We start from the raw sequence: 68511 nt of genomic DNA on the forward strand, positions 1-68511 counted from the left end.
TGGATGTCCTCCGAAAGGCCACAGGTCTCTGCTGTTACCCTTCTCTAACCCACCTGCTCCTTTAGCAGGAAGCCAGGGGTCTCCTCTCGAGGTCAGCAAGAGGCAGCGGCTAGAGGAAGACCTGGTCTGACCTCCAAGCCCGCCAGCCTCCTCGGGGCATTGGAAAGGAGTCGCAGAGCACCAGGCCCCTGGTAAGTACGCAGCGCATGAGGCTGCCCAGTAGAGCCCTGCGGACGGAATTCTGCGTACCTCGGAGCATTTTTGCCTGCACTAAGATGTGAATGGTGCCCCCTGGGACTGTTGCAAACCGGCCGGTAGCCCTGCCCTCTCAACTGCCCCCCTCCCTGCAAGAGAGAGATGGAGACAGAGGGAGCCCTTGCCCCTCTTGTGCGCCTTCCAGGGCTTTACCAGTTCCCTTTCCCCAACAGCCCCTCTGAAGAAAGAACCACATTCCAGCACAAAACAGGTAATAAGAGATCAGTTTATGGATAACAGTGTGGGACAGACTGGGAAGGTACCAGGGCCCATAGTGATGAGCTCCCTTGGAACAGACCAACATGAAGACAAGCAGATAGACAGAGGGACAGGAAACAGCCAAGTGGCTCAGAGGCCCAGGCCCAGCCTCAGCAGTTATGCCCGGGCTCCAGATCCAATTCTACCCTGGAAACCTGGGGTTGGGGGGTGGCAGGGGGAGGGTGTGAAAGGGCAGGGATCAACAGGACCCTCAAGTGTCTCAGTTCTTGTAAGGCTCCCTAATCCTCACCCCCCACCCACCCCCACCCCACCCCTTCCCAACAGGCTGGGACTTTTCACATGTCCTCTATTTCCAGGGCTGAGGAGTGTTTGGACTGGGGATGGGAGGCAGAGGCCTGGGTGGTATGGGGTTAGCAGCAGCACTGGGGGGAATTGGGCCAGGCACCAGGTGCCTGAGGTGGGGCACTGCTCAGCAGGGCCCCTATGTCTGGGGCAGGCCCCCCACCTGCCCACCACACCAACATGGTGCAATAAATAGTTTCAAGTAGTCAGTGTCAGGCAGGATAGCTGGAGGCTGGTGGGACAGGCAGGGGCTTAGGAGAAAGGCTCCCAGCTGTCCACCGAGTCCTTCCAGCGGGCTCCAACTCTATCAAGTCCGCTGTGTGCACAGGTTTGGGGACTTGGCCCCATGTCTATGTGGACACTCTGTTCAGGGGCTCAGCCCCTCAGACCAGTGCCAAAGCCTGCTCGGTGGGGCAGAAGCAGGGCAGCATGGTGCCCACAGCGTCCACGATGGCAGCCAGGTGCTCATCCTGTGCCTGGGGCCCACAGAGCTGCATGAAGTCCGCCAGGCGCAACAAGTACTCGAGGTTGTGGCCCGAGAAGCCGCGGCAGGCCAGGATCTGTGTTGCAATGGCCTCCTCAGGGGCAGGACCCAGGTATCCAGGATTCTGGGGGGTAGCCACATAAGCCAATGCCTTGAGTGGTTGGTCAGGGGTATCTTGGGGGTAGAAGGTGACTTCCTTGGTATCATAGCCGCCAAGCACTGCTTCCCGAACATTCAGGTACTTCAGCGCCTCGCTCACCTGCTCACCTCGAACCTGGTATGCCACACCCCAAGTGCAGCCCTAGGAGGAAAACACGGACACCACGGTCACCCAAAACAGCTCCTGGCTAATCCCACCTCAGGTCTGTGCTCTATAAGGAAAGTGGGCAGAGGACTGATGAGTCATCTAGTAGCAATACATTAAGCTCATTCTCCCTTTCTTCACAAGGTTTGACAAGGTGGTCTGGCCCCAGGGCCAAAAGGATTCCTACTCAGAGCGTGTGGTCTGGAAACCAGTGGCATCATCTGTACAATTAGGAGGAGTAAGTCTCGGGCTACCCTCCAATCCTATTAAATCACAATCTGCATTTTAAGGAAATCCTCAGGTGATTCTAGAGAGAAGCACTGAGCTAGACCACCTTCCCCGCTGCCAGAGTAGCATCTCATCTAGCCTACAGCCACGGACCCACGAGCTCTGTCTGCAACCCTCCCTGCTAGGCCCCAAGGAGTGCCTCTCTTGACTCAGGCACTTACCTCATGATCTTCAAGGAGGGTCACCACACGGCCAGGCTGAGGAGGAAAGAAAATTTTTGGAAAAGACAAGTTAGAAATCAGCTGTCACCAGTACCAGAGGAAGAAACCTTATTAACCCTGCTGGTCCAGGCCTCAGTGAGCCCCACTCATCCAGGGCAAGTGGAGAGAGTGATGCATACATGGAGAAACATACATGGCAGTGGCCCAAATTGATAACCAGAAATACTCTCCAACATGGTGATCCACAGGATCACAGATTCCAGCCATCACAGGGATCCACTGGGCACTGAAATTTAAGCCACAGCCCCCAGGCTCAGGTCTATACACTTCCCCGACTAGCCCAGACATTGCAGGGCACTGGTGCCCACTACCCTGCCCCCACCCCCTTCATTCCCCCGGGCATGGTCAAATGCTCACCATCTTGTCGCTGCCCCGATGGAAGGTGTCTCCCTGCCAGAAGCGGCGGCTGTAGCCGCGCACGAAGCCCACACGGCTGTCGCTGTAGGCGAAGTCGGGCCTCCACACCAGGGAGCCGTACCCGAAAATCCACAGCGCTTGGGGGTCGCCGTCATCCCGGGGATGCTGCGAGGGTGGCGAGGGGGTTGGCGAGGGGGCTGGTGAGAGGGGCGGCGAGGCGGGCGGGGTGTTCTGGGCTGTGGACTCCTGCTTCATGGTGCCGGGCACAGGGACGGGCCCGGCGGCCTCCGAGGCTGGTCTCCGGCGCGGGCACGGAAGGACCGACGGACGCGCACACCTGGCCTGGCACCGCTCGGTCGCTCCAGCTACGCGGCCCCTCCGGAGGCGCCTTTTAAACCCTCCGGCCGCAACGGGTCTCCGCCCACCGCGCCAGCTGCCGCGGTGATTGGGGCGGGGCAAATCCCCCTTTGACCAATTACCTTCGTGTTTTTCTTCCCGGTTAACCGCGCCGCCCTCTGAGTGGATAACTGCCCGGCCTGCCCCAGGCCCAGCGTGCCCGGTGATTGGCTCGGCTCCACCTCTGTAGCAAACCTGGCAGGAGTGATGCAACCGCGGGGGAGGTTTCCCGAGCTCCGGCATGCAGCAAGGGCACCTCGGATTGCGTCAGGCGGCGGGCAGTGGACAGTAGGCACGGACGCAAGCACTGGTCGTCCCTCTGGCAGCCCCTCCATGGCCTACGCCCTTGAGGAACCACGATTGGCTTGTCCCGGGCGGGTGTCTCCCCACCAGCCCTGTCGGTGCACCTGGTCCGCTCACTGCCACCCCAGACAGCACGGACTCATTAACAGGCCCAGTGAAGGGCATGTCCCGAAGGACCTCTCTGGGTGGCGTCAGTGCCCATTTCTGGGGCTCCGCCTGGGAGCACATATTCTAGAGAAGCCGTCGGAGGCACCCTCTGCATTCCGCACAGGTGACTCAAGCTGTTGGCCCGCGTGAGCAAATGGAGAAACTGAGTCACGGGGCTGGCTAAGGTTTCTGCAGAAGCTGCGAGGATGAGTCAGGCCGGGCGCCGGGAGCTTGCGGGCCTCACGTGAGGGCTACTCCCAGGGCCAGGTGTGGAACCCCTGAGCCCAGGTAGGCTTGGGGTGGAGCCTTTCAGCACACTTGCATCCACTGCTGTCACCTTGGCAGTGGTGACCAAACCTGCAGAGAGAAGCCTTGTAAAGTCGGGCCACTTCTCCCCTGAGGCGATGGGTTTAGTTCATAGTTTGGACCTGAAACTTCTCCAACAATGGTTGTGTTCATCCTTAGGCACAGAAATTCGGAAGCTTCCGGGAGCGGCAGTCAAGGCAGCCAAATTAAGGCTCCCAGACCGCTGCGAGCAGCTACTGGGCTTCTCTTTTGGCTACTGGCCTCCTGACCCACGGAAGGTCTGCTGGCCATCTCGGGTTGAGCCCCTAAGCAGAGGCAAAGGGCTGCCCCCTGGGTATGTCTCTGGCTGGAAATGGGGAACAGAGGCAGGAGAAGACCTGTCTCTGGAACTGCAGAACTAGCTGGAGGAAACAGCTAATGAGGTCCAGGGTGAGCCCTCTGGCAGCCGAAAAGGGCAAGATTGCTTCTCACTAGATTCTTTTTTTTTTTTTTTTTAAGATTTTTATTTATTTATTTATTTATTTATTTGACAGACAGAAATCACAAGTAGGTAGAGAGGCAGGCAGAGAGAGAGGAAGGGAAGCAGGCTCCCCGCTGAACAGAGAGCCCGATGCAGGGCTCGATCCCAGAACCCTGGGATCATGACCTGAGCCGAAGGCAGAGGCTTTAACTCACTGAGCCACCCAGGCGCTCCTTCTCACTAGATTCTAAGTAGATATTTATTTTTTTAAAAAAATATTTTATTTACTTATTTGACAGAGACAGACACAGGGAGAGAAGGAATATAAGCGGGCGGTGGGGGTGGGTGGGAGAGGGAGAAGCAGGCTTCCCACTGAGCAGAGAGCCTGAAGTGGGGCTCAATCCCAGGACACTGGGATCATGACCTGAGAGGAAGGTAGACACCTAACGACTGAGCCACCCAGGCGCTCCCTAAGTAGATATTTAAACTAAAAATTATAGGCATACTTAAAGTAGTCATTCCAAAAGTGTGTAAGATATATTCTCCAGTAGGAATGTTGTACTACAGTGTGTATAGCATGAAGCTAGTTCTTTTTTTTTTTAAAGATTTTATTTATTTATTTGACAGAGAGAGATCACAAGCAGGCAGAGAGGCAGGCAGAGAGAGAGGAGGAAGCAGGCTCCCTGCTGAGCAGAGAGCCCGATGCGGGGCTCGAACCCAGGACCCTGAGATCATGACCTGAGCCAAAGGCAGCGGCTTAACCCACTGAGCCACCCAGGCGCCCGAAGCTAGTTCTTTTAAAACAAAGTAAGTTAGGGGCGCCTGGGTATCTCTGTAGGGTGAGCCAGGTCATGATCTCAGGGTTGTGAGATCTAGCCCAGGCCCAGGCTCTGTGCTCAGTGGGAAGTTGTCTTGAGATTCTTTCCCTCTCTCCCTCCCCTTGCACTTTTTCTAAAATAAATAAGTTTTCTTAAGATTTCATTTATTTGAGAGAAAGACAGAGACCTTGAGCAGGGGAAGGGGGCCAGGGAGAGGGAGAAGTAGACTCCCCACTGAGCAGGGAGCCTGACACAAGGCTCCATCCCAGGACCCTGAGATCATGACCTGAGGCTAAGGCAGAGGCTTAACTGAGCCACTCAGGCATCCCCAGAGAACTTTCAATATTAAATGTAAACATTTTTGGAAAAGTTTGTTGTTGCTGTTCACAAGGAGCATGAATTACTTTTCTAATAGGAAAAAAATACAGGCAAATGGTTGTTTCTGGTCATTTCTTTCTCTTTCCCTCAATTCTCCATGTTCACACTCCCCTCTACTCTGTATCCTGTCCCCTTTTGTCCATATGAGCATCTCCTGTGTACTTGCTTTTTTTTTTTTTTTTTTTTTTTTACGATTTTTATTTATTTATTTGACAGAGATCACAAGTAGGCAGAGAAGCAGGCAGAGAAAGAGAGAGGGGGAAACAGGCTCCCTGCTGAGCAGAAAGCCTGATGTGGGTCTTGATCCCAGGACCCTGGGATCATGATCCTAGCTGAAGGTAGAGGCTTTAACCCACTGAGCCACACAGGCACCCCTGCTACTTGCTTCTTAAGAAGGATGTTCCCCCTCCCTCCATGTACCACCTTTGGGTAGCAGGGTAGGAGGCCAGAGACTGATACCAACACATTCCTGGAAGCATCTGAATTGAAAAAAGCAGTTTAGGGGTGCCTGGGTGGCTCAATGGGTTAAGCAGCTGCCTTCGGCTCAGGTCATGATCCCAGGGTCCTGGGATCGAGTCCCGCTTCGGGCTCTCTGCTGAGCGGAGAGCCTGCTTTCCTCTCTCTCTCTCTCTCTCTCTCTGCCTGCCTCTCTGCCTACTTGTGATCTCTGTCTGTCAAATAAATAAATAAAATCTTTAAAAAAAAAAAAAAGGCAGTTTAGGGATATAAATCAGAAGTCTCAAGATATCCCTGGCCTTTGACCCAATATTTCCACTCCAGGAAATTATTCAAAATATGGGAAAAGTCATATGCCTAAGATTTTTCAATGCATTGTTATTTATAATAGCAAAACAAAAGAAGAAAAAACATTTAAATATCCAAAAATAGTTCAGTGTGTAAGTAAATTATGCAATCAATCCCCATGGCAGAGAAATACACACAAAGAGAATAACTTAAATGTGCAGCAATAGATGATCAAGTTTTATAAATTTTATATGAATATAAAATTAAAGCTGTGGAGTCATTAGAAACAATTATGTATGCTTATATTTGCTGGCACAGAAACCTATCTGTGATGCAGAATTCTGTGAAAAAGCAAGTTATAAAATAACCTAATATAACTATTTTAAACTTAAAAAGTCTGTATGTGTTTATTTGCATAGAAAAAAATCCACAGGACCACGTGAAAAAGTTCAGTGCTTACCTCTGAGTAGTAGGACTGTATGAGATTTGCACTTTCCTTTTTTTTTTTTTTTTTAAGATTTCATTTATTTGTCAGAGAGAGAGCACAAGGAGGGGGAGATGCATGCAGAGGGAGAAGCAGGCTCCCTGCTGAGCAAGGAGCCCGACAAGGGACTTGATTCCAGGACCTGGGGATCATGACCTGTGTCAAAGGCAGACACTCAGCTGACTGAGCCACCCAGGTAGCCCTGCATTTTCTTTTTTTTTTTTTTTTTTAAGATTTTATTTATTTATTTGATAGAGATCACAAGTAGGCAGAGAGAGGAAGGGAAGCAGGCTCCCTGCTGAGCAGAGAGTCCAACTCGGAACTCAATCCCAGGACCCTGGGATCATGACCTGAGCTGAAGGCAGAGGCTTTAACCCACTGAGCCACCCAGGCACCCTTGCACTTTCTTTTTTTATGCCAATTCAGATTGTCTAGGATTTTTTAAGAGAACATAAACTACTTCCATCTAGAAAAGAAAAAGTCACAATAAAAATCCACTACGAAAACAACATAGTAAAAATGCCCAGGGCCGCAGAGTCAGGCAAAAATGCAAACTATGAACCATCACATGCACTATGATTAAAACTATTAAAACAATGATAACAAGATACATGAGGAAAAAGATGGGGGGAAGCGGCATAGACCAATGATGGATGTGTTGAGGTATTAGGATTACAGGTGACTCCTTTCTCTCTTTAGGGCTTATAAGATATAATTTTTAATAATAAAAGTTGCTCTTAAAGAGCAGTTCATGGTTTTCTGGTGGCTGAGGGGCAGAAAGTATCTCAGAATTATCTAGGGCATATTTTCAAGATGCCCATTGGCTAACTTCCTCACACCAGAACAATGCCCCATTGGTGAGGACCTCAGTAACTCCAGGTAAATTAGGCTCTTCCTCCTCTGCTCCCACAGCCCTTTACCCCACTTCTGTTTATGTGTCCCCTCCACCTCATGCTTCCCACAGAAACAATTATTTGTTGAGTGCTTACCATGAGCTAGGCAGTTGGCTAAATGCTTTACATCATTCTGGTTACAAACTCCTCCCTTACTTTGTGAGGTAAATATCATTTCACAGATGAGCAAACGGGAGCACAGGAAAGGTGGGTAAGCCCCTTATGGGGATGCCTGGCAAGCCACAGAGCTTAAGTCTAAAGGCAGGTAGAGCAATCCTGGATCCCCCTTGCTGGTAAGCTCTTGATATCCCGCTTCCTGAGAGCTCCCTGAGAGCAGACTCCATCTTTGAGGTCTTTTGTGGGGACCCACTCAGTGCTGGCTCATGGAAGGTTCTCCACAAAAGTAGGTAGAAGAAGTGGAGCTTTTACTTTGAAAAGGCCAGGGCACCTTGAGGTTCTGAGGAGAAGGAATCCTGAAAGACACAGGTTCAACCCTGACCCTCTCAAAACAAGAATCCCTACAAAAGTTGGCCCAGGAGTCTTGGCCACCTTCCTGGGGATATATCTTGCCTGTTCCCATTCCTCGTTTATCCCTGCCAACAACATCTGTCCCCTTCCCTTCCAGTGGGACACTCCCACTCAGTGGATTCCTCTCTGACTTCTGTAGCAGCCATCCTGTCTTTCCTCTGAAAATCCCCTTAGGAAGGGGCTTCAGATGTCATCCCCACAGAAGTACCCCTCATGAGAGAGGATTACCTCCACCTTGGAGAGTGGCACATGACTTACAGGTGAGACACACATGATGGCTTCCTTTTCTAGACCTTTCTCAAATGAACCTTTCCTTATTGTTCCCCTTCAGGCGATCACTTCTCATTTCCTTATGATCTGTTCCTTCCTACTTCTCATTCCAGTCACTGCAAACAATGTCTGGTGTTAGTGGGCACAATTATCTGAACCGGGGGAAGGTGTGTTTTAGGAGCTCGGGGACCCTGCTAAGGTATTATGCTAAGCGATGAGGTTACTTTGTAAAGCTGCTGATACCCAAGGGATGAAAAAAACCTCCCCAGACGTGGGCTCTTGAGCCCAGTTTGCCCAGATTTGAGCCCATCTCCACCATTTACCATCAAGTGCACTGTCTCTGGTTCTCAGTTTTCTCAACTGTGAAATGGGGGTTAATAGTATCCACCTGTGAGTTCTGATGAGTACCGAAAGAAATAACACCTTAGCCAGCACCTGGCATGTGGGAGCTTAGTATGTAGTTGGCTCACGGTTTTTACTATAGACTTTTTCCCTTTCCATTTTATCCAAGATAGAGCCATAGCCTATGATTTATTTTTATTTACTTTTTAATTTCTTTCCTTTTAGAGAGAGAGCAGGGGGGAGATGCAGAGAGAAAATCAGCGCCCCCCCCCCAGCCATGAGCAAAGAGCCCTCTTTTTTTTTTTTTTAAAGATTTTTTAAAAAATTTTATTTATTTGTCAGAGAGAGAGGGAGAGAGAGTGAGCACAGGCAGACAGAGGCAGAGGGAGAGGCAGGCTCCCTGCCGAGCAAGGAGCCCGATGTGGGACTCGATCCCAGGACGCTGGGGTCATGACCTGAGCTGAAGGCAGCCACTTAACCAACTGAGCCACCCAGGCGTCCGATAAATCTTCTTTTTAAAAAAAAAAAAAAGAGCCCCGCATCGGGCTCTTTGCTTGGTGGGAGCCTGCTTCTCTCTCTCTCTCTCTGCCTGACTCTCCGCCTGCTTGTGATCTTTCTCTCTGTCAAATAAATAAATAAAATCTTTAAAAAAAAAAAAAAAGATTTAGTTTATTTATTTGACAGGGAGAGAGATCACGAGTAGGCAGAGAGGCAGGCAGAGAGAGAGGCAGCTGGGGGTGGGGAGCAGGCTCCCTGCTGAGCAGAGAGCCCGATGAGGGGCTCAATCCCAGGACCCTGGGATCATGACCTGAGCTGAAGGCAGCGGCTTTAACCCACTGAGCCACCCGGGCACCCCATCAAATAAATAAAATCTTTAAAAAAATACATAAAATTAAGTAAAAAAGCGAACATTTAGAATTTAAAAAGCTGAAAAATACCTCAAAAATTATAAAAAACATTATTTTAAATTATCAACAGCTTGAAACATGAAACTGCCATATTTATAGGTATGGATACATCTTTTTTTTTTTTTTTAAGATTTTATTTATTTATTTGACAGACAGAGATCACAAGTAGGCAGAGAGGCAGACAGAGAGAGAGGAGGAAGCAGGCTCCCTGCTGAGCAGAGAGCCCAATGCGGGGCTCGATCCCAGGACCCTGAGATCATGACCTGAGCCGAAGGCAGCGGCTTAACCCACTGAGCCACCCAGGCGCCCCAGGTATGGATACATCTTAATAAAAAAAGAAATATACATTTGGTTTTTTGATCCTGTTCCTGGCACCGAGCTCTTAAAACTCTTGGAATTTCCTAAATGATAAGAGTGATAAAGGTGGCTTTTGTTATTCATAACAAACCCACATCAACCACACCTGAATTTAGTTAAGTGAAGGCTATTTGGACTCCCTAAGGATGGGGGAGGGGGAGTGGCTGGTTGCCAGGGAAACCAACCAGGTGATTGAAATTGAGAACGGGAACCCACAGCCCCAACTTCCAGTTTCTGGGTAGGGGAGAAAGGCTGGAGATTGAGTTCAATCACCAGTCGCTAATGATTTAGTCGATCACACCTGTGTAATGAAACCTCCGTATAAAACTCGAAAGGACAGGGGGTTGGGAAACTTCTGGGTTGCTAAATACAGAGAGGTGCTAGGAGGGCGGCATACCCAAAGAGGACAGGAAAGCTCCAGGTCCCTTCCCACATACCTTGCCCCACACACCTCTTCCATCTGCCTGTTCCTGAGTGGGTTGTGGGAACCTCTGCTCCGCAGCGGCTTAGAAGCACAAGTAACCTAGACTGGTGATTTGCTTCTGAGGTGGGAGGCAGTCTCACGGCACTGAGCCCCAGAGTTTGTGGGATCTGATGCTGTTTCCAGGCAGATAGTGTTCTCGCTGAGTTACGCACACCCAGGTGGTGAGGCACAATTGCTGGATACGTGGAAAAACTCACAAGTCTCAAGTCAGAAGTGAAGTAGTGGGGACCCTTGGGCAGCTCAGCCACTGAAACGTCCGCCTTTGGATTGGGTCATGATCTCAGGGTTCTGGGATGCAGCAGCGTTGATCTCCCTGCTCAGTGGGGAGACTGCTTCACCCTCTGCCCCTCCCCTCGTTCATTCTCTCTCTCTCTCTCTCATAAATCTTAAAAAGTGAGCGGGGTGCCGGGTGGCTTATGTCGTGATCCCAGAATGAGCCCCGCATTGGGCTCCTTGCTCAGCGGGGAGCTGGCTTCTCCCTCTCCCTCCGCCTGCTGCTCCCTCAGCTTGTGCTCTATCTCTCTCTGACAAATAAATACAATCTTAAGAACAAAACAAAATGGGGGATGCCTGGGTAGCTCAGTCGTTAAGTGTCTGCCTTTGGCTCGGGTCATGATCCTCTGGATCCTGGGATTGAGCCCCACAACGGGCTCCTTGCTCAGTGGGAGGCCGGCTTCACCCTCTCCCACTCCTCTTGCTTGTGTTCCCTCTCTCACCATCTCTCTGTGTCAAATAAATAAATAAATAAAATCTTTTAAAAAACCTAAAAATAAAAACCCAAAAAGGCAGGTAAGTGATAGTCTGCCCAAAGCCCACTATTAATAGTTGCTTGAACAAAGAGAGATTTTCTGTGTATGCTTAGAGGGGAGAGATGCTAAACTAAATAAATGAATAAAATAATCCACAGTCTAGGAGTGACTATACCTCCCACATACTTCTGAAAGATAAGTGTATCTCAGGTCTTTAGCCCATGTGCAAGGACAGAGGTCCTGTCAATACTGGCAGAAGGATGGGAAGAAGGAGTAGCTGAACCTCTCAGGACAGTCTGCCTCAGATGGGGGAGAGAAGACCATACTCTGCTGGTTATGTCAGCTAGACCCTGGGCCAAGGGTGGAAGGCTACGTGGTACCATGTCTACAAAAGCATGGACTATAAGAATTCCCCCATGTCCTGACAGAAGGGTGCATGGGATGGTGAGAAAACTTGGCTACATTTCTCAGCTTCTAATGAGGGAGGAAGACCCAACTGACAGAGTATCCCGGGGGCCGGGGCAGGGCAGTATTCTAGTTACTCAGACCAAGGGCCTGGTCCTCCTGGCAGGGGAGGGGCGGGGCTCCAACAGAGGGCTGGGAGGGTGGGGCCTCTTTCCCAGTTCCAAGGAGGGAAGGAAGGTGTCCTTCGTGGTGGCAGCCAGTGGCTGGATGCAGGGTTGAGAACTGCAATGAGGAGCATTTCAGTGGAGTGGCAGGGATGCTGAGGGGAGGCCCGTGGGTCAGAGTCAAATGTCAGACCCCACAGAAATGTGGCAGTGTGGTAGGACCTGACTTAATTAAGAGAACTCGAGAAAAACAGCCCATGTGGAGAAGTAGGATTCAGGCCCCGAGAGAGCCAAGGAAGTAAAGTCTCTTAAATGAGAGCAGCTGGAATACCATCCCCTATGAACCTACTGCAAATGGGAAGGGGATTCTAAAATCTTCCAGAGCTCTTTTACCAGAGAGAGAGAGAAGAGGAAGCAACTGAGTGAAGGGAGCCATAAGTGGAGGTGACAGTGAGCAGACCTGGTCTAGAAGGACGGGCCTGGCCTGATGGCTGCCAGTGTGGGAAAAGGACAGCAATTTTTGGACAAGCCGAGTGGCACGTACCTGTCTGCTCATTCCCCGGGTTTGCTTTGCCTCCAAACTCAGCCAAGAAGCAGGAGGACTGGAGACAGCCAGGCTGGCTGTGCCTGGCAGGGCTTTGGCTTGGCTCTGCCCTGTAGGGGTGCCATGACTCAGGGCAGGCTGCTGCCCAGAGCTGAATCCAGCCGCTGGAGATGCTAGTCACCTTGTGTCTGCCGTAGCTTTAGCTGGCTTTCTGGACCCTGCGTTGTGGACTCGGAGGGTCTTTGGGCATGAGTCCACTCGGCCAGAGTGTGAGTAGGGTGCAGGGCCACAGAGGCCAGGGGAAAATAGGGCAAAAGCCACTTGTGACAGATCTCCAAGGGGAAAGGGACTCTTGAGGACTTGGGGTTCTGCCATCTCTTCCCAGCACCAGAGTCCCCCTTCCACACATCAGAAGTTGACCTAAGCTAGTGGTGTTCCTTAAAGACAAGGGGTACCGAGAAGGGGAGGGGCAGGGCTCCAACAGAGGGCTGGGATAGTGGCATCTCTTTCCCAATCCCAAGGGGAATGACACCTGGGTGGCTCAGTCGGTTAGGTGTCTGCCTTCCGATAGGGTCGTGATCCCAGGGTACTGGGATGGTCCATATCCAGCTCCTTGCTCAGTGGGAAGTCTGTTTCTCTTTCTCTCCTGTCATTCCCCCTGCTTGTGTGCTCTCTCGCGCGCGCGTGCTCTCTCTCTCTCTCTGACAAATAAATAAATAAAATCTTAAAGAAAAAACGGGCACAACAGGAAGCAATGGTGGAGACAGCCTGGGATCTCAGCTGCCCCTTTGGTCCTTAGGGCTACTGCTGCGACTACCTAGCCAGCCCCATCCCTATCCTGTGGGCTAGGAGAGGGGAAGCAGCAGAAAGTGGTTTGTTGGCATAAGCTTGGGAAGGATTAATCGATCAGTGGGGGAACTCGTTGCTCATAAGTATTTTCATTCACCAATTCCTTTCAACCTCCTAGTAATAGGCAAGAGTATGGACATCATCTGAAAGGCTAAAGGACGGTTAGCCTCCTTGGGCAGAGACCATGCTTTATGGCCAAAGCCTGCTATATGAAAGGTGCTCCATCAGTGTGTAAGCAATGAGAACTGGATGGACTTGTCCCAGGTCACCTGGCAATGAGACCTACTGGGGCAAAGGAGCTTCAACCTCCCGTCTCAGACCCGGGGCTCTTTGCAGCCCGTCCCCACTCGTTTGCATTCAGGCTACTTCCGGGGCGGGGGTAGCTGAAGCCCGAGGGCCGCGAGGTGGGTAGGAAGCTGGCTGTACGCGAAGCCCCCCACCCCCACCCCCCGGCCCAGTGTCTCTGGATAACCTGAGGCGTCTTGAGGGGCCGCGCTGCACTCAGCTCTGCTGTCCACTTCCTCGGGGTCGGCGCCCGTAGGGAGCTCTGCGCTACAAAGACAACTGAACTCGAGGCCGCCGCCGCCGCCTCCGTGGGCTCGCCCACTCGGGCCCCGGGATGGAGAAGGGCTGAGCCCCGACCGCGCGCAGCCCCGACGGCCGCACAGCGCCCTCTGGTGCCGGGCAGCGGGGCCCCGGGCCGTTCAGCCTGCCTGCCCGACGGCTTCCCGCGGCCACGGCCCCGACCCCGCGTGGCCTCCCAGGCCCGGGGCGGGCTTCGGTGAGGCGAGGGGCGGAGCCCGGCGGGCGGGGGCGTCTCCGAGAAACTCGCGGCCTTCGGCTGCTTCCCGGCCCGGGAAGTGAGCCGGGGTCGGGAGGCCGCAAACAGGAAGTAACAAAGGGCTGTAACAAAGAGCGCAGGGGGGCGGGGGTGCCGTGGGACCTCCGGGGCGCCCGGCGGCGGCGGCGGCGGCGGCAGGTGGAGAGCCGACCGGCCAGCGCGTCGCACCTGCCCTTTCCGCCGCGCCCGGGGCTCGGGGCCCGCGGGGATCCGGCGGGGCCATGGGGCCGAGTCGTGCACCCTGGACGCGAGGGAGGGCGCGGCCACCCGGCGAAGGTGCATCCTCTCCCCGGGAAGGGACAGTCACAGTTCCCTGAGTGAATCACTTCCATCCCCTTCCCGGAATGCAGCAGGCCACGTGGGACGGAGGGCTGGATTTGCCGATCCTGCCGGGACCCAGGGGGAAGGGCTGGAGAGATGCAGGGAGGGGAGAGCCCTGTGTGTGTGTGTGTGTGTGTGTGTGTGTATGTTGGCGGGGGGAGGGTCCCCGTAGGAGTTGGAGCGTCCATCCCGACTGCCTGAGTTTAGTGGTCTTATTTAGCCTGAGCTGGGGGACTGGGCGGGAGGGGTGCAGATAGAAGACACTGTCTTTTTGTTTCCTACCCCCTAACCAATCCTGAGTGGCCCTGAGGCTGGAGAGGGGGCCCCTGGTGGAGCAAGCAGGATAAAGGCATTCCTCCCTTCACTGCCTCTTCCTGACTCACCTCCCCACCCCGCAGAGATCCCCAGGTGGTTAGCAGCCAGTGGGCCCTGGAAAAGCAGCTGTCCCCAGAGCTAGAGTTCACAGAGGGGTCAGATGAGCCTTTAGGCTGGGCACTGCCTCCAGGCTGTTAAGGAGCCACTGAACTCTGAATTCTCTTATGAAATACTCTAACAAATTCAGGAGGCATTTGCTAAACCATGGAGAGCACTTCCCAGGGCTTTGTTTGACCTTGTTTCTGCCAAGCCAGGGACCTCTCCTGTATACCTGGACACTCTAAGGAAAGTCTTAAGAAAGTCTCGGGTACCTTCCTTACCCATGAGAAGCAGCTGCACCCTCAGGAAGTGACCTCCAGGCTAAGTATAGAAGGGCTTTTGCTGTGGCCTGTCCATACACCAGCTGCTTGGTCTAGCTTCTGCAGGGTCACTGGAGGTAGAACCACAGGTTAGAGCGCCTAGATCCCCGCTTTCCCGGGAAGGCCTGTGTGGTGGACTCTCAGCTCCCTGTCTAGGGCATCAGAGCCTGTGAGTGGTTTTAGCCAGCTCCCCTCCAAGGCTCTTCTCTAGGGGCTGGTGGCCCGTGAAGCCCAGCACAGCCTGGCTGTGTGGACGTGCAGGCTCGCGAGTGTCCTACCTGTCCCCCACATGGGAGCCTCGTCATCTGCCTTGTGTCCCGGCCCAGTTTTCCCAGCCCCCAGGGCCCGGGAGCTGCTTTCCTGTTTCATTTTGGGCAGGAAGAGTGAGGTCGTGTTGTTCTTCCCCCTGCTGCCGGCTCAGGCTGTGGGAACGGTTCCCTGAATACTTTCCTGTTTGATACCCTGTGTGCAGTGAGGGGAGCAAGAGCAAGGCGTGGAGCATGTGCCTGCGGGCGAGTGTGGACGAGCCTAGGTCTCTAGCTCCCACACCTCAGCATAAGCCCCCAGGTCAAGGGCGGGCATGCTGTGCATTTAAGGGAGAAAGGAAAAGGGAGGGCAAGGAGCATGCATGTACTTGGACTCCATGGGGAGCATCTGGTGGGCCTATTTCGCGTTACTGCGGACAGGCTGGGAGCATGTGCTTGGCCTTTGTCAGTGATTCCATTTTTTTCATCATTTGCTCTCCATGGGGTATATCTGGCTATAGAGAGAGGACTGTGGCCCCCTAGGGACCATGACATACCTTATAGGAAGGTAGACACGAAGTCAAGACTGAAACTCTCTCATTAGTGCCTCAGCCAAAGAAACCTGGACTCAGGGAAGGCCACCTCCCCATCCTCCTCCTCTCCCTGCAGTCTTCAATAAACTCCTGCAGCTCTGGGTAGACCAGGTGCCTGGACTCAGTTCTCCTGGCTGGCTGCAAGGACAGACCTAAGGCAAGCCCCCCCATGCTGCATCCCCCCAAGACAAGTGCCGTGCTGGGACTGAGAAAAGAGTAGGTAGGTGCCAGTCTATCTAAAACCCTTCAGTGGTAGGAGGGAAGACCCAGATGTCATTCTGGTTCAGAAACCCCATTCTCCAATAAGTGAATCTACTTGAGAAGAGCAACACCAGGAGAATCATCCCTTCCCCCAAATTCCTGTATCCCCCAGGCTGACTAGGGAGCCCCAATTTTTTTTCAGGCTTGAGGAGAGAAAGGGGGATAGATTCAGGTCAGGGGGCATATCCCCCAAGTGATGGTGGAAACATAGGGGGAATCAGGGGGCCACAGCAGCCTCAAGCCAGCAGGCAGGGAAGGCTGGTCTAGGCCTGGGAGTAGATGCGCCAGTTGGGGCTCCGTAAGGACTGGAAGGGACAAGCATCCGGAGCACAGCAGGCGAAGCCCAAGTGCATGCCCAGGGTCCCAGCGGTTCTGGCAGAGCAGCAGGTACCACTAGGAGACGGGGAGTCAGAGAGGCTGGAGAGAGCATTCATTCCCCTTCTGCCATCACAAACACAGGACCCAAGAAGTAATAAACTCCTGTACACATCTGTTCCATATTATAAATACACATTATATACAAAATAATGTTATAAAATGTAGAAAGGTCAGTGCTTCTGATTCTTAAATTACTGAAATACTAGACTCCAAAATAAACTACAAAAAAAAAAAACAACAAAATAAAAACTCATATTATTGATTTCTGAAGATCGGCTTCAAGGGTGGTCGGGGGGCAGTAGTGGGTGTGGGCAAAGCCCAGGCTCGAGGCTGTAGGAATGGTTTGAGGGAGGCAAGGGCCTGGGTGGCAACGGCACCTCCTTTTTTCCTCACTGGAATTTCCAGCATCACTGCCCTGAGCTTCCCAGTTAGGCCTGGCTCCCCTGGCAGGCCCTTCCTCTGTGTGCTCACGGGAACAGAGAGGCACCCCAGGCAGGAGGCTGGGGAAGCCAGGTAAGGCTTACCAAGAACCTTGCCCAGAGGGCCAAGGCCAGGGAGAAGCTGGAGGGGTGTTATGAGCAAGGCCCACGTGTAGTAGTTGAAGGCACCAGACGGAAAGGTCTTCCACTTCGGGCGCTCACCTCACCTGCAGGGCAGCTCCTGCCAAGGGCTGCACCCGATGGTATCCGGGCCCACTGATGGCCCCGCTCATACTGGCCTCCTCTCTGATTTGGACCCAGCTGTTGCAGTGGGGCCTGGGCCAAAGGCACTTTTGGAAACACAGATGCCAGTGGAGGCCACACCAGCTCCAGGCCCCATAAGGCCAATGCCGCTCCCTCTGGAAAACAGGCCAGATCCCCAGAGGGGCCCTCTGAAGGTCCCGGCTGGCAGGGCGGGTTCCAGTGGCACCTCTCCTCTGTTCCCTGGGCCAGCTCGGCCACCAGTCTGATGCCAGACAGACACCCAGAGGCATGGAAGGGTACTGCATCTCTTGGCAAGTTCACAGTCTGTCCAGGTCATGCCATTCCCTCTTCCTCCTGAGAGCAGCACGTTGCATATTAAAAATGTCCCATCCAGGATGCAATGTAAACAATGCAGAAGGAAGATCCAGCTGCTGGGGCCGAGCTGGGATGTCCTGGGAAGGCTCCTGCCTTATACCTGGAGAGAACGTGGAAAACAGGGAAGTCGGTTACCCTGGAGGACAAGAACTCCCTCTTCCATGGTGGCCCCGGGACCTCCCTGGAGAAACAGGTGGGGCAAAGGGAGGGTGGGACAGCCCTCCCCAGACATAGGCCCTGATCCATGCACAAGCCTGGGAGCCTGTGTTCGTGCGGCCGGCCAATGGAGGAAGCAGCGGGAAGGGGCAACAGGGACACAAGGCAACCACTCTTGCCCCCTACCCCAGCAGCTGGGAAGCAGTGCCAGGGAGCTGGCCAGATGCCACGGCCACCCAGCCCAGCGGTAACACAGCAGGAAGAGCTAGGCCCAGCTCAACCCCCCATGGCTCCTGTTTCACATCCTCTGCAGCAACAGGGCCAGCAGGGCCCCAAGAGCCCCTGAACCTGGCCTGCCAAGGAGGGGTTCTGACCCACCCTTCAGAAGCGGGCCCCTGGGCTTGAAAGTCACCAGGCTACTTTCCCATTCCTGGATGGCGGAAGGAGACAAGCTGGAAGGGAAGGTGAGCCCAGCACTCACCTCCGTGGCAATGACACATTCGTTCCTCTCTTCTGATATCAAACACACAGACTGGTACATGGAATCCCTGGGGGAGCATATCGCTGATATCCGACACTCTGGCTTTTCACTGCGGGAACACAAGACAGGCCGGTGAGAGAGGGACGGGGGTAGAGCTGGGTGGGGGACAGGTGGGGTGCTAACCCTGACCCTGGAGAGCCAAAGGGCATGGGCTCTGAGAGAAGACACAGGGACTGGGGATGCCCAAGGCTAGCCTGGGGGACAGTGAGGAACAGGCCCCCAAGAGAGCCACAGGACCTCCAACCTTACCAGGGTCTCAGGCCTGGAAAAAACCAGCATTGCTCCTCCGGGCAAGCTGGCCCATGGAAAGACAGAGTCAGAAGAGACCCCCCCCCCCCACCGCCCCATGTGGTCCCTTGACATTTGTGAATGAATGAAAGAATGAATGAGAAGAAGGGAAGAAGGATCCCTGGAGGAAATCTTGTCGCAGGGGACTCCTGTCAGCATTGAGAAACTAGTCAAGGGCCTGGTGCCAGCCTTCCACCTGTCCTGGGGGAGCCTATGGAATACCGTGCAGGGCCCTGTGGCCTGGCCTGGAGCATCCCAGTGCTGCTCACCTGTGTAACCGCAGTGGCGCCTTCTCCCCTAAGCTCTTCTCACTGTGGGGGTACTTTCCCAGCATGGTCCCTCGCCCCAGAGCCCCTGGGGCCAGATTATAGTCCAGCGTGTGGTTCTGCTGTTTGCCACAGTTGGACTTGTCCAGGCCACAGTCCACTTCCAGCTCCTTCTTCTGGTTTGTATTCTTGAGCTGGGCAGCAGGGATCAGGTTGTCCTTCTGGAAGTCCGACAAGTTGTTCATGGCCTCCCTGCTGCCGTCGTCAGGTCGCCGGAGCCGCAGCTGCCGCACAGCCACCGCCACCATGCCCAGCAACACCAGCACCACCACCAGGCCCACACCCAGAGAGACAGCCACCCAGGGGAAGCTGGGCGGCATGCTCACAGGGAACTCGCAGCGGCTGCCCACAAAGCCATAGGGACAGTTGCAGACAAAGCTGTCCTCGGAGAGGCCAGGGTAGCAGGTGGCCCCGTTGAAGCAGGGTCCCGAGGTACAGGCGTCGACATGTATCCGCACCTCGCAGCGCCGGCCAGAGAAGCCAGCAGCACAGGTGCACACGAGCCCATTCTCCATCTCGTGGCAGGTGCCACCATGGGCACAAGGGTTGCGGGCACAGTCACTGAGGTGGAGTTCACAGTAGGGGCCTGTGAACCCAGGACGGCAGCGGCACACGCGGTTGGGACCACGGTTCAGGCACTGGCCCCCTGTGGGTACACATGGGTCCTGAGTGAGCAATCGCCTGGGAGTCCCCCCAGGGGGAGCACCCCAGCCCAGATCCTACCACGAAGAGTGCTGTACCAGGAATTGGGAGATCTGGGCCCCGAATTCTTCAGTGAACTCACATATAAAAACCACTAGCATCTTGCAGAGCTGGAATCGGACAGCTCTGTTTGGGTTCTCTCTCCAGCTGAAGGTGACCTAGCACCTGTTGCTGTGCCTTATTTGAAGCCTCAGTTTCCTCCCTTGTTAAATTAGAGTATAACTCTCTCCCCTCCACAGGAGATCTCCGAGGGTTAGGTCAGATGATGCAGGAAGGCAGGAGCCCCTGCCTGGTATATAGTAGATGCTCAAATAAATGTAATTATCAGTTAACAAAGTTAACAGAGTAATTAGCTGGAGAACAGGCTCCATCTCTGCCCTTCCCACCCTTCTCCAGCTCCTGAGGCTTCTCTCCTGCACAGTGCTGCCTGGCTCACAGAGGGTCATCAGGAGGCCAAGGAGACAAAGATAACCAGTGTGCTTTGTGCCCCCCAAAATGCGGAACATTGTAGATGCCTTGTTCCATGCCAGGCTCCACATGGCCAGGGGTAAGGTGAGGCCTTTCAAAGTCGGGCCTTGACTGTGCCAGCCTCTCACTAGGAGGGGCCCGAGGCTTCATAGGTCCCTCTCCCTAGACCAAGATTTCCTAGGGAGGGTAAGAGGCCACCCCTGCCAGGAGGGGGCTCTGACGTCAGACTAAGACGTGAAGCTGGGTACGTGCCTCTCCTCCCCTTAAGCCCTGCACCCACTGCCAACCTGCTCTTCTTCCAAAACCACCAGCTGATGATGCCAGCCCCTCACCACCCAGAGCGGGTTGGGACCATCTCAGCCTGCCCAGAGGGACAGACCTGGCCTCTCTCTGCTCCAGACTCTCCCTCCCCAGAAGGCTCTCTGAGTCCTAAGCCTGCCCCCAACCCCGGGTTAACAAGGCCACGAGACTCACCATTGGCACACGGGTTGCTGGCACACCTGTCCACTTTTTTCTCACAGTTGGAGCCCATGAAGTTGGGGGGGCACTCACAGGCATAGCTGGCCCCCTGGCTGCGCTCCCGGCAGGAACCCCCATTGAAGCAAGGGGAGTCGGCACAGCTCAATGTACTGTGCTCACAGTGCAGGCCATAGTAGCCCGGGGCACAGAGGCAACGGTAACCATCCTCCTGGTCCTGGAGAGAGATCAGAAAGAGGCGCAAGTCAGACCCCGGGGGGCAACAATGCATGGCTTGGGACCAGACCCCCCCACCCCACCCACAATGCCATGGCTGCACCTCCACTGGCCCCCCTGGCTCTACCTGGCCAGACCTCTATGGGCCCGAGTCTGACCTTACAGCTGCCCCCGTTGCGACAGGGGTTGCTGTCACACTCGCTGAGCTCCAGCTCGCAGTCCACGCCAGTGTAGCCTGGGCGGCAGGTGCAGGTGTAGCTCCGCTGTCCGCTGTTGGAGCATGTCGCCCCATTCTTGCAGGGGGAGTGGTGGGTGCAGTAATTGAGATCTGCCGAGACAGGCAGCAGCCAGCTGAGTGGGGCTGTAGAATGGTCCCCACCTCCAGACTCCTCATAGTGCAAGTTCACCATCCATGTGCACCCCAGAGGCTTCAGCCCAAAGTCATCCTGGCCCATACCCTTCTTCCTTGACCCGAGCAATGCACCCAAGTTTAAAAAAAAAATACAGTTGGACAACTGCCTGCTAGGTAAGCTCCCAGCCACTGGCCACCAGGGTAGAAGGAAGGGAAGGAAGAGGAGTGGATGGCAAGGCCCCATGTGAAGGAGGAAGTCAGAAAAGGCTTCATGGAGGAGGGGCAGCTGAGATAAGCCTAGAAGGAGGGATAAAATGTTAACAGGTGGAAATGATAGGGAGGAGGTAAAAGCCACCTTAAGTAGTGACCAGGCATTTTTTAAAGGGAAATGCATTGCAAGAGTATTTTGAAATATAAGTATTTGTTTTCTCATTTGGAAAGGACAGGGAGGGAGCAAATACAGAGCAAATACAGAAACTGGAAGGGCTGTGTTTGCCTATGATGAGTATATGACTATGTTACCTGGGAGCTAATGTGGGGAGAAGAAAGAGAGTGGGCAGGAAGAGGTGTGTACATGTGTTTGGGGTAGGGTAGAGAAAGCAACACACACACACACACACACACACACACACACAGAATACAGGGGCTGTTGAATTCCAAGCCCCTTGATGCCAGAAAGTCAGGGCCCAGGCAAGTTCTTTCTAGCCTGGTAAGCCCCCTGCCCACCCTTCCTTCAGCTTGTGCTGGTGTATCCATGGCAACAGCCACCCTCTTTGACCCTGAAAATGGGAGACACGCTGCAGCTGGCTACAGGATGAGGGAGCAGAGGCTCCTTCCCGCACGGCTGGAGCTGGCCGACCTCCGCTGGAGGAGTGACCAGCCTGCCCTCCCAAACCCAGAAAGAGACTGTAGGCCGAGGCAGCTGGCTGGCAAGCGCCACTGGGGAGGAACAAGGGAGCCTGTTTCTGCCCCACACCAAGAAGTCGGTTAGATGCCACTCCGCCCAGGGGCACAGCTCGCCCACAGTCTCAGGGCAGCTGCTGGGCACACCCCACCAGACAGCTGTGTAGGGAGAGCTGCTCAAACAGCCCAAGCAGGTAAGCAAACACTTAGGGGGTTAATAGGTAACTACAAGGTAGAAGGAGGAACCGAGCCCAGCATCTCTCCTCCTGGGCCTTGCTGGAATTTGAGCACAACCTGCAACTGCTCCTGCTTCCTGGCTTCTCTAGGCACCCTGAGCAAGAAGGCCCCACCATCTCACTCTAGACCAATGTAAGGATCCTTAAAAGCCCCAAGGTCTTTGAAGGATAATGGGATAAGCCAACTGGGCAGTCATCCAGTAAGAAGGGCAAGCACTCTGGTTCCCACACTTGCCCACCTCTCCCAGCCCCTCTGCGTGCTCTCTCTGCCTTGACTCACCTTGGTCACAGAAGAGGCCACCCCAGCCCTCATCGCAGGTGCACTGCCATGGGATGCTGCAGGTGCCATGGCGACAGCCATTGTGGGGAATACATTCATCGCAAAGGCGGCCCTGCCAGCCTGGGCGGCAGCTGTCAAGCAAAAGGGAGGCTGAGGGTGAGGTGAGGGCTTAGCTGGGGGGCTAGGTCCCTCCTCGCCCACTTCCTGTCCCCTACTCACATGCACTCCGCTGGCTTGCTGCAGTAGCCGTTCTGTTCGTGACAGCCAGAAAGACAGACCGCTGAGAAAAGAAAACAGAGCCCAAGTCAGATTGTTAAGGACTCTGCAGCCCCCTCTCCCTCTCCTGGCCCTGGGGGCGTCCCCAGCTCTCCTGGTCTCACTTCCCTCTCCTGGCCTCCCAGAGGGGCCGCAGGTGTTATTAAGGGCAACAGTGGCACAGGGAAGGAGAATCCAGGCTGGATGGAAGGCAATAAGGGGGTCCCTGTGGGCTCTGGCAAGATGGGGAGGAGCACTAAGAAAAGACAGATCAGAGTCCACGCCTATCCTAAGCATCCCCACCTGTTCCTGAGACCCGGCTAGTGGGCAGCCTGGACCTGTTCTGTGAGGGAGGTAGGCTGTGGCCAAAAAGAGGCCACTGTGCTGGCTCCGGGGGACCCGGAGCCAGGGAGGCAGGAGCTTGGCTGCTTACGCTCTTCGCAGTACTCCCCAGTCCAGCCGGGGAGGCAGGACAGGCTGCCATCTGGTTGGCACACGTAGTGGCCGAAGTGGTCATTGCGCTTCTTGCACAGGCGTGAGCAGCTGTCCCCATAGTAGTTGTCACTGCAGATGACCCGGTAAGAGTAGCGCAGCCTCGTTGGGGGGCTGGTCTGCTCATCCAGTAACCAGTTCTTGCCCACAGCTAGGGAGCCCTGGATGGCGATCTTGCTGATGAGCGCGTCGGGTGGCAAGGCCTCTGAAGGGGCAGAGGGCCAGGTCAAGGAAGGGCAGCCAGTCCCGAGAATGCCAGCCACTGCTGGATCAAACCAGCTGTTCAGATGACCCCCAGCAAGCACAGGCTAGAGGAACCCAAATGTCCCACTGCTTAGCTGCCACCTGCGAGCACGTATGTGCCCTAGCTGAAGGCCTGATATCATTCAGAAAGGAGCCAACAGAAGGATGTTAAAATGTTCTCCAGTGTTCTGGAGGCAGATAAACCAGGAAAGAGGAAAAGAGGTCAAAATGGAGAAGAAAAAAAAAGGGGCAAAGAGAGAGAGAAGGAAGGAGGGAGAGACGGAGGAAGAAAAGAAAAGGAAAGAAAAAAGCCAGGCCGGGGAGGACCCTGGGAGCAAAGGGTCCTCTGGTGCCCATTCACGGGTTCTGCCATTAGAGATGGGCAATGCTTTTCTTTTTCCTTTTCAAAGTGAGAATTGTTGTGCTGCTGAAATATCCTTTTCCTCTGTGTCAGAACAACATCCCAAAGCCATTATTCCCTTTCCAAAGGAGCGGAATTCACGAAAGGTGTAAAATACAGGAAGGGGCCCGTCAGCGGCGCTGGCAGCTTCAGCCTTTCTCACCGCCGTGCTCCCCGCGTTCCCACGCCAAAAATAACCCGCAGGAAACGCAATTGTGCTCAGAGTCCAGGCAGCGAGCGGAATCCGAGCGTCCAGCGCGGGGCGCAGCTCCAGGCAGAGCTTAGTGTCCTGCCCCCCTCACCCCCCACCCCGCACTTCCCCCGCCTATCACAGGTTAACTCTTTCGGCGCTGCGCCGTGTCGCCCCCCTGTGGCGGCCGAGCGAGCTACTCACCTGGCCGCAGGTCGTCTCCTGGCGCGTGCCAAGCTTCTATGATGAGTGAGAAGGTACCCTGGAGGCCAAAGGAGGGGGCGGGGGAAGACAGAGAGAGATGAGTCGGGGCGGGGAAGGTGGAGGTGCCTCGCGGCCTCGGGTTTAATTAATCTAATTGCAGGATACAGTTACAGCTCCCGGGTCAACATAACGGGTCTGTGCGCAGCATCGCGCGAGCGGGGAAGGTGAGCGGAGAACCCCGAGCAGGAGGGTTGAGAGATGGGGGCATGTTAGCTAGAGTCATTCGAAGGTGGGTGATGCGCTGATGCAGTGGCTGATGAAAATCATCCCAAGAGTTGGGAGAAGAGAGGGCACAGGACTGGGAAGAGGGAGACCGGTGAGAGCCTTCCTGAGGATGAGGTCTCAGGGGAGAGTCAGAAGAAAGTATCAAAAGAGAGCACCCTTGGTTTTTTTGTTTGTTTGGTTGGTTTAGTTGGAAGCGAGGAAATTGGGGGGGGGGGGGCTTTGGCCCCAGGGAGCCCCTTTCTCGTCTTTCGCGACCCCCCAGTGCACCCGGGCTGTGCTCACCGGCCAGGTGAAATTGAAAGGCAGCTGGAGAGGGTTGCGTCCCCCGCCACTACTATCGTCCCCGACCGCGAAGGAGTTGGTGCCCAACACAGGCGTAGAGACGCTGCCGAAGGTGCAGGGCCCGGGCGACAAGACCGCCTGGAAGTGCTTAAGGCAGACGCGGAAGAACGTCCTGCAGCCGGGTTCGCACGGCCGCCCGCTGGCCAGCACACCACGCTCGTTGGCAAACTCCTGCAGCTGCAGCTGGAAGACTCCGGAGCAGGCTGCGCGCTATTGCACAGGGACCGAGGGAAGGAAGGAGGGGAGCGGTCAGCTCGGCAGACGCCCGGGGCTCAGGCTCCGGGCGCGGCGGGAAGGGGTGGAGGGGGCGCGGGACGTTACCTGCTGCCAAAGTGCCACCAGCAGCAGTAGCGCCCAGCGAGAGGCGCTACGGGACGCGGCTGCCATCCCCGGGAGCGTCGCTCTCTCCCCGCGCCCGCCCTGTAGCTGGCTTCGTTCGGGACGCCGCTTTCCCGTGCGTCTATCCGCCGGAGGGGTCCCTGAAAAGCCCTTCTGGGGCTTTCCTCTCGCTTCGCCTTCTCGCTAGTTCTGCTCCAGCTGCTGCGGTAGGTAATCCAGGTGAGGACGGCTGGGTGGCGGCTGGGCTGAGGACGTGTCCTCGGGCTGATAGTGGAGCTGCAAGCGGGCTAGTGCTGGGTACACTGCACTGAGGCGGCTGGAGCTGGGGCTCTTGGCCTCGTGTTCCCAGCTCGCGCTCTGCGCCGCTACTGAAACCTGCGCGCTCGGGAGCCTTCCTTATATATATTGGCTCGTCTCTTCGCCGCCTGTCACTCAGAACCCATGGTCACTCTCCCCTCCCCTCCCGTCCTCTAGCGCTCCAGCCCCAACAGGGCCTGGAGGGGGCCTCCGCCCCCGCCATCCCCTATCCCCGCCAGCCAGTCACGCACAGGTCCCCGCCCCTCCGCGCCGCTCTCAGCCCCTGGGTCCCCTAACTCTGCGCGTGCCAAAGTAACCAGTTCTCCGCGGCGGAGGAGTTAAGGTCCGAGACCCCGCTGTGAGAGGGGGTGGGGGAGGGCCTGGGAGAATGGGGAGGGAGGTGAGCGAGTGGTTCCCGGATGGTCGTGGAGGCGGAGACACTGGGGAGTCCCCGTGGGCGGTCCGTTCGCAGCCGGAGCTAGTTACCTTCAGCCTTCGAGCAGGTAAAAAGAACTTAAGCTCGGAAAGCGAAAGCAGGGTCGAAGGACTCGGATCGCCTTCTTCCCCGAGCCCTGGAAGCTGTCGCCACCTCAGTCCCCAACCTGTGAGCTCCCATCCACCTCGCGTCCCCCGCACAACAGAGAAGCCAGTGGACGCTTTAACCTCTCTGTGGCCACACCGGGCAAGACGAGGTCCTGGAGTCAAAGACTCTAGGGCTCCCGGGGGCTCCCTCCTCCTGGTGGGCGTCTCCCTCCCTAGTTGCGAGGGGCGTGCCCAACTCGTGCCTCTCCCTTCTGCCCCCAGCCTGGGCTCGACTCGTGCCAGCCCCTAGACGCGTGGTCCCTGAGACAGGGGAAGGGGGCGTGGTCCCCGAGGTAGGGGAAGGGAGGTGCGTCCTCAGCTGTATGGTAATGAGGGTCTGGCCCCTCCTCTAGCGCCTCCCCTCACCTGGGTTCAGCTTCAGCTCCACTGCCCTCCGTCTCCCCCCACCCTAGCAGCCCCAACCCCCCACCCGCGTCCTGTAGCTCCGTTGGGGCAGGGAGGAACTCTTCTGGCTCCAGCGTTGGCTCAAGCCACTGGAGAGTCCTGATGAGGGGCTGAGGTCCGGCAGACCCGGGTCCTCTCCTCATAGGGGCGAAATGTAGGGTGGAACTGAAAGCGCGCGCACTAGTTTGGGTTTCAGACCACTGCGTCTGTCTCGCCTTCGCGGCTCCCCCGGGTGGCCCCACTTCTCCGAGCGGCTGCAGTGCAGCTGCTTTCCCGGAACCCGGCGTGATCCCCGGAGGCCTTGGACCGGGGAGGGCCGGCTTCTCCCAGTCTCGGGGGGTGCCGGGGATCTCTCTGTCTCTGCGACGCTGAGGGCGGCGGGGGCCCAGTGGCTTCAGCTGTCAGCCCGCCCGCACAGCGATGGCTGTAGTCGAGCGATAAGATCGGCGCGAAGCGGGAGGGAGCAGGGACGCGGCGCGGGCCCGGGGGAGGCCGTAGCGCGGGGAGGGGCCGGGGGGGGGGGATCGAGGCAGTGCAGCACAACAGCTGCCTATGCCTAGTACGGTCTGATTTTTTTGACTTGGGGGTGGTGGAGGGTTGGGGGGAAGGATGAGAAACAAGAGGTTGGGAGCGTGGGTTGGGGGAAGGGCGAGATGAGGAGATGGGCTCCGGGGTCCCCCACGCACGGCCACCCCTCCCAGCCACCATCTGGCGCGAGCGGGTTGGCGTGGGGAACCGAGGTGGGGCGGGGGCCGGCAGATGGGCCCAGGCTGCGCTCCAGAGTTAATGTAGGTTATGGGCAGGCGGAGTCCCCAGGCCCGAGGGAGGGGGGCCCAGGGCTTGCCTCCCAGCAATCCTGACTAGTGGGTTCCTCACACTCGCTCCGCCCATAATCTACCTAGACCTGCCTAGGGTGCCAAAGAGTGTCCCTCTCCTCTGAGCTGGCATCCATCCCCACCTAGTTCTCTCTGCCTCCACCTGCAAATCCCAGCCTAGGGATTTTAAGTAAGTTTCTTTACTGACGCTGGCACTTGCCTGCCTCTCAAGGGAGACATCCAGCCCTCCAGGATGCCTCTTGCTCAATACTCGTGATCTGGGACACTCTCTACCCCCCTCACTCATCCTGACTAATGGGTCCAAAAGCACTTTGCAAACAGTTAAGGACCAGACAAAACTATTATTATTCTCAGAGACACAAAATGCAAGGGATCCCAGAGACCTAGAAATCCTTTTTGAGGAAGAAAGGGTTTAATTCTGCTAGCCATCAAAAGGCATTTATGGGGACGCCTGGGTGGCTCAGTTGGTTAAGCAGCTGCCTTTGGTTCAGGTCATGATCCCAGGGTTCTGGGATCGAGTCCCACATCGGGTTCCTTGCTCGGCAGGGAGCCTGCTTCTCCCTCTGCCTCTGCCTGCCTCTCTGCCTGCCTCTCTGTCTGCCTGTGCTCGGTCGCTCTCTCTCCCTCTGTGTCTGACAAATAAATAAATAAAATCTTTAAAAAAAAAAAAAAAAGGCATTTATGAAGCCTCTACTTGCCACGTGGCCTCTGTCCCAGAAGTTCATTATCCTACTAAGATGCCTGCCTCGGCCCTGAGTACCCACCGGCACTCCAGTCCACTGGAGTCCCTCTTTGCCCACATTTGCTGAACAAGAAAGGATCCCACTGCTGGCCCAGAACTGAAATGCAAGTGCCCACAGCTGGGGCTCCTCCCTTTTTCTCCCACTAGAGACCAGAAGAACCCAACATGTGTCCTGGGGGCTGCCAAGAGCAGGAGACTGTGAGGCCACCGGAGGCTGCAAATCACAAGGGGTTTGAACCCATCTGGACATCTGCTGACCTTGCCCCTGTGCAGACGCTCCATGATGCCCTCGAGAAGGAGCATGGATGCAAGGTTCAACAGCCTGGGACTCCCCTGGACTGACTGCGGGCCCTCTGAAAGTCCGCGGGTCCTCATCCTTACTGGCACCGACAACGTCAGGAGCCGGAGCAGGGTCCAGGCCTGGCTTCATGCAAGGCCCACAGCTTCCCATGCAGGGCCTTCTGCTTCTCTTGTCCTCTTCTTCTGGCCCCTGTACGCAGCCCCCCAGCAGGCAGAACCCTCACCTGGGACCCTAAAGCGCCAAGGTTGTCTTCCAGTTGCGCCCCTAAGCTGACCCCGGGTTTATTGGGGGTACCACTGGGGCCACGTAGAGCCTCGGGACCCCTCCCCCGTTGGGTAGCCTACTCGCCCCCCACGCCGCTACCCCTGCCCCCGAGTCGGCGGCGCAGCTCCGAGGGTTCCAGCATGGTTTCGCCCACCCACCCCCGACTCCGGTTCTTGGCGGGGCAAATTGAAGCCAGGTAGGAGTGTGGCGGAGGCCGGACCGCAGAGCCCGTCGGGCATGTCAGGGGCGGGGGAGCGGGCCCGGCTTGGGCGGGGCGCTTAAGCCTTGAGGGGCGCCGCTGCGGTTGCTGCGGAGAAGAGGCCACGTGCAGGGAGCCGCGGCCAGGGAGCTGCACAGAAGGCGGGGAGATTTGCAAACTGTTGCTGCCACATGGCTGCTCCTTTCGATCCATTCACATTGAAATGAGGCCGGCGCGTGCCTCATCTGCCGCAGGGCGCTGCCACGCGTCAGCCCGGCCCGCCGCGTGCCAACTGGGGCAGTGGGGCTGGCAGGGGCCTGCCAGCCATGGGGGTGCAGCCCAGGGCCCTGCGGCCAGGAGAGGGGGGAGGAGAAGGGAGCCGAGCTACCCTAGCCGCTCAGGCGCCGCAGTCTCGCGGACCTTGGCCCTGCAATTGGGAGCGAGCGGACGAGAAAGGACCGGGACGGACGGGTTTCGGAGGGGGGCCAGGATCGATGCCGCCGCTCCCCGCAGATGCGCCCCGGCAGCGCTACTCTCCATCTGCCGCTGCTCGCACCTGCCGGTCAATAAATCGATTTTACAATTTAATGCAGCAGCTTCCCGCCCGCCTGGGACAGATGCCGCCGCAGAACCACCTCCGCCCTCACCCCTCCCCTCGAGGGGCGCCAGCGGTTAGGGCAGGGATTCCCGCTCGGCAGGCGGTGCCCCGCGGGGCCTCCTTCATCTCTTTCTCAAGTCCCTACAAGGAACTGTCTGCTCTGGGTCTTTCCCGTGGAACAGAGTGGGTTTCCCGTAGGACAGGCCTGAGGCTGGTAGAAGAGAAAAGATGATGACTTCGTGGTAGCCTTGAGGACGCATTTGGGGGCTAATTGTGGGCTTCAGGATAAGATGTGAGAGCCCCTGTGAGGAGAAAGGGTAGGACTTGGGACATGGGCGCTAAGAGTGTTGAAGGCAATGAGTCTTGAAGACCCCCCATGATAGTGATGGGGAGCGTTAAGCTGGAATGGGGCCTCTCTCCATTGCGTGCTCTGGCTGAGTGTGGGGAATAAGCATAAAATGGACTTGGCTTTTGGCACTCCTCAGCCATCCAGTCTTGGGGCCTTGGAGTTGTAATTTATTTTTTTTTTATTTTTTAAACAATTGGGGGGGGCAGGGCAGAGAGAATCTCAAGCAGGCTCTGGCTCAGCTCTCCCCAGGCAAGGCTCAATTTCACTGACCCTGAGATAGTGACCTGAGCCAGACCCTTAACCAACTGAGCCATCCAGGTGCCCTTAAGTTTTATTTTTAAGTAATGTCTACACCCCATCTGGGGCTCGAATTCACAACCCTGAGATCAAGAATCACAGGCTTGGGGTACCTGGGTGGCTCAGTGGGTTGGGCCTCTGCCTTTGGCTCAGGTCATGATCCCAGGGTCCTGGGATCGAGCCCCACATCAGGCTCTCTGCTCAGCGGGGAGACTGTTTCTCCCTCTCTCTGCCTGCTGCTCTGCCTGCTTGTGATTTTTCACTCTATCTGTCAAATAAATAAACAAAAATCTTAAAAAAAGAAAAAAAAGAGTCACAGACTACTGACTGAGTCAGCCAGGTGCCCTCTTGGGGCTTGTAATTTAAACCCCTGGGTTTTCGCATCTGTGCAATGGGGATAATAATAACAGTAATGTGGGAGGGTGACCAAGGGACTGACTGTATGTGATTACACATTCTCAGGGCCCAATAAACACTAATTTCCTTTCCCCCGGGTGACATTCTGACAGCCAGGGGGAAGATTTGGGGTAGAAGGGAGATCCCTGACACCAAATGAAATCCAAAAGGAAGGGAAGGAAAAAGGAGAGCTGAAAGGAAACAGTCATAAGGGAGGAAAGCCAGGTAGGGCATGGAAACGAGGTGGGCCCTGTGAAAAACGCTCCTGGTAGCTCAGGGGACTTAGCCCTCTGCCCATCACCAAGTGAGCTGGGTGGTCCACAGACTAGACTGGACTGTCCACTGGCTGGTGGTTCATGATTGGTGACCCAGTGTCTCAAGGAATGCATGATCGAGTGGGTAAGATCATTGACCATGAGTCAGAGCGTCTGCTCTGGCTCCTTGTGAGACCAGGAACATCTCCCACCTTCAACCTCCCTGATTTCCATGGAGCATGAGGGCTGAGACTAGCCTCATATGATGTCTCCTTTGCCTTCTTGGAAGACCAGTGCAGGTGACACACAGAGCTGGGGTAAATGATGTGGACAGGGCTCTCTCCTTCTCAAGGAGAACAATTTGGCCTTCAAAAACAATGGGCTCAAGAGAGGAGAAGCTGAGGGCCTCTGACCTGAGAAGCCCCTTTTAACTGTAACAGAAGGAAGCTCTCCCCAGGCCTCCTGTGTGCTGATCAAGAGGAAAGGAGGGGCAGGGTGGAAACCTCCTGGCTGGAGGCAAGGGTCCTCACTGGTGGTGACCCAGCAGCTGCTCAGCTTCATTTGCCAAACTCAGGGGATGCCTGGAAAGCCAGGGCCAGGAGCCATGCAACGGGTATTTCCAGACACAGAGGAGTCCGGGGTTTATGGTCACCTCCACGGCAACTTTCCCAGAGCCCCAGGCTTCCCCTTCCCTAGCTCCTTCCTGTCCCCACCCTAGCAAATGAACAGGGATGCTGGGCTGGTGGGGGGGAGGCTCAGGGAGGCCTCTTCGTGGAGACCCTCTGGCTATAGGCCAAGCCCCATCCTGCCCTTGCCCCCTCCCCAGATCCCTCAGGGCATGGAAACTCTGAGAGGTGGCTCACAGGGCTACAGGACAGGGTACAGGGCAAAGACATTGCTCAGAGTGATGGGACTAAGAGAGGACCTTCTGCCAGCTTGTGCAGGAGGACTGAGGGAGTCGGGACAGAGCCCGAAAGCAAAGGTTTAGGCACCACTGGGCCCTAGATCTTGGGCCGGCTTCCTTAGCTGCGGTTTTCTTCCTCTGTAGGAGCCTCTTCACTCATCCGTCCTCCACCCTGGTTGGCTAGCCTCCACTGTCCCTCCCCAGCACACAGGTCACTTGTCTCTGAAACCTCTCTTCTCTGTAAACGTTAACAGGTGGGAAGCTCTCCCCAGCCCCCCCCCACAACACTCATCCCTTCTTCTGGCTCTGGCCTTCTATTAGCATCCAGGCTTAGTGTTGGCCCTGGGTTTCCCAGGTTCCTGGGTGCCCTTCGCCTTCCTCCACTGAGCAACAGCTCATCTCCTGGAAGGAACTCTGACCTCTCATTTCTCCACATGGCTTCTGATCTCTGATCCCAGCTGCCACCCAGGACTTGAAGCAAGCAAGAGATAGGGGATAGGCAGCCCCGGGAACCTGGGAGTAGGGGCTACTGGGACAACCTCCCTGGAAGAAAGGGGCAGGCCTGAACCAGGAAGTGCTGTGTTTCAAATACTCTCATAGAGAAAAACATCAGGGATAGGTGCCAACTCTGAGCAGCTGCCTGAGTGGGCAGGGGCATTGATCCCAGGAGAAGGCTGAGAGAGAATCTAACTGCCATGGTCAATGAGGTGAGGGGTCTGAAGCAAAGGATGGTGACCAGCTGTCTCCTTCTCCCACCATGGTCGGAATGAGAGGAAACGGGCTTCAGTTGTGGCAGGAAGGATTTAGGTTAGACATATGGGAGAACTTCCTGTGACAGTGTCTACACTACGTATCCCAGTTGTTCAGCCAGGTTGAACTCTCCCCTGGAGTTGATGAGAATTGCATGTTGATGCTTGCTAATGAATAACTTGCTTTGCCTGTAATTAGCAAAGAACCTCCAGCCCAGAGAATGTATGTGTTCAGACTCTCCCCAGGGAATAAGTCCAGAGAGGCCTGGGAGGCACCAGAACCAGAGCCCCAAGGAGTTTTCTGGACAAGCTGAGGCCGCTGTGAGCCAATGTCACATTGCTTCTCCTGCCCCCAGCCGTTGGCCACCACTCTCAGAAAAACAAGCCCTACGGAACTGTCCAGCCACAAGAACTTTGAGGCAAAGGGGCAAGCTGAATTTCAGGTCTGGGAGCTCATAGAGAATTTCCAGAGCAACAGTGAATACTCAGGCTCTCCAACACCAGGGATTTCAGTAATAGTCTCAGTTACTCTATACATTTAGAAACAGACAGGCTTTGACCCTCTACTGTGTCCACTCACCCCACTCTCCTAAGTCTTGCTTGGCAGCACGAATACTCCTTTTGTTGGAACATTCTGCCACCAAAATCTCTGTGTCTCCTTGTGACCAACTCCCCCCCACCCCGCCCACCGCCCCTTGCTTCCCCTCCTCTCCCAAGTGGCTTCCTCCCCTACCCTTATAACCGAAGCCCTTATCCAGGTAGACAGGAAGCTGGGGAGACGGAAGACATATCCATCAATTGCCATCAGAAGAAGAGAATGCAGGCAAAAGATGTGTATGCCCCAAGTCTAGCCTTCTTGGGGCCACATGTATGTGCAGAGTGTGGATCCAACTGTCAGCCAATTGTGGACGCGTTCTACCATGTGCCTAGCATGGGACTAAGATCCGCAAGGCTAAAAGGAGCATCACACTTCGCTCCTGATGCGATGGGATGTGGAGATGAAATTAAGGTCCATGAAGAGGAAATGTGATGACCTTTGGAACCAGGGTTGAGAGAGGGAGCAGGACTTTAGGGGTCAAAAGAGGCTTTGTGGGAGGGCCTGGATGAAGAAAAAGAGTGGAACTTAGAGAAGAAGGGGCATTCCTGGTAGGGAGAATGGAGAGAGGAAAAGAATCAGGGGGAAAATGAAATAGGTAAAGCTGGAACAGATTTCACATGGGGAGGGTGGGACATGAGGTTAGATAGCTAGGGTTTGGGGACCCAGCAGGCAAATTTGGACTTGACTGAGAGGCAGTCAGGAGCCTGTGGGTTTTTGAGCCGAGGAGGCATGCAAGGTGGTCTAGAGTGGTGAGGGACAAAGGGCACGCCAGAGGCGATAGGAGTCTTTCTGCACTTCTGGCTCGTAGTCAGGTGTATACGGATGCCAGGGTCCTGCCCCTGAGATGGCTGGCCACCTGAGAATGCCAGACCCCTGATCACCTGCTAGGAGGGGCCCCAAGCCCAGCATCTGCTTTCTCTTCTCAGCCTCGGCTTTCCAGATAGAGCCCTGCAAGCAGGACCAGCTTTAGGGCTCCCCAGCTCTAATACGGAGGGCCGAAGCCGCTCTGGCCATGCCACTTCCCCTGCCAGTTCTCCCCACTTCCTCCTTTTTCTCTCAGAGGCCCGAGGCCTTGCCTGGAAGCCCAGACTCGCCTAGATCAGAGGATGAAGGGTTGGATCAGGCCCAGGTTCGTCTAACCTCAGGCCTGGAACCCACAAAGGGAATCCATAGGTGTCTCGAGAAGCTCAGGGTGAGGTGGGCTCTCAAGGCCACCTAGACCAACCCCATATTCTGTAACTAAGAGCTTGAATACCTCCAGGGATTGGATCCTCACCCCCTCTCCAGGCTAAGCCTGCTCTTTAGATAGTACTGGTTATAGCAATCACATCTGCTTATTGATCCAAAAGTCCGGCTGTGGTCAGTGTGGCCTGGTGGCAGGGAGGGCTCTGTTTGGATTGGGCCTCACTCAGGGGCTTCTGGAATGCCTCTGCTAGAGGTAGGGTCCCCCAGCCTCTTGGATCTGGGGTGGCTCTGCAGGGTCTCGTGGGCCCCTTGCTGTGCCTGCTTGGCACCCTGGGCTGGGGCTGTTTAAGCATGAGAAGCGCGGGTCAGTTCCCGGCTCGGGGGTGGGGCAGCTGGGGTGAGGCCAGCCCTGCTCGGCCCTTCTCAGCCTCACCGGGGAGGCCAGGCTCAGGTCAGCCTGTCGCATGGGCCGTCCCTCCCCAGGCTGAGATCATCGCCCTCCGGCCTCCATGGCAGCCCCCACCTCCAGCTGAGCTCACTGCCCTGGCCCGCTGGGGAACATTGTTGTCTCCCGGGCCCCTCCCCCGGACTCAATGAGCTGTTTGTTGGCATGTCCGGCGCGGGCAAGGGGAGGGCGGGCACAGGGCGCCCGCACACAATGGGGATTCCGTCCATTCTGAGGTGACTGCGGGAACCAGGCTGGCTTTGTCCCTGGGACCCTCATTCCCACCATTTAGCGGAGCCGGAACTCCAGGCGGAAGGCCCCGTATAAGAACAACAATGTCGTCACCCTGTCTGTGGGGGAGGGTGCTGCGGGCCAGGGCTCCTGGGGCCCAGGGGACCCACAGTCTGGGGCAGCTGGAGGGGCAATTGAGGCAGGTCTTGGGGCTGAGGCTGTGCCAGAGATTGGAAGGGCAATCCCCCCGCAGCCCTGCCAGTCCATCAACAGCCTGTGGCACGCATGGAAGGGGGGTCCTCAACATCACCAGCCACGCTCCGCTCCTGTGTGTGCAAAGGTGAGCCCAAAGGTGCAGAAGGGACGAATGCGTCCTGTGAGCCCTGTCTGGTGGTGTGCCATGGAGGGACTGAGTTAGGACACCCTGACCTGCAGGCCTTTCTGCATCCAACTTGGGTAAAGCACTTTGCTCCCAGCTGGGCCAAGGCCCATTGCTGGGCTACTAGCTGGGCTAGGCTGCCCCTTCGGAAGTGGCATTGGCTGCTCAGACAAGTGTTTATTTTCTAGTTGGGGGGTGGCAGGACGTCATGGCGTTTCCCTCCTGCCTGGTGCTGCAGTGGTTCTCACAGTCTGGGCACTGGTGACATCACCAGCCTTTCCTCCTCAGCCCTGGCCTCCAGGCCTCACCACCCCCCACCCCCATGCTCTGGCCCAGCTACACAGTTCTGAAGCTCCTGCTTCCGGCGCGGGCCCTTCTGAACAGGTCCTCATGGAGGATGTGAGCAGCTGGGAAGCAATAGACCATCCCCTTGTTACTGCCCTTGGCATTCAGGCTGAGTGGAGGGATAGCCCCTCTGTGTTCGTCCTCACCAGGATGTTTGGTGTCCCACCCGGGCCGCTCCTAGTGAGATGCTGGCCCTTTAAGGGTCTTGGGAAGCCAGAACAACAGGAAATCCAAACGGCCTCATTAGGCAGCTCAGAGCTCAGCACAGTAATTAGTGCCCTGAAAACAAAACAAGGAAAAGCAGGTGGTGGTGCCCCCCCCCCCCAATCTCGGCTGCCCCCGGCATGGCCTGTTAGTACCCAGAGCTAGGCAGCTGGGATTGGAGCCCCTCCCTTCTAAGCCCCCTCACCCCAAGCTCCTGAAGCCGGCTGCCCACTGCCCAGGCCAAGGGTCAGAGCCTGAGCTTCTGGGGAGCAGGCAGTGGCTTCTCAGAGAACTGCTTCCCCTGGGGAGATGAGAGCCCCAGAGGCGTGCATTGGGGCTTCCCCTCTCCCCACAGCCAGGTGGCCACTTGTCCAGGGCATCCTCCACCTGTTTGGAAAACAATGCGGTGGGCACTGGGAGCTGGGGTGGGCTCCTCCAGTGGGAAAGGGGAGACCCCTGGGAATCCAAGGCCAAGAAGGCCCCCTTAGGAGAAGGAAAAATCCTGCTCTGTGGTCCTGTCTCTCAGGATCTGTGGTGATTCTCCAGGTAGGCAGGACCACTTGTACAGAGGGCACCGTAACCCACAGGCCCTCTGGACAAACCCTTGGGACTTCCAAACCCCCTCTGTTGGTAAAAGTCTGGCTGGGAGCAAAAAGGGACCCCAGTGAATTCTCCTGAGCCAGGCTGCAGTGGGAGCCTCACTTTGTCCCTGATCCCTGAGATAGACCCCTATCTTTGTAAGCTAGGGGAGGGATATACTATGCTCCACTTAAGAAACGAATATTCATTCAATAAACATTTATGGAGTAGTTGCCATGATCCTTACACTATGCTGTTCGGGTGTTCCTGAGATGGTTTCAGAGAACTCATTGTGCTAGCTCATCACAGGTCCTTCTCTGTCTCTCTCTTTTAAGTAATCTCTATGCCCAACAAGGGGCTTAAACTCACACCCTGAGGTCAAGAGTCACGAGAGCCAGGCGCCCCAGCCCTTCCCTGTCTTGAGAAGGCCTTCGAGTGGAGGGACTTTGGCACTCTTCAGGTGTGTAGCTCCCCATAGACCTAGCCCATAGGTGATTGCTACATGATTATGAACAATCAAAACTGATGCAGGAATGGTCTCTGCCTTCAGAGAGTTTCCCATGTAAGTTTACCAGCAGCAGCAGCAGCCTGGCAAGGCCCCCAGCCCATGGTCATCATCACGGCTCCTGTGCTCAGAGCCCAGACCTCCAGGAGGAGGACCCGAGCCTTTGTGCCGAGCAGGGGCTGAGGGCATATGGGGAAAGGAACCTCGAGTCCTCCCGAGAATAAAGCTGGCTATGACCCTGGGGTGTGGGGAGGAGTTGCCTGGGCTACCGGCTCTGTGAGGAAGGGGGTTGCTGAGCTGGAGAGCTGGGCAGGTTGGGTGTGGAGGGTGGCCAGCCTATGGCTGGGGAACGCAGCTGTAATTAAGCTGTGGGTAGGTTTCTGATCACAGAGCCTGTTGGCTAAGAACAAAGGCCCCAGACATCATCGCCCAAGGGGAAGAGGAGCAGAGGAAAGGGGCAGCAGTAACCCAGAACCTCCTATCAGGTTAGCCAGCTGGCCCCTGGCTGGTCAGGGGACTCTGCAGTCTGGAGGCCATCGGCTAGGTGGTGGGTAATTTCTGAGGGTCTTCAATCTGAAACCGAGGGACCAGTGCTGATGCCAGAGGTGGAGGGGACCAGCCAGCAAGTGACCAAAGTGTCACAGGGTCATGGAACAGGGGATTCTCAGCCCTGACTATACCATAAGAATCACCTGAGCAGCTCCCTAAAGATTTTGATGTAATTGTTCGGAAAAGGGGCCTAGGAGGCTCTGGTATTTTCTAAAAGCTCCCTAAGGGAGCCATTGCGCACCGTGGTTTGAGAACCACTTCTCCCTGGAAACACAGGGCCCTGCTTTAAATCCTAGGAGCTGGGGCACCTGGGTGGCTCAGTGGGTTAGGCCTTTGCCTTTGGCTCAGGTCATGATCCCAGAGTACTGGGATCGAGCCCCGCATCAGGCTCTCTGCTCAGCGGGGAGCCTGCTTCCTCCTCTCTCTCTGCCTGCCTCTCTGCCTACTTGTGATCTCTCTGTCCAATAAATTTAAAAAAAAAAAAAATCTTTAAATCCTAGGAGCTCATTTGCCCCTCCATAGAGCCCATGGTGATCAGAGGCCACACCCACTGGACCAAATCTCCTGGAGTGCCCTGGGGAAACTGGCAACAGAGTCCGGGCAGCTTGAGGGTTGAGCCTCTGGAGAAGCCATCCTCTTCTGGGACCCCCAACCCCAGTGGAAAGTTACCCAGGGAAGCAACCTCGGGGCAGACAAGGCGAGAAGCCTGTGGGGAGGGGTGTCCGTGGGGTACCCTTGGCCTCTCCAGGTCCCCTAGCAGGCATCCTGCCACCTAACCCTCTAGGTTCCCAGGCCCAGGGACAGCAGCCCCCAAGAGAACAGGCTGGGGACTGGGAGGGAAGAGAAGTAGACTTAAAGCACCTGAGCTGATGGGGCCTGATCCCGTTTGGGACGTGCGTGCTCCTGAATCATTTCCCGGATATAGCTCAACGGCCCAGACTTCAAGGTTTTGGGGGGGAAATCTTTTTTCCAAGTTCCTCGATCTGTCATCCCCTCCCCCGCAGGCCGGATAGGCCTGGACCAGTGTCCTCTCTCAGCTCCCCCTCAGCCTCCCAGCTCGGGCTTCTCCACTGAACTCCCTGGACATTGTTTCCCGCCTCAGGAAGTCTCTGATGCCCTGCGCTGGATTTTGTTTTCCTTGTTATCGGGACAACTAATATTTTTTCCTGTGCGGAAAAAAAAAGAGAGAGATTTTCCCAAGCAGATTACAGCTGTCAGTGAGGGGGGGAGGGGGTTGGAGGTTGAGCCCTCTCTTCACCCTCCCCTTCTACCACCCTTACAGGGCTGAGCTTTTGAATGAAGCAGGAAGTCCTGGCCCCACAGCCCCCTGGGCCAGTTGGAGCTGGGGGCAACTCTGGTCCTGGCCTTGGCAGAAGAGTCAAATCCCAGCCCTTTGTCCGTGGGGCCCCTGCTTCCCCACTAGGAGGGCTGACCCATTTGACCCATGGGCTAGGTCCCATTTCCAAGGACAGAGAGGCGGTTCTGAGCTTGCTTTCTCTCTGGGGGACAGAAAAGGTAGGATCTGGGAGGAGGGGGAGCACACAGGAGACCCCGCTTGGTGGAACCATGTGACCTCGGGCCATTCCCTCTCCTCCCTGTGCCTCAGGCTCCTCCCCTCCACCAGGAGACAGGGACGCATTGACAGGGGCCTCGCCTATCTAAAGGGTTCTGTTGTGACAATGTCGGTGAGATAAAAAATATGAGTCAGCGTCAGAGGTTCTTCTGACTCAGGTCAGAAGGGTTACTGGCAGGTGTCTCAGTACCTGTGTGACCTGCATGTGGCCCCAGTGGCTGGCAGGACCCGAAATCAGAGGCTGTCCCTAAGCAGGCTTTGTTGATCAGCACACCTGGGTGTGCAGGCGCACACACATGCATATAATCATGAAACACATACACATACACAGGCCCGTGCATTCTTCCTTGAGAAATGCTCCCTTTCTGCATGGGGGTTTGGGGGCTCTAGGGACAGGTCATGGGGCCTTATGTGGTAGTAGCATAACCACCCCTGCAGCAAAAGAGCCTTACCAAAGATGACTGAGTTTCTTTCCATGTTAATGACAATGAATAGAAGAGTGCAGACCTGGGTTACTCCTTTGGTGGTGGTGTGCAAAGCATTAAGAAAACGAGCTGCGGGGCGCCTGGGTGGCTCAGTTGGTTAAGCCTTCGGCTCAGGTCATGATCCTGGGTTCCCGGGATCAAGTCCCACATTGGGCTCCCTGCTTGATGGGGAGTCTGCTTCTCCCTCTGACCTCTCCCCTCTCTTGATGTCTCTCTCTCTCTCTCTCAAATAAATAAATAAATAAATACAATCTTTAAAAACAAAAAAACGAGCTGCGCCCCATGCCCCATGCCCTGTACCCTCCTGCATGGTGGGATGGGCCGCTCTGAGCCAGGCTGTGCTGCCTTCATCTATCAGTGTGGTGGGCTCCTCAGTGGGCTGAGAGCAGGAGGGAGCAAGGCCATCTGGCAAGAGGTGGGAGGAAATGGGAAAATTTCCATTTACACTTATTCTTTATCTAAAAAAATATCGAGCTTTAATAATAGTTCCTATGGGCTTTGAGTCTAGTGTGTCCCTGATACATAAATGTTCATAATCAAAACTGGAAACCACAACCCTGGGAGACCAGAGCCCCCATGAAGACTTTATATCCTATCAGAAGCCCGGCTCAGATCGGTGCAGGGTGAGGGCAGGGAGCTATGGAGGAGGGGTTGGGGAGCTCCTGGTACAGAAAAGGCCCTGTCAGATTCCCGGATGCCACCTTCCTGACCACCCCAGGGCTTCCCTTCTCCCTGTCCAGCCTTTCGGGCCTGCTTAAGCCACAGGAGGGCTCTAGAACCTTTGCCATGCTTCCTGCAAGGGAGAGAGTGGTCCCATGTGTGATGTTCCCCTGACCCCTGGGGCTGGCTGAAGGGCGGCAGGCTGGGGTCCCTGTCGCTGCCCTGTATGTTGTGTCACCCCCAGGAGAAAAGTCCCTGGCGGGAGGTGGCCTTCTGCCGGGAGGCTGTTTCCTCAACCAGCCAAGGTAAGAAGTGGGGGATTTCCAGCCCTGTCCACGGGCCTGACTTTAGTACTGGGGGCTCCTCTCCTTGCTCATGCAGCCCAGACCAGGGTGAGGACAGAAACTCTGGAGTTAGGCCTGCTTTTCAGCAGACCAACGTGAGGGCAGCAAAGCTCACGAGACTCCTCACGCTGCTTCCTGCCTCGGAGGGAGCTGAGCCCAGGAGGCAACCCCAGGGCTACACCTGGGACCAACTGGAACCCAGCCCTGGAAGACCCCAACAGGCATCTTGGTGGGGAGGGGGTGCTGGAAATCCAGAGCCAGGCTTACTCATGGGTCTGTGGGGAATGACTCAAATTCATGAATGCCCCTGCCTAACCCCAGCCACCCCTGGTTCTGGTGGTAAGGGGAATGACAGCTCTCCGTCTCACCCTTGAAGGCTCCCCTAACTGGCCTGTACTTCCGAGGATGCTGGAGTCAAAGAAGTCACTTGTGAGCTCCTCAGGTGGGGACCAGAGGCCTCACATTCCAGACATCCTGGCCTGAAAGCCTGACCCCTAGGAATGAGAAGTCGTATCCTAACAGCATTCCCTGTATTCCTGTACAGTGGTCAGGTGAGCCGGGAGCATGGGTGCAATCCTGGGAGGCTACGTGGAGGGAGAGTAGGCACTTGGGTTGACCTGGCAATGGTGGGACAATGTCCCCCCTCCAGTGTCGTTCTACTCAGGCCCAGATATGGGCTTAAGAAACTAGACTGGGGGAGCACCTGGGTGGCTCAGAGGGTTAAGCCTCTGCCTTCAGCTCAGGTCATGATTTCAGGGTCCTGGGGTCAAGCCCCACATTGGGCTTCCTGCTCAGCAGGGAGCCTGCTTCCTCCTCTCTCTCTGCCTGCCTCTCTGCCTACTTGTGATCTCTTTCTCTCTGTCAAATAAATAAATAAAATCTTTAAAAAAAAAAAAAGAAAGAAACTAGACTCGGGGCACCTGGTGGGCTCGGTTGGTGGAGCGTGCAACTCTTGATCTCGGGGGTTATGAGTTCAAGCCCCACATTTGGGTGTAGAGATTACTTAAAAATAAATAAAATCTTTTAAAAAAAGAAAAAATGAAACAACTGGACTTTAACTCCACCTTCATGGAGATTCTCCTGTGCCTCTGATGCTTGTGAGTTTCATTTCATTACTTGGCTTGTATTTATTTGCTGTGTTCCCAGGTGTCTGTGCTTTGTGTACAAACACACTTGCTTGTAGCTTGTGTGATTGATGCGCGCCAGGTGGAGGAACAGGCCGGGACTCGTGCAAAGTCCCTGAGCAGGAGAGTATCTAAGGGGAAAAATCATAAATCCAGCCACCACCGGGGCACCTGGGTGGCTCAGTGGGTTAAGCCTCTGCTTTCGGCTCAGGTCATGATCTCAGGGTCCTGGGATTGAGCCCCACATCGCATAGGGCTCTCTGCTCAGCAGGGAGTCTGCTTCCCCCCAACCTCTCTCTGCCTGCTGCTCTACCTACTTGTGATCTCTGTCAAATAAATAAATAAAATATTAAAAAAAAAATCCAGCCACCACCAGTGCAGGCTAGCAACTAACGTGTGTGCGAGTTATCGCCAATCTACCCAGCAACTGGTCTTCTAAGGACTAGGACTGTGTTATCACCTCTATTTTACAAATCAATAAATGGAGCAGGGCTTAGAGAAATGAAATGACCAGACTTAGGTCATACAATGAACACATCCGGACGTCCAGGGCAGGATTTGAACCCAGATCAGTCTAAGGCCACGCCAGAGATCTCTCTACCAGGCTCTCTGTGCACGGTCTCCCTTAATTACACTCCAGTGATCCTGTCTCTCAGACCCTGGCTGCCCTGGGTCTGAAGTAACAGGCCTTTGCGTTCCCCCTTCTTTCCTCCCCTCCAGTCCAGGTGGCAAAACAGAGCCTGTTCAAGGCCACTTGGAGCCCAGGATCCGGTGGCCAGACCTTCACATCTAGCCTGTCTGTCCCCAGTTCAGAGAGGGTCTGGCTGTCCCTGGGCGGGATCAGCTAGGGCTGAGCTAGGGCCACTGTTTACAGTAAACAGAAAGCTCCTGAGGAAGGAAGAAGGGGAGGGGCTGGGGTCGCCATGGAGACAGGGACAGAGCGCAGGGCCTCAGGCCTGATCCACTCGCCCCACTAATGCATCCCTTCCCCTTCTAGAGCCAGAGGAGGCCCAAAGAGGGTCGGGACAGGGCAGTCTGAGCAGGAGAGTCAGGGGCAGGCAGCCTGGGCCTCAGAGCTGGGCCCTCTGAGAACACACTGCTGCCTTATTATTTCTACTTATTATTAACAACTAATGTTTATTGACGTTAGGCCCTTGAGAATAGGTTTTCTTACTTAATCCTAGCAACAATCACGATGTAGGTACCATAGTCTCTAATTGAGGAAATTGAAATTTAGAAAGATTAAGCCATTTGTCAAGGTCATAGGGCTTGCAAGTGACAGAGCAAAAATTTTGGATCAAAAACTCTCTTTACCGAGGCAGGTAGGAGATGAGCTGGCTGGTAACGCTCTGAGTCCTGCAGAAGATGGGGAAACTGAGTCCCTTGGCTACCAAGGGGACTTTCCCAGGCTTCTGGCGTTAGTCAAAGAGATTGTTGGGGACAGAACCCATGTGTTCCAACCCTAACCACTAGACCACACGGCTTCTCCATGGCTTGAGCTGGGAAGGTCCAAAGAGAAACTCCCTTTCCAGCCCCAGCCTGGAGTGTAGACTCTTCCCCAGCGAACAGGCTGCCCCTGTGGAGGCCAGGCTGGGCCAGGGTGCTGTGGGGGATGCTGGGGGGTTTCTGCCCACACATATGGTTTCCAGATTCCAGGGGATGAAAAGGAGGCCCTTAGGGGCGGAAATGGGGGATGTGTGATGACAAATTTAGACAGATTGCTTAAAAAAAAGGCCAAGAAACCCTAAAAAATAAAAGCAAAAATTCCGCTAGAAAACCAAAGGGAATTATTTGATTGTGAAACTGAGTTGCCATGAGGTGCAGCATGTTTTAATGTGGAACAGTATCAAGGGTCCTTTCAACTTTGACTTTGCAGAGGCTGGAGGGAGAGGAGGCTCTGTCTGCTGCTCTTGGCTTGGGCCACTGAGTTCTGGGACAGAGATGAAGTCAAGCAACCAGCCTCGAGGGTATCTGGAGTTCAGGAGTACTTGTTGGGGCACTATCCTATAAGGCTTGGACCCTTCAGGTAGCTAGACTCCAAGGGTCTTTCCCACTGGCTTATGGCCCAGGGTCTCTGCTGCTCACATAGGGAGCGCCCCAGGGAAGACTGCAGCTGTTCAGTACCGAAGAGCATGTGAAAGGATGAGCTGTAAGGTGGGCGTTTGGGGTATCTCTAAGTTCTAGTCTTAAAGGGAAATGGCCAGGAACAGAAGGTAAAAGAGAGGACAGCTGCCTGGAATTCTGGCCTGCAGTGGGCCCAAGAGGTCAAAGGTCAAGGGGGGACAAGGGGGACTTCCTGAGACTCCCAGGGGAGTGCCAGCCAGCCAGCCAGGCTCTTGTGCAAGCTCTCGGGGCTGAACCAGGAGGGCAGGCTGGCAGTGGAGCCATGCCTGGCCCAGCCCCCTCAGCCTATCCTATCTGTCCCCTGGAGCAAGGCAAGAGTAGTGTCCTCTCACCTCCAGAAAACTGGGACCCCATCCCCCAGGGCAGCTTTCCTGTCCCACCTCAGGGGCCATAGTCTATACTCCTGAGGGATCCCTCTCACACTCATCCTGAATCACTTACCCAGCATCGCCATATTTTGAGAAACCAGAAAAGCTTTCTCAAGCTAGCCTCTTTCTTTTCAATTCAGCTTGGATTTCCAAAGAGGAGATCAGAGGAGTTTGTGCTGAAGAGCCACGGCAGGGCTTACAGGGTCCCAGACCCAGAGGAATGAGGCACAGAATGACAGTGGAAGAGAAACAAGCCAAAAGGAATCGCTCAGGGGCCAACACAGACATGCCATACTGTTCTGGTCCAAGCTACACCTGAGCCTCCAAGTTCTGTTATATTTATTCGCATTTTCGAGCAAAGAAATCGACGTTCTGAGGGGATGATTAAACTGACAGCTGGTAAATGGCAGAGAGGAGTCTTACACCTGTTCTTTCCAGTCACCTCCCCACCCGTCCGCTCAAAGCACTTCAGCGGGAGAAGGAGAGCAAGAACAGTGAAGCCGATAGCTGTGTTTGCCTTCTGATGGGCATGGGGTCACTGTATTTCATGGAGAAGGGACAGGATCCTGGCTCGAGCCTCGTGTCAGCCACCAACTTCTCCTCTGAGATTCAGCATCTGGAAGATGAGGACCAGGGACTGGCCGCAATGGTTTTCCAGCTGGGTTGCTCAGCATCCTGGCATCCCAGAGAGACTGGGGTTGGGGAGGAAAGACAGTAAATGGGGGTGGGGGCCTCCCGGGCCAGCTCCCATCAAGGGAGGCAGAGCAAATCCATTTCGGGCTGTGAACATCCTTGAAGGCTTTTCTTAGAACAAGAGCAGCTGAGGTGTCTGCCGTGCTGGCCTTCGGAAGGCATGGTCTAGGTAGTTCAGGTCCTGGGCTGGGGAGAAGCCAGAGGACCTGGTAAGGGAAGTGGGGTAGACCATGTCTTGGCTTCTAGCCCCGTGGGAGGAAGCAGGTTGGAGCCAGAGCTGTGCTATTAGGCAGAGGAGGTGAGCTGCACCTCCCTCCACACACACCTGAGAAACACAAACAGACTTTTGGCTACAGCCAGACTGGGAACCAGGAGCAGCACCCATTTTCCTGGGGCCAGACCCATGCCCCTTTCTCTTTTCCTGTGGGCCTGCCTGGGCTTGTTCTCAGTGGACACTGGTTGCTGGTCACCAACGTAGGGCCACCCTTACCTCCCGGTGACCCCGTGGTTCCTGACTTCTCAACTCAAGAGCTACTTCAAGGTGAATGCCAAGAAACAGCAAAGCAGCTCAGGGAGAGGAAAGCCGCCAATCTGAAGGCATTTGGCGAGAAGGACTCATCCCCTGGAGAGAAGAACCCTACTTTGTGCCCCCTTTGTCAGCCATCCTAGACCCAAGTTTGCCCATCTGCCTCAGTCTTCCCTTTCAGAAACTGGGCATGGAATGGCGTCCCTCTCCTGGTGACTTCAGCAGGTATAGGTCCCGGAAAAGCATCATCATCATGCTTCAGGTGATGGAGGAAGCTGGGGGCTCTGGCTGCCCCTGTCACTGGAACTACCTAGCATCCTCCCTGTCCCATGGCCCATGCTGGACCTGCCTCTGACCACCATTCACCCTCAACCTGCTTCGGGGGCCCAGCCTCGAGCCACATAATCAAAGCTGCCAGCAGGGTCCTTTGTGGTGCTGCTCCCGTGTGGCACTGCCTAGGGGCCCCACCATGGGGCAACAGATGGACCTATGGTCTCTGCAGAACAATGGTGGGGGAGGGGCTCTGGCATCGCCTGCCCCAAACAGGAAGCACTGCATGAGCTTCAAAGAACTGGCAGGGCCAAGGGGCTGAGTGGCTGGAGCCAGTGCCAGGACCGGGCGGCTGCCTGAAGAGATGCCTGCCAGCCTCACGATGCCCGGCCTGCAGTGGGGGTGGGGCCTCAGTGGCCGGGCCTCTGGGGCTTGGACGGAGGGTGCCTCATGCCCTCCCGGTAGCAGTCTTTGACCTAGAAGCAGGTTGACAGAGGGGACTCCAATGGGAGGCCGTCATGCGGCTCCGCTGCCACTTGCCTGCCGGCTTGCAGGTTCTTTCCCAGGCCACAGAGGGTCTGGTTCTCCAGCGAGCAGCCATGAGGGGCAGGGCTGGCACCAAGCCTGCCGCCCACTCCCTGCCTCCTGCTCCCAGCTGCTCTGCTCTGAGCCTTTTCCTCTCCACTTCCTGTTCACACAGGGGGGGGCGGGAAGTGGAGGGAGGAAGCTGGGGGGAGGCATGTAGGGGGGACCCATTGAATAAAAGGAATTAACCGTTTCCCTCCTCTGACCTCTGGGAATTTCCGCCTGTGAAAGTGTCTCGAAGAATCTGTGGAGCTGGGGGAGTGGGGAGGAGGTGTGCCCTTCTTGGCCCCCTCACCCCTCCCTTGGTGGTAGTGGGGCCAGATAACTCCCTCTGGGCCCCTAACCTTTTGTTTCCCTGGCGCGGGGCGGGGGGGGGGGGCGGTTAGCGCCAGGGCAGGCTGGAGCCTAGTGGCCTCGGAGCCCCCTCCCAACCAATGGGGTTGATGATGGCCCAGCAGGCAACCTGAGCCCTGGGATAGGGGAAGCGGGGGAGGGGGAAAATTGGTCCCAGGGGGAATGAGCTCACACCCATACTGGCCAGGCTTGGAGCCCCGTGCCCTCCCTGCCAGGGCTAGTGCCCTTGGCCTGTCTGTCTTAGGGACCGAAGGGAGGGCCGCTCAGCCAGGCCTCAGTCGCTGCGCCGGCACACCCTCCGATGGCCACTCCCCGTGCAGCTGTGGAAGGGAGCCAGTGGTTTCGGGAAGCCGGCCGACAGCGCCCCCTCGTGCCCGCTGACGACTTGGCCAGGCAGCCCCCCAGAGCCCTCTTAAGGGCGCGCCTCAGGAAGCACCTGCTCCCCAGGACCAGTGACCGCCCTGAGTCTACCCCAGGTGGCTTCCTTGTTTACAGGCCTCCTGCCCTGTTCTCAGCGTCACTGCCTGTGGCCACTCCTCCTATTTCCAGTGACAACTCCAGGAGCAGCTCATTCATCTTGGTCTCTGCCCACACAGCTGCTCCCCCGCCACGCCCCCTTCTGGCCCTCCCCAGGCTTAGGGCCAAGGCCCTGAGGGCCTTCTCTCTCCCCTCCATTCCAGGCCTTGCGTGGTTTCCAGGGATCTAAGAGCTGTAGCTTCCCGTTCCCCTGACTCGACGGAACCCCATTCTGTCAGTGCCAAGGAAGCCTGGGGCTTTTTTTTTCCAGGAAAGAGGAAGCAGCCTAGGACCAGATGGGCAGGCTGGGAAGAGACAGAAGGGGGCAGGGGCATCCCAGGCTGTCTAAGCCAAGTCCTCTGGGAGGAGGGAGCAATAGGGCAGTGTTTGTTTAACTAACATGTATTAGGCACGACAGACAAACCAAGCTGTTCTAAGCAAGTGACCATGCAAGTGGCAGGTCAAAGTTTAGACTGATAACGACAGTGGGGGACAGTACCCCTTAGCTCTCTACTGGGCATGTCTAGGTATGAGGGGAGCCTTAGAGCACATGTGAAGAGGAAGGGGAACCAGAGCTCTCCAAATCTTGGAACAGAAGGAACAGGGTTAGAATGCTCTCTACCCACCCAGATTACCAGCCCCTTCCACATTTGCTCCCTCTTGCTTCTGGCGGAAGATGGAAAGTCTGAGGTTCATCAAAGATGGCCAGTTTCTAGCCTGACCATTGGCAGAAGCCACAAAGAGACACCTGTTCTAGTGATTAGGGAACTCGGCAGGGCAAGACTCTACCTGGACAGCAGGAGCTAAAAATCTCGGAAGAGGGCTACTCTGCAAGGGAGAGAAAAGCCTGCAGTCACCAGCCACTCCTGCAGGGGTTGGGGGGGGGGGTTTGTTCAGCCTGATTCCAGGAACATGCACTTGTTATTTTGTTTCATTCTGGGCAGCTGATAGACCACACCTATAGAGCCCAGCAGTGGACTGTGAACCCCAGTCCATGGAGCAAAGGGTGCTGCTCTCTGATGTCACAGGAAGGCCCCAATGCAGGGCTCTCTAGGGTAGCCACAGCTAAAAAGGTATAATGTGGAGGTGGGGGCCGGTCACGGGAGTTAGATGAGGAGCAAAATCTAACACGCATACAGGCTAGTGGAGGGAGGAAGGATGAGGGCTTAGATTCATGGTTAGGCAGTGCAGTTTCCGAGAACACACTAGGGAGGACCAGACCAAGAAGAAAGTGACAAGAAATTAGTGACCCCCAGCTATCCCGGTGAGGATTCTGTGGGGAGCAGCACCACCTGCTGGCCAAAGGGAAAAATAGTTCTTGGTCTGCGAGGACAGTGGGCCATCAACAGGCCCAGCTGAAGCCTGGAGCCAGAGAGGATGGAGTGTCCGGACAAGGAAGTGAGAAAAATCACAACAATGACAAAACTGTCACATCTCCAGACAAAGGAGTGAGGGCCAAGGCTGGAAAGTGTTCAGGCTTCTAGCAGCCACCCTGTGGCACTGTAGCACCCCTGGAGAAAACCCACACACCCCTCAGGCCAGCATGGACACAAAGCCATCAACTCAAGAGCCCCCAGTGCAGTGCAGGCTGTTTAATGCGCCCCACCCCCATCATCATTTCCCCCCCCACCCCCAGGAGGCCCTCTGCCCCAGGGCACCCTCACCCAGAGCCCCAGAAGGTGTACACCGGCACCTCCTTCCCCACCCTCCGTGCCCAAGATGCGGAGGGGCTGCCTTTTCACTCTGGGACCAAGGGGCAGACACAGGAGAGGCTGTCCTCTGAGGAAGAAGGGTCACAGAGGGAAAAAGAAGAATGGTACTCTCACTCTAGAAGGTGAACAGGATGTCTGTGGGCCGTGGAGAAGAAAACAGGGCTGTTAGATGGAGGGCGGATGGCAACAGGGTCAGAATTCTGACTCCTCCAGGCTGAGGCCCTCTCTTGGGAGGCAGGCAGATGGCCCAGTTTAAGAGCAGCTCTCAAGAGGAGCACGGACAGCGGCAGAACGTGCTCACAGATGACACCTCGCAAGCGACAGCTCTAATTCCACTCTCCACAACACTGTCATGGCCCAGCGGTCTCCAGACGACTTAGCGTGTACCATGATGTGGTCTTCCCAAGAGGGGGCAGCTGTGCCCCAGACCACCTGCCCACCCAGCGGGGTGACACCCTCCTTCCTACAGCCAGCTGAGGTGCTCCTCCTCATAGCGCTGGGGGTCAATGAAGGGCCGGTCAATGGAGCGGATCATTAGCTCCCCACAGTACACACACTCGGCGGCCACCAGTTCATCGAGGTCAGCCTTGAGCTGTTCCCGACTAGGCCCCGCCGCAGCAGCCCCTGCCTCGGCTTCCTTGGTGCGGGTGGAGCCCTTGGCAGGGGCTGGAGCAGCTCCCAACTTCCGCTGCAACTCCTCGAGCCGGGCCTGCTTGTAGGCCGGCAGGCCAGGCCGCACGGCCTGCAGCAAGCAGTCAGCATGGAACATGTGGCCGCAGAGGAAAAGGTAAAAAGGGCGGTTGAGCAGGGGGAAGTCGCAGGTGGCACACTTGTCCTGGGGCTCCACTGTGCCGTAGCGGCCCCGCAGCTCCTGCAGGTCTCGCCGGATACGCTGGGCGCTGGCTGTGGCCTCTTCCATCTCCCGCTGCAGCTCCTGGATGTGGTGGTTGTAGGCCTTGAGAGAGCTGCAGATGGCCTCCTTGAAGTGGTCGATGGTGACAAAGTCCGGAAAGAAGGGCAGCACGTCCTCGATCTTGAGCAGGGGGCAGCTGGCCAGGCAGGCCATGGCCGTCTGCACGTCCTCCTCCTCCTGTACCACGTGCCGAGCGATCTTCAGCCACAGCTTCTTACGCAGCTCCTCGTCGTCCTCCGGCAAGTCGGCACACTGCTTGGCCAGGTCCACGTCCACCTGCAGGGAGATCGCGAGCAGTAGGGGTCGAGGGTAGAGACTGGGACAGACTAGGGGAGACAAAGATGCCCAGGGTGAACCTGGGCCCGGGGAGAAGCCCCAAGAGGAACCTGTCTCAGTGATGTGTCTGTCCCCAGCACTGCTTTGTAAAAGCTACTTTCGGTTGAGGGAGACACTGATGTTGGCAAATGGGGAGCATATTCGAAATACAGGTTTTTGGGCCCCGCCCTCAGACTTTGATTCAGTTAAGTCCTGGGTCGAGACCCAGGGATTCACATTTTAAAGATTTTATTTATTTATTTATTTGACAGACAGAGATCACAAGTAGGCAGAGAGGCAGGCAGAGAGAGAGGGGGAAGCAGGCTCCCTGCTGAGCAGACAGCCCGAGGCGGGGCTTGATCCCAGGACTCTGAGATCATGACCTGAGCTGAAGGCAGAGGCTTAACCCACTGAGCCACCCAGGTGCCCCGATTCACATTTTAAACAGCACTTCCTGTGATCCTCTGCAAGTGATAACTCGTGATTAAAAAACACACCTCAGGGACGCCTGGGTGGCTCAGTTGGTTAAGCAGCTGCCTTCGGCTCAGGTCATGATCCCAGTGTCCTGGGACTGAGTCCCACATCGGGCTCCTTGCTTGGCGGGGAACCTGCTTCTCCCTCTGCCTCTGCCTGCCACTCTGTCTGCCTGTGCTTGCTCTCGCTTCTCTCTCTATGACAAATAAATAAATAAAATCTTAAAAAAAAACAAAAAAACAAAAAAAAAACACCTCAGCCCTCTCCCTCTCCCCTCCAGCCACAGCGACTGTAACACAATCACTAGCAGATGTTTGGCGCTGTTCTGAGCCCTTTTCCTATATGCTACTCTCATCCACCTTAGGAGGGAAGTAACTAGAACATTATGCCATTTGCGGCCCAACGATCTGGGGCAAAGAGAGAGGGTCAGAAATCAGTCTGAGGTCACACAGCCCAGCAAGCGGCAGAACCAGATTCCAAACCCTGACCTCGGATCCTTGTTTCTAACCTCTGCACCACAGCTCCTCTCCACAGAAGCCAGCACCCTCTAGCCACAGGACACCCCCCAACTCCAAACCCTCAACATCTGACACCAGGGCTCTCCAGGACCCCACCGTGGATGGGGTAGAAACTCATCGGCTCACCTGTAGGGCCAGGTCCACAGCCTCCTCATACAGCTCCAGGACCTTGTAGACGTGAACGCAGGCACGGTGGTGGCCGTGCTCTGCACAGAGCCGCAGTGCGTACTTGAGGTCGTAATGCACGCGGTGTGGGCTGGCGCCTGCCTGCTCCAGGTACGCCAGCAGCGAGGCCGGCTGGCTGCGGGCATACAGCGACAGCAGGTAATTGTGAATCGCCTGCTCTGTCTCCCCGAGCACATTGACGCAGAACTCCATGTATCGGGTGGCCTGGCTCACCTGCTGGGCCTCGCCACCCTGGCTGTAGTTCACCAGCGCAGGGATGAGCTGCCGGGCATCCAACCGGCTGCCCATCTCAATCCAAGCGTCCACCAGCTGGCGAGGGATGTGACGGATGAGGATGGGCGAGAACTTGTAGAAGAGCTGGGGGTCACGGTGGCGAGCGAGCACAGCCAGGGCCTCCTCATAGGCCTCGTGCTGGCAGTGGTATGCCACCACGCGTTCGTAATCCTGCATGATCACAGCGAAGTACACCATGTGCTCCGTGTCCCCGTGGCTGGCCAGCAGCTCGTGGATGGAGGCCCGGCTGGCGAAGAGCCACTCCTTGTGGCGGGGGCTGCTGAGGAAGGACCGGAAGCGCTCTCGGGTCTCCCGGTAGAAGCTCAGGGCCTCAGGATCACCCTGCAGCGCCCCGAGTCGGCTCAGGTAAAGCTCCGTGAGCCAGGTGGTAAGCAGCGTGGCCTGGGTGCGCTCGGCTGGCTTCAGACCGGCCAGTTTTCGCTGCAGAAACTCAGCCAGGGCCTCCTCCTGACGGGCCTCCAGGAACTTCAGGGCAATCTCCTCAAAGTAGCTCTGGGTCAGGGCATAGCAGCGGGCACTCTCCAGGTAACGACGCTGGCGAAAGCAGAACTCGGCCTCGCGGGCCAGGACAGTGTCCAGGCAGTCAGGCCGCTCTCGACAGTACTCTTTGGCCAAGTCAAAGCGGTTCATGTCCAGGTAGGTGCGCCAGACGTCCCGGGCCTCCCGCTGCACGTGGTAGCGGAAGACGGCCCTTTCGGTGTAGGCCCACAGGTGGCCTGTGGAGGAGTCCTTCACCATGTGTCTCAGGGGCCCAAACTTCTCCAGGAAGTGATCCCGTAGCACCACCTGCCCGGTCAGCGTGCACACCGCCTCCACGCGGTCCGCCAGCAGCAGCAGGAAGTGGAACTGGGTCAGGACGATAGCCAGGGGCGGGCTGGCTCCCGGACCGACCCCCTCTGGGTACTCCCAGACTCGCTCCTCGCTCAGCAGGGAATCGGGGCGCCCGCAGTCCAGGGCTCCGTACAACACGCCATCCCCCATCATCCAGGCGAAGGCCCGCGGTGCGGAGCGCAACTTGGGGGTATAGAAGGCCAATTCACTGTAGCCCAGACTGCTGGGGAACTCACGGAATGGGGGTGGGTGGTCCGCGTACGCAGCAAAGAGCCCAGAGAAGCCCTGAACCTCGGCTCCCTCCGCTGCTCGCCCTATGAACTGGAAGAGGCGCTGCCGGGTGGTGGCAATGACAAAGCCACGCCCATCAGGGCCTCGCTCAGCCTCGAGGGCACACACAGGGGCTGGACCCCCTTCTTCGTTGAGTACGTACAACGGGCGGAAGTAGAGGTCTGGCGCAGGGCCGAAAAGCCCACCCTCGCTAGCTGAGAGCTCCGCTTCAAAGATCTGGCCTTGGGCGGTGCCGACCAGGATGGGACCCGTGCTGCTCTCGGTGCCCAGTGCCTTGTTCCAGCCCACACTCTCCACCAGCTGCCCCTTCCAGCGTGCCAGTGGTCGTACCTTCTGCCCATTACGATTCACATAGAGGACCTCAGTGCTGCTCAGAGCAATCAGCAGGTGAGAGCCTGGAAAGGGGGGAGAGCATGGCACCCTACAGAAGGCAGCCATTCCCACCGGCAGCCTCCTCCCTGCCCCCACCACTCTCTGATCCCACGCGCCGGGGCGGTGACTTGAGCACCCCTCAATGACCCGTCCAACCCCAGACAACCCCCCCGCCCCCACAACTCACCAGTGTGGTCCAGAAACATCTTGTGAACCTTGGCATCATCCTTGCGCCCCAGCTCCACGTGGTTGGGTTCATTGGCCTTGCCCAGGTCAATGCTGTCAAGATAAGAGTCACAGAATCACTCCAGAGAAGGCAGACCCTTTTTTGGAATCACAGACCTCTTTATAATCTGATGAAAGCCACAGGCTCTCTGCCCTGAAATCTGTGTACACACATAAAATTTGGCATATGATCCCAAGGGAACTCTGACATACATACAGGGCCTCCTTAAGAACCCTCTGCTCTGAGAATTCCCCCACCTCATTTTGAGAAGTCACTGAACAAAAAGTCTTTTCCTCTGCTCAGCAGCGGTGCAGTGCTTCTGGGAAGACTGGCAGGGGTATCCCAGACTGCTGGGGTAAAAATGGACAACAAACAGTAGCTAATGGTTACTGAGCACTTTCTGTATACCTAGCACCGTGCCACAAGCTTCACCTAGTAGAGCTCAATGAGTCTTCAGGATAACCTTGAGGAAAGCTCCTGTTTATATTTCCCTTATTAAATTCTTTTCAAATTATACTCTCATTCTAACCAAAGAATCAAATCAAAGATGTATATTAATGATTTTCTTCTCAAACCTGTCATTCTCCAGACAAAACTGATTTTAATGTCTTTCTCCCGGCTTACAACAGATTTCTTTTGTCACTGTTTTTATGTTTTGACAAAAATCTCTTCATGTCATGTATATGTGCGTATATGCATATTAAGAGCTTGCTTTTCTCACTTAATATTTCCTGAACGTTCCACCATGTCAACTGATACAGCTCTCACAGTTTCAAGAACTGCCTAATCTGTCTCTTTATGGCTCAACCATAATTTTATCATTTTCCTGTTGATGGGCATTCAGTGTGTATCCAGTTTTTCCTACCACAAATAATGCTTCCAGATTACTCTTCCAAAAGATGGTGGCAATTTATGCTCTCACCAGCAGGGTGTCAAAGTCCATTCCTGTGTCTTTTCACCAGTCCCATAGGGTGAAATGATGAAATTATTGTTTGGTGAAATGGTGAAAATTACTGTTTGTAATTTCTGTCAATCTGATAGGTTAAAGGCATGGTACCTTGTTGTTATTTTCCAAAGGTTGAAAATATATTTAGATGTTTACTAGAAATGTAGACTTCCTCTTCTGTAAACTATTGGCTTATACTCTTTGCCCTCCCCTTTCCTTTTTCTTACTAGTTTTTAAGGACTTTTTAAGGAATAGGATTAAAAAAATCTATAGCCTTACATGGAAAAACATCCTTTTCCCACCATTTTTGATCATGCCTGATTCAAATGCTTTTTTTAAAAGTTAATTATTATTTTATTTATTTATTTTGAGAGACAGAGAGTGTATGATTGGCGGGAGGGAAGGACAGAGGGAGAGGGAGAAAGACAGTCTTTTTTTTTTTTTTTTTTTTTTTTTTTGGAAAGAGAGAGAGAAAGAGAGCACAAGCGGGGGAGCAGCAGAGGGTGAGGGAGTGGCACACTGCCTGCTGAGCAGGGAGCCCAATGCAGGGCTCAATACCAGGACCCTGGGATCATGAGCTGAGCTGAAAGCAGATGCTCCACTGACTGAGCCACCGAAGCACCTTGGGAGTGAGAGAATCTTAAGCAGGCTCCATTCCCAGTCCAATGCACGACTTGATCTCACAACCCTGAGATCATGAACTGAGCTTAAATCAAGAAAGACACCTAACTGACTGAGTCACTCAAGCGCCCTGTATTATTTTTTTTAAAGTACACTCTACACCCAACATAGGGCTCGAACTCAGGACCCCAGAATCAAAAGTTCCATGTTCTTCCCACTGAGCCAACCAGGTGCCTCTCAAAAGTTTTTTTTTTTTTTTTTTTGGTCATAACAGCAATTACTGTGTAGTCAAATATATCTGTCTTCTTCCTAGCGGATTTTCTAGCTTGAGTAAGAAGATCTCCCTTTGGCCAAGAACAAAGACATTTATTATGTATTCTTTTATTTTTTTTATCTTAATTAACTTATTTTTTTAAAGAGGGAGGGGGGAGAGGCAAGGGAGGGAAAGAGAATCTGAAGTAGGCTCCGTGCCCAGCACAGAGCCTGACATGGGGCTCAATTTTACAACCCCAACATCATGACCTGAGCCAAAATCAAGAGTCAGACACTACTCACTAAGCCACCCAGGCACCCTCATTAAATATTCTTTTGATATCGTTTATTTTTGTATTTTTAAAGATTTTATTTATTTATTTATTTATTTATTGGGTGGTGAGTGGCGGGGGAAGGAGCAGAGAGGGAGAAGCAGGCTTCCCGCTGAGCAGGGAGCCTGACACGGGGCCCAATCCTAGGACTCTGAGATCATGACCTGAGCCAAAGGCAGACGCTTAACCAATTGAGCCACCCAGGTGCCCTAATATTCAATTTACTTTTAATATTTATATGCTTATTCCACTTCGAATTTTTTTTTGTGATCTAGAGGCTTAGGTCTGTTTTATCTCTGATAATTATTCTGGATAAACAACTCTGCTGATACTTTTGTTATACATTATTTCCACTTATGTTTGTATGTATGTATGTATTTCCAATTTTATTGATATACTATTTCCATTTACAGTGGATTTATTTTAGGACTCTAGACAGTTCCCCTGATCAATATGACCAGTGTGTGGGTTGTACTATCTCTAACAGGTGAAGGGACACATTCAGAGACTGGGTGACTTGCTCAATATTCCCTAGCTGGTAAGTGGGAGAGCTGGGATCTGATCCAGGTCTACCTGATATTTACTACTACACTGCATTAATTCTCTTTGGGAATGGATATTCTTGGAAAATTCCAAATCTACTGTTTCACCTGTCCAGAGTGAAAGAAAGGCCCTAGTCACTAATTAGGCCCCAGATACCACTAATTCAGTCCCTACTCCTAAGCCTTTTGGGCCCTCACTCACCGGAGTAGTGTATCCTTGCCCAGGCTCATGCAGAGCTGATTGCAGGAGACAACAAGACTGGTAATTCGCTCAGAAGGGGTAAAGTCAATGCGCTGCTTCGTGAAAATGGGCACTTCCTTCTCTAGCTGGGCATTCACATACCCTACAGGGAAGGAGGGAATTAAACGTTAGGTATGGAAAATGTGGAGGAGGAAGGACAAGGAGAGGCAACCAAAAATGTTTCCTCTTCACCTTCCCAACATATCCCTACCCCAAGCGTTTGGTTAAAAGCTTAATATCAATGTATCAGATAGTTTGCTAATCACCTCTACATTAGGGTCCTGGGCTCCTTTCACACCTCTGACAGCCATAAAGAATGGATTCTTTGAACCCATGGATTGCTGCTGCACTGTCATGTACCCGCTCCCAATAGTAATGTGGGGCAAGCGTTGGATATTCTCCCTTAGCAGTCCTGGGCCCAGCAATCCCAGCTCAACTAAAGTATTCTAGATCACCCCCTCCCCTCCTCCCTGCCCATGCAGTAATGCTCTCACTGAGTTTCCAGAAAAATGTAGGAAGAGCGAGCCCTGGGGAACGTGCCAATCAAACTGAAGCTTCTTTCTCTCTCACCTTTGCTCTCGTGTCTTTACCATTGCACAAAATATCCCAGCACTTCAGAACCCTCCGCCAATCCTGTTCACTTTCTAAAAAATTTCCCCTCAACACCAGGCTGCACCCAGATCTAGTAAAGGACTAAAATAACTGCATTTTCCCCTGTCCAGTAAAGTTCCCTCTAGGACCAGTCTTCCTTCCTCTACAATACTCTCCTACAACCATTTTCTTGGACCACTCTCTTCTTCCCGCCTCCAGAAGGGGCCTGGTAGGAAAAGCATAGGCTCTGGCTGAAGCCTTGGAGCTTATTCTCAGTTCTCTCAACTGTGGCCCTGTAGACAAGCCACTTCCTTATCTGGGTCCCAGTTTCCTCTTAGGACCCTAGTGGCAGGGCCTAGATCACGAGGCTGCTCTTTCAAACTTCGACCATCCTCCAGCTGGGGGCCAAGAGAGTCTGCGGAGATTCAGAGGCCTAGATCTGGACTGCACCTCTAGGCGGTGAACCGGACCTCCTGGAGCTACTTCCCCGATCCCTCCCAGCAGGTGCCAGGTGAGCGGCGCCCTCCCCTCCCTTACCGGAGTGGGGGATGCCCACGCTGGGGCAGCCAGGCTGCAAGACGGCCGAGCGGGACAGGGAATCCTCGTATTCATCCAGGATGGACGCCATGGTGCCCGGCCTCTGGGATCTCCCTCCCGGGCCCAGGGATTACAACAGGGTTCCCCCCAGGGATCCCCGTCGCCCTGGATTGGAAACTGCGTCTCCCCAGCCTCGACAAGAATCTGTTGACAGATTTTGGCAATCCGCCGCTCACTCCTCCTCTTTAGAATCCAGAGGATTTTCTCGCTCTCGCCTTATAAAGTGAGAAGACTGGGGAGCCCCCCCCTTGAATCTGGCGCAGTCCTGCACTCCGCTCCCGCACCCCAAAAGATCACTGGCTCCCCTTAGCCGATTCGAGAAGACCCAACCACGCCCCGGCAGCTCAGCTGACTCCCGCCCCCGGGACGCGCGCCTATAACGTAACTTCCGGGTTCTTGGAGTCCCGCGTTTACTCGCTCAGGATCGTACCCTGGCCGGCCACTCGGGGGCGCGGCAAGGGCTACGGAGGAGGGGGCGGGGCGGAGGCGGGACGAGGGCGGGGGGCGGGCCAGGGCCGGGGCCGGGCGGTTCCTGAGGGAGGGAGCCGGAAGTTCTGCGGGAGTTCTCGGCTGGAGGCGGAGCGCTGGACTAGGCAGAGGTGCGGTCCCGGTGGATGCTCCGCGGCTTCCTCCGAATACAGGCCCTTCCTTCCAGGGTGCAGTTCCGAGCTCTGAAGCCAGGGGGCAATCCTGGCTCTTTTAGGCCGTTCCCCACCCGGCCGCGGAGTTCAGCCCCAGCCTCGAAGCCAGTTCCCGACTCCTTTTGTGCCCAGGCTTCCCTCTCAGACCGCTCAGCCTCCGTGTCCGGTTCCCGCTCCAACCTCTCCAAACAGGCCGCTGCCCTAGGTCCTCAGGAGAACCTCCCGTTCCTCGGTCTAGTCGCAGTCTTGATCCTATCTTGACAAGGCCAAGACAACCAGTTCTGGCCTCTCTTCTCCCACCATTTAGGAACCCACCAGCTTTCAGGAAGTGACAGAGCTGGTCACCTGGCCAACGGAAGCCAAGAGCTACCTAACCGGCCTCGAACCGGCTGCGTAATGCCTCCTCGGTGTGAGGAGAGACAGAATGGGCGGCAGAAAAGACCCAGCACAGCTAAGGGCTGCAGGACTGCTTCGATTCACTCGTTCAAAATAGCGTCCTTACTCTTTGCCTGCCTAGCCTTGGGCTGGGTGCTGGAGTTACAGAGATAAGTACAATATCATCCTTGAAGGTCATAAACCAGCAGGGACAATGGACCAGTAAACAGATCATTAATGCTAGAAAAGCGATGGTTGGATTTGTTCAGAACCTCACTCATTCCAAAGTGAGCATACACTCTGCCAGGCACGATTCCAGGCTCTGGGGGCGGCTCGACAGAGAACAAAACGGAGGAAAGTCTCAGCCCTCGTGAGGCTAACCCAGGGACATGGTCTTAGCGCTGTGGGAGCACAGAGGGGCAAATACCTGCAGAGCCTGGCAGGAACGAAGGACAAGTGACCTACCTTGAAGACTGGTGGAGAGTCCAAAGCTCACAAAGTGCCACTCCGTTTTGGTTTCCCTCTTGCACCCACCTAGGCCACCCAGACAGAGCCTGTTCCCTTCGGGGACCTGCAGACTCTACCTTGTTGAAATAGGGCTATGGGCCAGGGTCACTGCCATCCTGATTTTAACATGTAGCCTGGGAGTAATGACTAAAAGCGCCCCCTTTACTTTCAGACGCGTCCGGGTTTGTGCCACATATTGTGTGGTCCCGCTACTCTTGCTGAACTACCCTGCCAGGCACAGAGGACTGAACCCTCACCAGCCTACACCAAGGGCTTTCTGGACTGGCCCTGGCCTGGGATGGGGACACAAGTTAGGCTGAACACAGTAACTTTCTGTGGCTCCCGGGTCCCACTTCTCCCGTCCAGAACCTGCAGAAGCAAAGCCTCTCTCCCAACCAAGGGTGCGGCTTGGCAGGCTAGATCCCAGAAGGGAAGTTGCCAGGGGTGAGCCGCAGACAAGAGGTTTCCGCCCTGGGAAAAGTGATCCCAGTTTGGGAGCTGCCCGGCTCAGAGCAGGAGGCTCCACCCCAGAACCCCTGCTGGGTGCATCAGGGAAATACAAATAGGCCCAGGCTAAGGTCAGATAATAATAAAAGGTACATTTACTGAGTACCAACAATGTGCCAAGCACCACACCAAGTTCATAATAGTCATTGTTATTTCGTTTTACCCTTACCCTAATGCTCTGAAACAGATACTGCTCTTTTCCCTATGCTAGGAAATCGGAAACTGACATTCCGAAGGGAGAAGGAGTTTGTCCACAGGGTCCCATGGCCAGGAAATGGGGAAACCAGGAGGCAGCATTCAAAATACAAGCAGATGCCAAGAGTTAAACACCACACCCCATTTCTCAATGCAAGACGAAGAGAAGAGGGTACAGCTGATTCCACAGGTCTGGACCATGCAGAGAAATGCCCCCCCCCCATGTGGGGGGCCAGACAGCATAGGAGGGGTGTCTCAGGGACACAGAGTCCTTCCAGCTACCTCCTCCCTGTCCCCAAACCCTAAGTCCTGGGCTTCACTGCTCTCTGGGATGTAGAGGGTGGGGCCTACCTGGGCCTTGCTTACCACTGACTCCATACACACTCCCTGCTGAGCTGATCACTGCAGGATTCCTTGGCATACTCATTCTCCCATCTGTATGTTGGACTTGGGAGTAGGAACAAGACCAGCATTCTCATCCCTGCCCAATCACTCTCTAGTTGGACACTGTGCACACGTGATGCTGTTAACTTCGGTTTCCTCATCTACAGAAATACTGTAGATACAGTAATACTTACATAGTAGGTTTTCATAGAAAAGTAAATGAGGTGATCTAGGTGAACTTTCATTGCTATAGCATAATGTCCAACACAGAGCATAAGCTCAGGAAACCCAAAATGTGGCTTTAATCTGACTGTCACTCCCAAGTCCACCTCCCCCATGCAGCCTCCCTAGACCACAACTTCCCCATCAGAGCTGCAACGGCTTTTCTTATCCCAGCCATTTGCTGACCCTTAATTAAGAAGCATGGACATTTTTCATTGATAGAACAGAGGCTGATTGTGGAGAACATCCCAGACAAACCTGAGCGAGCACAGGAATACTGAAGTGTCTCAGGGAACTCAAAGCTGGGGATACAGATCTACCAGCTCCTACCTCTCACAGTCAGTGTGGTTGTTGCCACAAGATAGGCAAGGGCTGACTGCTGGGCCGGGGAGAAAGAGGAATAGTGTATGAAAGGAGGTGAACTTGACCTAAGACGTGAAGTGCATGCATGATTTCCAAGGCCAAGAAAAAAAAAAAGAGGGGACGCCTGGGTGGCTCAGTTGGTTAGGCAGCTGCCTTCGGCTCAGGTCATGATCCCAGCGTCCTGGAATCAAGTCCCATATCGGGCTCCTTTCTCCGCAGGGAGCCTGCTTCTCCCTCTGACTCTGCCTGCCACTCTGTCTGCCTGTGCTTGCTCTCACTCGCTCTCTCTCTCTCTGACAAATAAATTAAAATCTTTAAAAAAAAAAAAAAGAAAAGAAAAAAAAGAGAAGGCATTAGGCAAGCATCAAGAAAACCAAGAGAATAGGCCTGCAAGCAGTGCCAGTTGAGGGGCTGGGGAGCTGGAACATCAGGCAGGAGGGCAGTGTAGGAAATGGGACCAGTTGTGGCCAGATTATGAAATCAATTCAATGGGCCATCAGAAGGCTTTGGCCGGGGATGAGATCATCTGATGTGGGTTCTAGAAAAAATGGGTGGTGGCTTGGGTGGAGTCCACATCAGAGAGTAGGAGACTTGAGACAGAAGCAGAGAAGTGGTAAAGGGCCCAGCCTGGAGAATAGAGTGGGAAAGCTCTAGGGAGACATTTCCAAGGAAGAGCCCACTGGACTTAGTGACAGGTTAGATGTGGGGATGAAGGAAGGGTTCAGGACGACTCCTGGGGAGATGTGGCAGATGGGGCAGTGTCACCACTGTCCAGGAGAAGGAAGAGCTGGATGGGGGTGGGGCAGAGGTCATATCACACTCTAGACAGTGGCTCCTGAGGCTCCTGCCGGGCATTTACTCTTGAGAGATCCAGCATCATGGGGCAGTCATAACTTTCTAATAAAAGTTTATTAAACAATTGCATGAATGACCTTTCTCATGCTTCAGTTTCTGCATTTGTAAAATGAGAAAAGTATACCTGTAGCTTTGTGAATATTAGAGGATATTATGCAAATCACTCAGCACAATGCCTATACCTAGAAGATGCTCAGTACAGGTTAAATAGAGGTGCCTGGGTGGCTCAGTTGGTTAAGCTTCTGCCTTCAGTACAGGTCATGATCCTGGGGTCCTGGGATCGAGTCCTGTGTTGGGCTCCCTGCCCAGCAGAGAGCCTGCTTCTCCCTCTCCCTGCTCTCATGCTATCTGTCTCTCTCTCTCTCTCTCTTTCTCTCTCTCAAATAAATAAAATCTTTAAAAAAAAATCAGTTAACTATTAGCAGTAATTGTCAACTGAATGAAGATCCAGACCAAAAGGAGTGATTTAATTGACTTAAGTAATTTGTTGTTTTCTTTTTATTTCTTTATTTAGTGATCTCTACACCCAACATGGGGCTTGAACTCACAACCCTGAGATCAAGTGTCACATACTCTCCTAACTGAGCCAGCCAGGGACTCCAAATTAGATGGTTTTTGGTTTTTTTTTAATATGCATTCTTTCTAAGAAGTTTTAGATTTATGGAAGAAGATAGTGGAGGGTTTCCATGTACCTCATATCCAGTTTCTCTTACTATGAACATCTTATATTCATATGGCACATTTGTTAAAATTAGTAAATCAATATTGATACCTTATTGTTAACTAAAGTCCATGCTTTACTCAGATTTCCTCAGGTTTTACCCACGTCCTCTGGCTGCTCCAGGATTCCATCCAGGATATCACCATATATTTAGCTGTCATGTCTCCTTGGACTCCTCTTGACTCTGGCAGTTTTTCAGACTTTCCTTGTTTTTGATGACCTTGACAATTTTGAGGAGTACTGAGCAAATATTTTGCAGGATGCTCTCTATTGGAATTTGTCTGGTATCTCTTTTTCATAATTAGATTGGGGTTATGGTTTGGGGGAGGTGAAGTACCATTATCATCACATCATATCAAGGCTATGTACCATCAACATGACTCATCACTGTTGATGTTGACCTTGGTAGCGCTTGTCAGATTCTCCACTGTAAGGTTTCTCTTCCTCCCAACCTTTTTTTTTCTTTAAAGATTCTGTTTATTTATTTGAGAGAGTGAGCCAATGAGAGAGAGCCTGGGGGCGGGGTGGGGGTGGGGGTGGCTGGCGGCAAAGGGAGAGGGAGAAGCAGATTCCCCACTGAGCAGGGAGCCCCATGCCCCCAAGCAGAGCTGGATCACAATCACGTGACTCCAGGGAGCATGACCTGAGCCCAAAGCAGCCGCTTAACTAACTGAGCCACCCAGGCGTCCCCTCCTCCCCACCTTTCAATACTATCTTCTTTTGGAAGGAAGCCTCTACACACAGCCCACGTTAAGAATGGGGATTTACCCTTCTTTGAGGGTGATGTCTAAATCATTTGGAATTCTTCTGCATGGGAGATTTAGGAATTTGTGGGGTTTCTTTGTTGTTTTTGTTTTTTGAAGAACTTGTTTATTTATTCAACAGAGACAGAGAGGGAACAAAAGCAGGGGGAGCGGGAGAGAGAGAGAAGCAGGCTTCCTGCTGAGCTGGGAGCCTGATGCAGGGCTTGATTCTAGGACCCTGGGATCATGACCTGAGCCAAAGGCAGACGCTTAAGGACTGAGCCACCCAGGCGCCCTAGGAATTCGTTTTTAAATTTCATTTTTATTTTAATCATTGTAACATATGTATAAATTTTAAAACAGGGCCATAAGACTTATTAAGGAAACCCATCAGTCCTTTTCCTCACCTCCAGTTAAACTCCTTCTGACCAGTCTGTATTCATCTCTCAGTGCTCCACTTATCCTGATCTAGGGATGTTCCCAGAATGTACCACACCTCTGCAGATATTTGAGTATTTGGTCTTAGGGGTCTGATCCCTCTGGAAAGATTTTGCTGATATTCCTCCCCTTGCCAGGATCAGGACCCTCCTAGGGGCTCCTCCAGCTCCTGGACTGATCACCATGTTATGATCAGCCTGCAGTACAATTATCTGGTAGTCTCTCTCTCTCTCTCTCTCTCTCAACCTCTTTCTACTTTTTTTTCTCTCTCCCTCTTTCTACTTTTTCACCCCTTCACCTCCCTTCCCCGTCCCTTCCTCCTCCCTACCCTCACTCTCTCTGTCTCCTTCCTCCTGTCCCTCTCCTCCCCCCCTTCCCCTCTTTCTCCCAGAGGTGACTCTGTATAAGCCCCCTGAGGGCAGGGACAGGTATAGGGGCACACCCTCTCCTAGGACAGGGCCTGGAACATTGTTAAACTATACTGAAGGGGAAAAAAAGCCCTATGTAATGAAGAACACCTCTTCTCAACCCTTTACAAGAAATTATAAATCTCTTCTTTTCCTATTTGGTATCCTTTCTGATGTTTCCAAACCTATCTGAATGGCCCCAGTTTTCAGAAAGCCTCCTCCCCTCCTTGTTACTGTCATCCCTTATTTCACTGAGTGCATGTCAAAATCTCACCCAAGGCATGCATGGATCCTGCCTACCTTCTTTCTTTCTTCCTGCCGCCTTCTAGGATTATTGCTCCAGTGGACCCAGAGAAGACACTGGAGGTGAGGGAATAGAGATACTTTTTTCACTTGTCTATGTGGGAAACGAAAGCATCCTTCAAAGCATGCCTGGGTGGCTCAGTCGGTGCTGCCTTTGGTAGAAGTCATAATCCTAGGGTCCTGGGATCAAGTCCCACATCAGGCTCCTTGCTCAGTGGGGAGCCTGCTTCTCCCTCTGCCTGCGGCATTCCCTGCTTGTTCTCTCTCTCTCTCAATTAAATAAAATCTTAAAAAAAAAAAAACTTATGAAAGACTCTCCCTCTGCCCTTCCTCCCAAAAATAAACAAATAAATCTTTAAAAATGAAAAGAAAGCATCCTCAGGTCATTGGTTCTCAAACTGGAGTTCGCATGTCCTTAGGGGGATGAGAAGCTTTCCCCAAGAGGACCAGGGCACCAAGAAAATCAGTCTTCAGCTTCCCCCATCTATTTCCTGAAAGTGACAAGCAGAAGGTACCTGGGAGGAAGAGGCAGGATCTCTTCTACCTCCCCTGCTCCTACTTTCCAAAGAAAAACACACCACTCACCTACTGGGATGGTAAAACCAAGTCCTCTCCACACTATGGTGGTTCCTTCAGGGCATAAAAATATGCAGGGAGCCCAGCAAAGAGACCTCTGGAATTATTGTTGGTATTCCTACAAAGAACAGGTAGCAAATCTTTTGTGCATCAAATGATTTCTGTTTTTTTAAAGATTTTATTTATTTATTTATTTGAGTGAGAGAGAGTGAGCAAATGAGAGAGAGAGAGAGAGCAGGAAGAGGTTGAGGGAGAAGAAGATCCTGGGTGAGCAGAGAGCCCGATATGGGCCTCGATCCCAGGACCCTGGGTTCATGACCTGAGCTAAAGACAGGCACTTAATGACTGAGCCAGCCAGGCGCCCCAAAATGGTGCAGCCATTTCCTCTATGAACCAGGCACTTCCTCTATGAACCAGCAGTTCCAGGCCTGGGTATTTACCCAAGAGAAAAAAAAAAAAAAAAAAAACATCTGTCTGGGCAAAGATTTACACAAAGATTTACACAAAATCTTACACAAAAGATTTATAGCAGCTTTATTCATAATAGCCCCAAACTGAACATAGCTCAGTGTCTACTGACAAAAGAATAAACAAATAGTGGTATATCTGTACAATAGAATACTATTCAGCAATAAAAAAGAACAAATTACCCTGACACGCAATGAATCTTGAAAACAGGTTGAGCAAAGGAAGCCAGACGTAAAAGAGTACGCAGAGTATGCTTCTACTTATTTGAAATTCTATTTCTTTTCTTGACAGAGAGAGGCACAATGAGAGAGAGAACACAAGCAGGGGGAGTGGGAGAGGGAGAAACAGGCTTCCCACCACCAAGCAGGGATATATATTTGAAATTCTAAAACAGGCAAAACTTAAGCTTTAGCAACAGAAAAGCTGATCAGTGTTTCCCCGGGACCTATTCTAGGGGGTGGAGGATTGACTAGAAAGGAATAAGAAGGAACTTTTAAGGGGAGCTGGAGATGTTTCATATCTTGATTGTGCCGGTGGTGATGATGCTAGAGGAGGACACATTGGTCAAAACTCATGGAACCATATACTTAAAAAGGGTGCATCTTTAAAAAAAACATTTTATTTATTTGAGAGAGAGAGAGTAACCAAGAGAGCACAAACTGCAGGGAGAGGCAGAGGGAGAGGGAGAGGGAGAAAGGGAGCCCGATATGGGGCTCAATCCCAGGACCCTGGGATCATGACCTGAGCAGGAGGCAGATGCTCAACTGACTGAGTCACCCAGGCGCCTCACAATGTGTCTTCTCCGTAATATCTAAATGAAGTTGATCACAATACAAAATTTTAAAAAGATCTCTGCCCAAATGTTAGAGTGTAATCAGTACTTATATGGCAAAAGATAACAAAACAATAGATAACTTGTTTTGTAGCCCATAATCCTTAAGGGGAGGCCTGAGAAGAGGGTGGTGTTGGAGCACAGACCTGGGCTCCACAGTTCTGGCTCTCTCTTAGCGTTGAGGCCTTGGGCAAGGCACTTACCCTCTAAGGAGACTCCGTTTCCTCCTTTGTAAAATAAAGGTAATAACAATGCCAGGATAGTAGGATGGTGACTTCAATAAAAGCTCAGTTCTTGGGGCGCCTGGGTGGCTCAGTGGGTTAAAGCCTCTGCCTTCGGCTCACTTCATGATCCCCAAGTCCCCGGATCAAGCCCCACTTCGGACTCTCTACTCAGCAGGGACCCTGCTTCCCCTTCTCTCTCTGCCTGCCTCTCTGCCTACTTGTGATCGCTGTCTGTCAAATGAATAAATAAAATCTTAAAAAAAAAAAAAAAAAAGCTCAGTTCTTTCGTGTTCCCTCTCTGGGTCACAGGAGACAAAATTCTGAACCTTACCTTCCCTGACAAATCTGTATTGTTCATTCTCAGGCAGGCCCATGACTTCATCCAAAAAAATTGCCCTGACCCAGAGAGAAGATAATTATAATAGAGCCCCCTTGCAGCTCTCTCTATGGGCACTATTTTAAGCATTCTCCATAATTCATTTAATTCCCACAACATTCTCTGAGATAGGTACTATTCTAACCCCATTTTATAGGCAAGGAGACTGAGAAGACAACAGCTAGTAAATAACAAAATCTGGCTACTAATCCAGGTGCTAGGGACCAAAGCCTAGGCTCTTGACCACCAAGCAAATTTGTCTCTTATCAATGAAATTGTATTTGAGATAAAAGAGGGAAAAGGCATTCGATTTGGAAATAATAGTTTTATATGAATTTAAATGTGAACAAAACCCAATATCTTTTCTATTGGTACTTTCACAAAATAGAAAATGCGGATTTCACATTGGTCTGGAAAATCCTGCTCTGTTTCTAGTCCAGTTGCTGTGGCCTTTCTGAAGAGCACACGGGACCAGCTAACAGGAGTGAAAAAGAGATCTGACCAGCCCTCCTATTTTATTTATTTTTATTTTTTTAGAGAGAGGGAGTGCATGTGAGCAGGGGGAAAAGCAGAGGGGGTGAGCGAGAATCTCAAGCAGGCTCCATGCTCAGTGGGGAGCCTGATGTGGGGCTTGATCTTAAGATCTTGAGATCATGACCCTGAGATCATGATCTGAGCTGAAACAGAGATTGAGATGCTTAGCTGACTGAGCCACCCAGGTGCCCCCCAGCCCTCCCAATTTTAACATTGAAATTTTGGCGTCTCAAGACTGCCCTTAGTCCTGGTCACTCTAAGCCTGCTGTTCTCCTGTGAAATAACTCCGAAGGACAAGAGCAGCTCTGTTGTGACCTGATCGGGCTCCCGCTTCCCTTGCCAGCTCGTTGCTTATCTGTCTCTTCCTCAGCCAAGCTAAGCTAGCTTTAGTTCCAAATGGACCCCATTCTTTTTCCCCTGGGCTTGATTCCTGCTGTTTCTTTCAGGCTGTTCCCAAGCATTTTTTTCTCTCCATTTATTAGAGGTGGGGGACACCGGGTGGTTCAGTCCTTAAGCATCTGCCTTCCACTTGGATCATGGTCCCAGAGTCCTGGGATTGAGCCCAACATTGGGCTCCCTGCTCATCAGGGAGCCTGCTTCTCCCTCTCCCACACCCTCTGCTTGTGTTCTCTCTCACACAGTTTCTCTCTCTGTCAAATAAATTTTAAAAATCTTTTAAAAAAAGAGAAAGAGAGGGACACCTGGGTGGCTCAGTCGGTTAAGCCTCTGCCTTCAGCTCTGGTCATGATCCCAGGGTCCTGGAATGGAGTCCTGCCTGCATCGGGCTCCTTGCTGGCCAGGGAGCCTGCTTGTCTCCTCTCCTCTGCCTGCCACTCTGCCGGCTTGTGCACGCTCTCGCTCTCTCTCTCTCTCTCTCTGACAAATAAATAAATAAATAAAATTTAAAAAAAAAAGAAAGAAAGAGAGAGAGAGAACACAAGTTGAGGGGGGTGGGAACGGGCAGAGGGAGAAGCCAACTCCCCACTGAGCAAGGAGCCCTAGGGCTCTTTCTCCCAGGACCCAGATATCATGACCTGTGCCAAAGGCAGAGGCTTAACCGACTGAACCACCCAGATGCCCTGTTTCCAAGCCCTTTTTGCTTGGTTTATACTCCTTCCAAATCCAAACAGACTGATGTAGTTCGACAGGCACACACCAGTATGACCACACCAGTTGTTAAAGTACCCACTTCCCTGAGTGTGCCCAACCCTGTCACTCCTGCCCAGGATCCAGCCACTAAGGGGTTAATGTTGGGCATAACCCAGTCTTCTAAAAAGCTGCTACAGCACGGGGACTATCTCTTTCTGAGGCTATACCAGTTGCTAAAGAATTTAGATAGCCCTATTTACAAGTGTGTAAAATGCTAGTTTATATAAACAATGCCGAGAAGAGAGTTTGGAGCCATAGCATTATTCATTGAATGTTTGTTTACTGAGCTCTCTTTTTGCAAAGCTGCTGCTGTTCATCATTATCCTCATCAGCATCAAAGGATAATATGTGCTCTAGGTTACTCACAGCAAAGTGAATGGACCTCAGTGGTATCAGGCCTCAGCTCCTGTTCCAGAAGAAGCTTTGGGCAGTGGAGTCAGTCTTTGGGGCGAAGCAACTAAGGATTTGGCTGGACCTGAGACCCAGCCATTTGGGCA

The 68511-nt window shown here is 54.0% G+C and overlaps 3 protein-coding genes across 4 annotated transcripts; all 3 read right to left on the reverse strand.

The window, feature by feature from the left end:
• Positions 1 to 779: 779 nt before the first annotated feature.
• CHAC1 (ChaC glutathione specific gamma-glutamylcyclotransferase 1) lies at positions 780 to 2829 on the reverse strand. The gene is made up of 3 exons (XM_044229580.1): positions 2471 to 2829; positions 2054 to 2089; positions 780 to 1601 (listed from the first exon to the last, which is right to left on the reverse strand). The coding sequence occupies exons 1-3, from the start codon at positions 2723 to 2725 to the stop codon at positions 1200 to 1202; spliced, it is 693 nt and encodes a 230-aa protein (XP_044085515.1). The 5' UTR covers positions 2726 to 2829; the 3' UTR covers positions 780 to 1199.
• Positions 2830 to 16472: 13643 nt separating this feature from the next.
• Positions 16473 to 25479, reverse strand: DLL4 (delta like canonical Notch ligand 4). Of its 2 annotated transcripts, XM_044231188.1 has the most exons (12): positions 25108 to 25479; positions 24727 to 24996; positions 24160 to 24217; positions 23064 to 23327; positions 22595 to 22655; positions 22376 to 22506; positions 20763 to 20932; positions 20386 to 20605; positions 19200 to 19387; positions 18685 to 18902; positions 18068 to 18176; positions 16473 to 17530 (listed from the first exon to the last, which is right to left on the reverse strand). In XM_044231188.1, the coding sequence occupies exons 1-12, from the start codon at positions 25171 to 25173 to the stop codon at positions 17525 to 17527; spliced, it is 1761 nt and encodes a 586-aa protein (XP_044087123.1). In that variant the 5' UTR covers positions 25174 to 25479; the 3' UTR covers positions 16473 to 17524. The 2 variants fall into 2 exon arrangements, with proteins under 2 accessions (XP_044087123.1, XP_044087122.1); XM_044231187.1 differs by having other exon boundaries at positions 18685 to 19387.
• A 23038-nt stretch (positions 25480 to 48517) lies between these two features.
• On the reverse strand, positions 48518 to 57555 carry VPS18 (VPS18 core subunit of CORVET and HOPS complexes). The gene is made up of 5 exons (XM_044230514.1): positions 57135 to 57555; positions 55968 to 56109; positions 53034 to 53125; positions 50999 to 52869; positions 48518 to 49841 (listed from the first exon to the last, which is right to left on the reverse strand). Exons 1-5 carry the CDS (start codon positions 57223 to 57225, stop codon positions 49116 to 49118), a joined length of 2922 nt encoding a protein of 973 aa, XP_044086449.1. The 5' UTR covers positions 57226 to 57555; the 3' UTR covers positions 48518 to 49115.
• Between the last annotated feature and the right edge of the window lie 10956 nt (positions 57556 to 68511).

This window comes from Neovison vison, chromosome 13 (assembly GCF_020171115.1).
Source record: "Neovison vison isolate M4711 chromosome 13, ASM_NN_V1, whole genome shotgun sequence".
NCBI lineage: Eukaryota > Metazoa > Chordata > Mammalia > Carnivora > Mustelidae > Neogale > Neogale vison.

Excerpts from the sequence above, each read along its gene's own strand:
- CHAC1 (XM_044229580.1), bottom strand. The coding sequence starts at position 2,725 with ATGAAGCAGGAGTCCACAGCCCAGAACACCCCGCCCGCCTCGCCGCCC. Across the intron at positions 2,090-2,470 it reads ATCGGGGCAGCGACAAGATG|CCTGGCCGTGTGGTGACCCT; the intron begins GTGAGCATTTGA and ends TTTCCTCCTCAG. Across the intron at positions 1,602-2,053 it reads CCCTCCTTGAAGATCATGAG|GGCTGCACTTGGGGTGTGGC; the intron begins GTAAGTGCCTGA and ends TTTTCCTCCTAG.
- DLL4 (XM_044231187.1), bottom strand. The coding sequence starts at position 25,173 with ATGGCAGCCGCGTCCCGTAGCGCCTCTCGCTGGGCGCTACTGCTGCTG. Across the intron at positions 24,997-25,107 it reads TGGTGGCACTTTGGCAGCAG|CGCGCAGCCTGCTCCGGAGT; the intron begins GTAACGTCCCGC and ends CCTGTGCAATAG. Across the intron at positions 22,656-23,063 it reads TGGGGAGTACTGCGAAGAGC|CGGTCTGTCTTTCTGGCTGT; the intron begins GTAAGCAGCCAA and ends TTCTTTTCTCAG.
- VPS18 (XM_044230514.1), bottom strand. The coding sequence starts at position 57,225 with ATGGCGTCCATCCTGGATGAATACGAGGATTCCCTGTCCCGCTCGGCC. Across the intron at positions 53,126-55,967 it reads GGCAAGGATACACTACTCCG|CATTGACCTGGGCAAGGCCA; the intron begins GTGAGTGAGGGC and ends TTATCTTGACAG. Across the intron at positions 49,842-50,998 it reads CTGTGGACCTGGCCCTACAG|GTGGACGTGGACCTGGCCAA; the intron begins GTGAGCCGATGA and ends ATCTCCCTGCAG.